General features: G+C 46.5%; 2 long non-coding RNA genes across 3 annotated transcripts; both read left to right on the top strand.

Moving 5' to 3' along the window:
• Window positions 1–14906: 14906 nt before the first annotated feature.
• On the top strand, window positions 14907–18577 carry LOC147959959 (uncharacterized). Its single transcript, XR_015611918.1, has 3 exons — window positions 14907–15304; window positions 16898–16972; window positions 18277–18577. It is a non-coding gene; the product is annotated as an uncharacterized LOC147959959 (long non-coding RNA).
• A 5085-nt stretch (window positions 18578–23662) lies between these two features.
• LOC147959960 (uncharacterized) lies at window positions 23663–45203 on the top strand. Of its 2 annotated transcripts, XR_015611009.1 has the most exons (4): window positions 23663–23812; window positions 25406–25480; window positions 33931–33990; window positions 44996–45203. It is a non-coding gene; the product is annotated as an uncharacterized LOC147959960 (long non-coding RNA). The 2 variants fall into 2 exon arrangements; XR_015611008.1 differs by lacking the exons at window positions 33931–33990; window positions 44996–45203 and adding an exon at window positions 26785–27093.
• Window positions 45204–72089: the final 26886 nt, after the last annotated feature.

The following is a 72089-nucleotide window of genomic DNA, read 5'->3' on the forward strand; positions in this document are numbered from 1 at the left end:
TGAGCTCAATTTCATACCTTGCAAAAAAGGCAAGAACCCTTTCTTGGACTGATCCATTTTGAACTTCTTCAAAATCTTATCAAGGTATGTGCTTTGTGAAAGACCTATGAGGCGTCTTGATCTATCTCTATAGATCTTGATGCCTAATATATAAGCAGCTTCTCCAAGGTCCTTCATTGAAAAACTCTTATTCAAGTAGGCCTTGATGCTGTCCAAGAGTTCTATATCATTTCCCATCAAAAGTATGTCATCTACATATAGTATGAGAAATGCTACAGAGCTCCCACTCACTTTCTTGTAAACGCAGGCTTCTCCATAAGTCTGCGTAAACCCAAACGCTTTGATCATCGCATCAAAGCGAATGTTCCAACTCCGAGATGCTTGCACCAGCCCATAAATCGAGCGTTGGAGCTTGCACACCTTGTCAGCATTCTTAGGATCGACAAAACCTTCCGGCTGCATCATATACAACTCTTCCTTAAGGAAACCATTAAGGAATGCCGTTTTGACGTCCATTTGCCATATCTCATAATCGTAGAATGCGGCAATTGCTAACATGATTCGGACGGACTTTAGCTTCGCTACCGGTGAGAAAGTCTCATCGTAGTCAATTCCTTGAACTTGTCGATAACCCTTAGCGACAAGCCGAGCTTTATAGATGGTCACATTACCACCTGCGTCTGTCTTCTTCTTAAAGATCCATTTATTTTCTATGGCTCGCCGTTCAACGGGCAAGTCAGTCAAAGTCCATACTTCGTTTTCATACATGTATCCTATCTCGGATTTCATGGCTTCTAGCCATTTGTTGGAATCCGGTCCCGCCATCGCTTCTTCATAGTTTGAAGGTTCACCGTTTTCTAACAACATGATTTCCAAGACAGGGTTGCCGTACCACTCTGGTGCGGAACGTGTCCTTGTGGACCTTCGAATTTCAGTAGGAGCTTGATCAGAAGTATCTTGATCATCATGAATAACTTCCTCTCTAGTCGGTGCAGGCACCTCAGGAACATTTTGTTGAGTTGCGCCATTTACCGGTTCAAGAGGCAATACTTCATCAAGTTCTACTTTCCTCCCACTTACTTCTTTCGAGAGAAACTCTTTCTCTAGAAAGGACCCATTCTTGGCAACAAAGATCTTGCCTTCGGATCTGAGGTAGAAGGTATACCCATAAGTTTCTTTAGGGTATCCTATGAAGACGCATTTTTCCGACTTGGGTTTGAGCTTTTCAGGTTGAAGTTTCCTGACATAAGCATCGCATCCCCAAACTTTTAGAAACGACAGCTTAGGTTTCTTCCCAAACCATAATTCATACGGTGTCGTCTCAACGGATTTCGACGGAGCCCTATTTAAAGTGAATGCGGCAGTCTCTAAAGCATAGCCCCAAAAAGATAGCGGTAAATCGGCAAGAGACATCATAGATCGCACCATATCTAATAGAGTGCGATTACGACGTTCGGACACACCGTTACGCTGAGGTGTTCCAGGCGGCGTGAGTTGTGAAACTATTCCACATTTTCTTAAGTGTGTGCCAAATTCGTGACTCAAGTATTCTCCTCCACGATCTGATCGTAGAAACTTGATTTTTTTTGTCACGTTGATTCTCAACCTCACTCTGAAATTCTTTGAATTTTTCAAAGGTTTCAGACTTGTGTTTCATTAAGTAGACATACCCATATCTACTTAAGTCATCAGTGAGGGTGAGAACATAATGATAGCCACCACGAGCCTCAACACTCATTGGACCGCACACATCAGTATGTATGATTTCCAATAAGTTGGTTGCTCGCTCCATTGTTCCTGAGAACGGAGTCTTGGTCATTTTTCCCATGAGGCATGGTTCGCACGTGTCAAATGATTCATAATCAAGAGACTCTAAAAGTCCATCTGCATGGAGCTTCTTCATGCGTTTGACACCTATGTGACCAAGGCGGCAGTGCCACAAGTATGTGGGACTATCATTATCAATCTTACATCTTTTGGTACTCACACTATGAACATGTGTATTAATACGCTCAAGATTCATTAAGAATAAACCATTGACTATCGGAGCATGACCATAAAACATATCTCTCATATAAATAGAACAACCATTATTCTCGGATTTAAATGAGTAGCCATCTCGTATTAAACGAGATCCTGATACAATGTTCATGCTCAGACATGGCACTAAATAACAATTATTGAGGTTTATAACTAATCCCGTAGGTAAATGTAGAGGTAGCGTGCCGACGGCGATCACATCGACCTTGGAACCATTCCCGACGCGCATCGTCACCTCGTCCCTTTCCAGTTTCCGTTTATTCCGCAGCTCCTGTGGTGAGTTACAAATATGAGCAACCGCACCGGTATCAAATACCCAGGAGTTACTACGAGTACTGGTAAGGTACACATCAATTACATGTATATCAAATATACCTTTGGTGTTGCCGGCCTTCTTATCCGCTAAGTATTTGGGGCAGTTCCGCTTCCAGTGACCCTTCCCTTTGCAATAAAAGCACTCTGTCTCAGGCTTGGGTCCATTCTTTGACTTCTTCCCGACAGCTTGCTTGCCGGGCGCAGCAACTTCCTTGCCGTCCTTCTTGAAGTTCTTTTTACCCTTGCCCTTCTTGAACTTAGTGGTTTTATTCATCATCAACACTTGATGTTCCTTCTTGACTTCTACCTCTGCTGATTTCAGCATAGCAAATACTTCAGGAATGGTTTTTTACCATCCCCTGCATATTGAAGTTCATCACAAAGCTCTTGTAGCTTGGTGGAAGCGACTGGAGGATTCTGTCAATGACCGCGTCCTCCGGGAGAGTAACTCCCAGCTGAGTCAAGCGGTTATGCAACCCAGACATAGTGAGTATGTGCTCACTGACAGAACTATTTTCCTCCATCTTACAGCTGAAGAATTTATCGGAGACTTCGTATCTCTCGATCCGGGCATGAGCTTGAAAAACCATTTTTAGCTCTTCGAACATCTCATATGCTCCATGTCTCTCAAAACGCTTTTGGAGCCCCGGCTCTAAGCTGTAAAGCATGCCGCACTGAACGAGGGAGTAGTCATCAGTACGTGTCTGCCAAGCGTTCATAGCGTCTTGGTTCTGTGGGACGGGTGGATCACCTAGCGGTGCTTGTAGGACATAATCTTTCTTGGCAGCTATGAGGATGATCCTCAGGTTCCGGACCCAGTCCGTATAGTTGCTGCCATCGTCTTTCAGCTTGGTTTTCTCTAGGAACGCGTTGAAATTGAATACAACGTTGGCCATTTGATCTACAGGACATATTGTAAAGATTTTAGACTAAGTTCATGATAATTAAGTTCATCTAATCAAATTATTAATGAACTCCCACTCAGATTAGACATCCCTCTAGTCATCTAAGTGTTACACAATCCAAGTCAACTAAGCCGTGTCCGATTAACACGTGAGACGGACTAGTCATCGTCGGTGAACATCTCCATGTTGATCGTATCTTCCATACGACTCGTGTTCGACCTTTCGGTCTCTGTGTTCCGAGGCCATGTCTTCACATGCTTAGGCTCGTCAAGTTAACCCTAAGTGTTTTTGCATGTGTAAAACTTCTTACACCCGTTGTATGTGAACGAAAGGATCTATCACACCCGATTAACATGTGGTGCTTCAAAGCGACGAACTGTAGCAACGGTGCACAGTTAGGGGAGAACACTTCTTGAAATTTTTGTAAGGGATCATCTTATTTACTACCGTCGTACTAAGTAAACAAGATGCAAAACATGATAAACATCACATGTAATCAAATAATAATAGTGACATGATATGGCCAATATCACATAGCTCCTTTGATCTCCATCTTGGGGCTCCATGATCATCCTTGTAGATCGTCATACTCATCGACATGTAAGTCGTGATTCCTTGTACAAGAACATGATCAATCTCATACATCACATATATCATTCATCACATCCTTTTGGCCATATCACATCACATAGCATACCCTGCAAAAACAAGTTAGACGTCCTCTAATTGTTGTTTGCATGTTTTACGTGGCTGCTATGGGTTTCTAGCAAGAACGTTTCTTACCTATGCAAAGACCACAACGTGATATGCCAATTGCTATTTACCCTTCATAAGGACCCTTTTCATCGAATCCGATCCGACTAAAGTAGGAGAGACAGACACCCGCTGGCCACCTTATGCAACTAGTGCATGTCAGTCGGTGGAACCTGTCTCACGTAAGAATACGTGTAAGGTCGGTCCGGGCCGCTTCATCTCACGATGCCGCCGAATCAAGATAAGACTAGTAACGGCAAGCATATTGAACAAAATCAACGCCCACAACTACTTTGTGTTCTACTCGTGCAAGAGAACTACGCATAGACCTAGCTCATGATGCCACTGCTGGGGAACGTTGCAGAAAACAAAAATTTTCCTACGGTTTCACCAAGATCCATCTAGGAGTTCATCTAGCAACGAGTGATTAGATGCATCTACGTACCTTGTAGATCGCGAGCGGAAGCGTTCAAAGAACGGGGATGATGTAGTCGAACACGACGTGATTCAAATCACCGATGATCTTAGCACCGAACGGACGGTGCCTCCGCGTTCAACACACGTACGGAATGGATGACGTCTCCTCCTTTCTTGATCCAGCAAGGGGGGAAGAGAGGTTGATGAAGATCCAGCAGCACGACGGCGTGGTGGTGGATGCAGGGCGTCACAGTAGCAGGGCTTCGCCTATACTGCGAGAGAGAGACGTAACGGGGAGAGAGGAAGCACCAAAGGCTGAGGTATGAAATCCCTCCTCTCCCCCACTATATATAGGAGGGCCAAGGGGGGGGGGGTGCGCAGCCTAGGAGATCTGATCTCCTAGGTGCGGTGGCCAAGGGGAGGTTTCCCTCCCCCCCAAGGCACCTAGGGGTGCCTTCCACCACTTGGACTCTTCCTTGGTGGAAACCCTAGGCGCATGGGCCTAGTAGGGCTGGTGCCCTTGGCCCATATAGGCCAAGGCGCACCCCCTACAGCCCATGTGGCCCCCCGGGACAGGTGGCCCCACCCGGTGGGCCCCCGGGACCCCTCCGGTGGTCCCGGTACAATACCGATAACCCCGAAACTTGTCCCGATGGCCGAAACAGCACTTCCTATATATAATTCTTTACCTCCGGACCATTCCGGAACTCCTCGTGACGTCCGGGATCTCATCCGGGACTCCGAACAACATTCGGATTACTGCATATACATATCTTCATAACCCTAGCGTCACCGAACCTTAAGTGTGTAGACCCTACGGGTTCGGGAGACAAGCAGACATGACCGAGATGACTCTCCGGTCAATAACCAACAGCGAGATCTGGATACCCATGATGGCTCCCACATGCTCCATGATGATCTCATCGGATGAACCACGATGTCGAGGATTAATCAACCCCGTATACAATTCCCTTTGTCAATCGGTATGTTACTTGCCCGAGACTCGATCGTCGGTATCCCAATACCTTGTTCAATCTCGTTACCAGCAAGTCACTTTACTCGTACCATAATGCATGATCCCGTGATCAACCACTTGGTCACCTTGAGCTCATAATGATGATGCATTACCGAGTGGGCCCAGTGATACCTCTCCGTTATCCGGAGTGACAAATCCCAGTCTCGATCCGTGTCAACCCAACAGACACTTTCGGAGATACCTGTAATGCAACTTTATAGTCACCCAGTTACGTTGTGACGTTTGATACACCCAAAGCACTCCTACGGTATCCGGGAGTTACACGATCTCATGGTCAAAGGAAAGGATACTTGACATTGGAAAAGCTCTAGCAAACGAACTACACGATCTTTGTGCTATGCTTAGGATTGGGTCTTGTCCATCACATCATTCTCCTAATGATGTGATCCCGTTATCAATGACATCCAATGTCCATAGCCAGGAAACCATGACTATCTGTTGATCAACGAGCTAGTCAACTAGAGGCTTACTAGGGACATATTATGGTCTATGTATTCACATGTGTATTACGATTTCCGGATAATACAGTTATAGCATGAATAAAGACAATTATCATGAACAAAGAAATATAATAATAATGCTTTTATTATTGCCTCTAGGGCATATTTCCAACACACTAGGGCCAGGAGTAAAAAGATTATAAGTTAGTTTGGTATTGGTACTTGTACTACCTTGTCGTCCGCAAGTTGGTATTGTTGTTAACGATCTTTTGGTATGAACTTGGCATTTGCTTCCAACCATCATGCCGAGGGTCGACTTGGATATAAAGTTGAATCATTTGTTTCGAAACAAATTTTCAGTCACCTGATATTATTTGATGGGTAGCATAAGCACCTGCCGTTCAAATTCCAAGTTCTCCAAATTTTTTGAAACAAGTGCATGCACTTATTATCATGATGAAAAAACAATATACCTGTTGCATCCCATTTATCAGTCTGTACTTGTAGAATTCTCTCGTTTGTTGAGCAGATATATTGTTTTTTCAGGTCGGGCAAGTTTCAACTGGGCTGTAGACTGCCCAGGCTTGGTGTTGTTTTTAACAGCCCAGCCCATAACAACAACGGGGCACAAAGATCCAGCAGGTATCTACTGGCCTCTGGCCTGCCAACGTTAGTTATATTTTATCTTACAACATCCGCAGACAGTTTTTTTACTGAATCAAACACACAGCCCAGTTCTATTTTCCTCTTGAAACGCCATGTCCTACATCTGTTTTCTAATCTCTACCTATAGTTTTACTAGTTCATATACATGTATCATTATATTGAAAATACATAAAGTTCCCTTTTTATATTTACATCCTTATTTTTGTTGTAGTTTTCCCTCCCAGCGCTGATTTTTTACCACTGGATTTCCCTTAAACCAACTCAATTGTCCCACGTCTTATTTGCTTACAAAAACAAAACAATTTTGTTGGAAAATCAATAAGTTCTTAAAAAATGTTTATCATTTCGGGGTTACAACAGTTTGGACTCCACCGAAATATGCAAAATAAGGTTGAACTTTTTGACCTTGGTTCTAGGCAGAAAATGGGTTGTAATAAATTACTTAAGAATTAGCAAATGGCTGTGAATTATATTTTTTAGCAAATGGGCTCTATCTTATCTGCCACAGATTTGGAGGCTAACTTGTGGGCCTACTAAGTTCATGCGTATACAAGGTTTCTCAAAAAAAGAAACTTAGTCAACAATCGGCTCTACCAGCGTCAGACCATTAAATGTCAATCTAACGACAATCGTGCTTCTTCAGTCTCTGATCTTCCTGCTCCAGCCGCCCAAACCAGCGCCGGCGGAACCGCCTACTCCCGCCTCCCGTGGCCGGCTGTGCTGCCGGGCAGGCCTCACGGCCCCACCATACTCGCATCCCTAGCCTGTCTATCCCTCTACTCACCCACACCTCATGTTATTTTCCGGCGACGGCAGCCAAACTAGTCAACCCTCGTACTCCCCACCGCGTGGGCAGCCACTGTCGTGTCTTCCCCGGCTCCGTGTCGTTCCCTTCGTAGGCCTCGCCATCGTCCACCGCCCTGGTGCTCTCGGCGTTGCATGGTCAACGTGGTCAACACATGACATCCATCGAAAGTGGACTGTACATGGAGAGGCTGACAGCTGGGTCCACAGCCGCACACAAGGAAATGCCTCCTTATTACGCGCAAAATAATGATTCCTCCACCTGAAATCTTGGACCCACTGAAAGGGCCTCTGTATTTCACGAAAAAATGGTCCCCCCGCTGACAGCTCGGACCCACAGCTATATCTTCGCACGCAAGGAAGTGCCTCCTTATTACGCACAAAAAATGAATACCCCCCCTGTGTGGGAGGCTGACTTGTGGGCCTACGAAGTTGACGGGGATGGAGGGCTTTGTCAACTTAGTCAATATGAACGATTCTAGCTCCAGTCACCGTACGATGTCCATTCAACGGCCGTAGTGCTTCTTCAACCTCTGGTATTCTTGCTCCAGCCACCCAAACCAGCGTCGGTCGTGCCGCGTGCTCCTGCCTCTCGTGGCCGGCTATGATGCCGCGGAGGCCTCACCGCCCCTACTACTCCTATCGGGGATATACCCCGCGGTATGACCCGGCCGGACTTGGCGATTCACTGATGACCCGCTCGGATCTCTCCACTCACTGATGACCCGACCAAGCCAGGTGACTCATTGGTGACCTAGCAGGCAGGTCAGAGGAGTGACAAGACCCAGTAGGCGGTTCAAGGAAGGCCGGCTCGTGTTATGGTGGGCCGGCTTAAGAGGAAACCATAAGGAATATTCCCTTACAAAGGAAGCAAGACTAGGACTCCACTTGTAATAGACTAATCCTAATCCTAATAGGACTAGTCATGTAAGCCGCCCCTTCAACATATATAAGGAGGGGCAGGGCACCCCAAGATGGACAGGTTCCACAAGTTGGACAAGTTAGGTTTAGACAGATAAGTCCATAGCTCTCGAGATAGAGCACCCTTGTAACACTGATCATGATCATCAATATCAATGAAGCAGGACATAGGCTTTTACCTCCACCGTGAGGGGCCGAACCTGGGTAAAAACCTCGCGTCTCTCGTCTCGCTCAACCCCTCTCAAGCTATCACATAGATGCATTGGCCTCACGACTAAGTCCTGACACGAAGGACATCTGCCGTGACAATTCCACGACAACTCCCACCGCCGGCCAGGCCATCCGCCTCTACTCACCCACACCCCCTATTATTCTGCGACGACGGCAGCCTCACACCGCAGCCGAACCAGTGAACCTGCGTACTCCTCTCCGCGTGGGCTTCCACTGCCGCATCTTCGCCGGCTCCGCGTCGTCCCCTACCTAGGCCTCGCCGTCGTCCACCGCCGTGGTGCTCTCGGCGCGGCGTGGTCAACGTGGTCAAGGAACGACTTCCATCGGAAGTGTACTGTACATGGAGAGGCTGACAGCTGGGTCCACGGACGCAACAAGGAAGTGCCTCCTTATTACGCGCAAAATAATTATTCCTCCACCTGACAGCAGGGACCCACCCGACGGGCCACCGTATTTCGTGAAAAAACGTTTACCCCCTGATAGCTAGGACCCACCAGCTACATCTTCGCACGTAAGGAAGTGCCTAATAGTCAGGACCCACCTGGTCGAAGCATACGTAGCATTGTCATTCTGGTCGCGAACGTGTACGTACATACTGGTCGATGTAGAGGCATGCACGTAGCATGTACACATATGTACAGTGGCCAGGGTGCAAGAAAGTAAATACGGCCACGTACGTACATACCGGCGGGGTCTCGAACACCTACTCGCGCATACGTATGACCAGGGCTCGTGTACACGACTGGGTCGAAATAGAGAAACTGCATCGTCGTCATGTTCATGGGGAGCCAACCGGCTGGGTCGGAACGGAATGCGTCGTCGTGTTCATCGGGAGCCAACCGGCTTGGCGTACCGCAGAACAGAGAAAACGACCTTGTGTTCGATCGGCCACGGTCGAAACGGGATCCTGTTCATCGGGGGGGTCTAGCGTACCGCAAAACGGAGGAAACGGACTTCTGTTGGACCTCCTACGGTCGAAACGGGGTCCTGTTGACTGAGAGGGGTGTGGCGTACCGCAAAACGGGACTCCACGGGATACTGTTCATCTCCACCGTCGACCTCCTCCAGCCTCCACCTACGACTGTTCATCCACAGGCTCCTGTTCATCCAGCCTCCACTGGCTACTGTTCAATCAGCCCTCTCCACGGGGTCCTGTTCAACCACCCCTCCACGGGCTACTGTTCATCCAGCCCTCCACCGGCTCATGTTCAACAAGCCCTCCACCGGCTACTGTTCAACCAGCCCTCCACTGGCTACTGGTCAACCAGCCCTCCATAGGGTCCTGTTCATCCAGCCCTCCACGGGGTCCTGTTCATCCACCAGCTCTATCGATCGGGGTACTGTTCATCCAGCGGCAACGGCCTCTACAACCACGGGTTCCTGTTCATCCAAACCCCCAACAACGCTCGTTGTTCATCTAGAGGCAGCATCGATCGGCTTCAGTTAGCAGCAGTAGTGAAGGAATCGCTTGATCGGGTTCAGTTAAGAGCCATCAATCGATCGCTCGGGTCCAGTAACGCATAGCCTGTAGTGCAATCGTTCGGGTTCAGTTAGAGCCCAACGCCTCGCTCAAGTTCAGTTAGAGCGCAACGCCCCGCACACACGCGCGTACGTATGAGAGAAACGCGCATCGCTCAGCCCCCGACTAGCCACCGTAACCGGTAACTCCCTGATATTTTCCTCGCCCTCGCTTCTACCATGGTTTTTTCCATCATGGACGGCCCAAAGAATGTCGTGCAGCTGCGTCTCCAGCCCGCCCAGGACGAAAAGCTCATTTTCTGTCATGATTTTTTGTCATAGAAGTAGGACCCCGCCACATCTATGATGATACCGGGTTTTGTCACAATTATTGTCATAGAAGTGTCATAAGTATGACAGAATTTTTTTTGTTTGGCCCAAAATGTCACGGATGTGTCTTTTTTTGTAGTGTAAGCGTGCGGACCCTATGGGTTCGAGAACTATGTAGACATGACCGAGACTCATCTCCGGTCAATAACCAATAGCGGAACCTAGATGCTCATATTGGTTCCTACATATTTGAAAGTGAAACTATCCTGGGTGGTTTTGTTAATTCCTAACAACATATAGCTCATTGAGCTAATGATATCTCAAGATAAATATTTTAGGAAAGCTTAATGATTGACATGGCATGGATTAGAAATGTGGACCCCTCAAAATGCTAAGGACAAAAGATTGGCTCAAGCTCTAAAGCTCAAGACTCTACATTTTACTTTTAGTGATCCAAGATCACAGTGAGTCCATAGGAAACGCCAATACTATTAAAAGGGGATGATGTGTTGCTTAATGGGTTGCTTGCTCAAAATACTTAGTGATATGCTTTCAAAAACTCTCAACTACTTTCTCATATCCACATATGTCCCAAACCAAAAGTAAAACTCGGCCCCACTGAAACTTTCTATCCGGCGCCACCAAGTTCATTTAATATAGCTACTGCCACAAACCCTAGTCACTTCGGTCTTACCGATAGGGATCTCGGTCTCACCGAGATGGGATTGGAAACTCTCTGTTTCCCTTCATAATGTTTTGGTCCAACCTAGATGAGCGACCGGTCCCACCGAGTTCGCAATGCAAACTCTCCGTTCCCCTTCGTAACGTTTCGGTCTCAACGAGATGAGCGAATCGGTCCCACCGAGTTTGTCTGACCAACTCTCTGGTTAGCTTATTACCAAAATCGGTCCCACCGAGTTTGTGTAATCGGTCTCACCGAGATTAAGTTATGCCCTAACCCTAATGAAATTGGTCACACCGAGTTGATATGTCGGTCCCACCGAAAAGCCCAACGTTCACATTTTGAACTAAATCGGTCTGACCGAGTTTCATTATTTGGTCCCACCGAGTTTGGTGATTTGTGTGTAACGGTTAGAATTTGTGTGGAGGCTATAAATATGTAACATCCCAAATTTTCAATTTGGAATGTTATACATTAGATCATCTTTGCATATCATGTTTTATTGCATTTTTGTAGATCCAAGAAATTTAAGGCAACTCAATGACCCTCGGAGAGAGTTGGGGATTTCATTATTTTCATATTTGAGTTTTCTCAAATTTGGAAAAATAGGATCATTTGATTTTATTTATTTTATCTTCAATTATTTCTATTACAAAAATTTGAGAGAGGGAATAAAATGGCTTTCCCAAAGTAAAGAAATATTGAGGATTTAATAATAAAATCAAACAAGATTTTATTTGTTATTTTTTTTGAATTTAGGAAAAATGCGCGTTTTTCAAAATTGCATCTAGGCCCCAAATAAATGTTCATCCTGTGCGGCTTGATTTTAGAAGCCTGGGAAAATTTATGTCGGGATTTTTGGAGTCCGTTTAGTATTTCTTTTGTTTGTTTTTCTGCGCAAAAATTATTTAAAAGAAAAAGTGTGAACCGACTTAGAGCCGGTTTCGGCCCACACTCCTACCGGCCGGGCCCTTTATATAGCGCCACCCCGGGGCACGATTAGCCCAAGCCGCCGCCGCCCCGCAAAACCTAACCCTAGCAGCCGCGCCCCAGCCGTCGTCGCCGCCGGACCCGCGCGCCGAGGTTGACCGCGGCCACCGGTTTTTTTCGAAAACCGTTGGTTTTCGGCGGTTTTTGTTCGGTTTTTTTTGTTTCCGTTTTTTAGTTAGATCAGTTTTTTTTCTCGGTTTAGTTTAATTAGCGAGCGTTCGTTCGTTTTAACGAACGCGTTCTTCGTTTAGATCCAGATAACGAACGTTCATTCGTTGATCTGTTTGTCGTTTTTCTTTTTCTCGGATTATTCCGCGATCATTTCTGATTGTGATTTCTGATCTGATTTTCGATCTAGTATAACTTTTCGCTCGTTTATCGGAATCAGGCGATTCAAGCGCCTGGAGTTTTGTCTTGAAACTCTCTTTCCGTTTAACCAACTCAAACAAGTTTTTGCCTCTGTAAAATTTGACCTAGATCCAGAATAGTAAACGAAGCTTGTTTCTTTTGCCCTTTTTCTTTTGTTGCTTCGTTCGTTTTGATTCTTTTTGTCAACCGGAGTTCTTAAGTTGAACTTTCTGGTTAGATCTCTTATCTGAGTTTTACCTGTGCATTAGATGAGTACTTATTGTATGCTTGTTTGTTTGCGATAGAGTACCCGGAGTGCACCGCTTGCTACTTCGAATTGCTATGTTTCGCGGATCATCAACAAGGCAAGTAACACTTGGATCATACCTCCTACTACCCAGTTTTTATTGCATTAGATCAATCCTCACACATTGCATGATTAGGATCTAATTAAATTGTGGGTTTTTGGAGTAGATGAGGTAGTACCTATTACCTGTTTTATTATCAAACCCTGGGAGTTACTTCTACGTTTGCTTATATTGCTATGATATGCTAGTAGACGTGGATTGGGTGAGTGTATCCATGACAGATGTGAGATTGTTAAAAAATTCTTCGGTTGCAGACTCCACTCTTCTCATTCTAACTCCTCATCTTTTCTACTCTTTTAGAATGGCGGATGCAAGGAACAAGTTCACACAACCAGATGAAGATACACCCTTTGGACTTCACTTGAAGGAAGTCACTAAGTACCTGAACATCGGAGTACCAAGCTTCACCGGAACCTACAATGCCACTTTACCGGAAGATGAGCGCTGGATGATTCAAGTTCAAGTTCCCGGAAGGACGTTCATGCCAGTCACTGAGCCCATAGAGTTTTCCTTTGATGCACCAACCTAGAGTCTAGGAAAGAGTAGGGCAGCTCACATTGCCATGGGACGTATTGGAGAAGTTTACCACAATGATCTCAAGGATACTATCTACCAGAATTGTGGGTGCCGAGATGAGCACTGGGAGATGACCAGCATCAACAAGGATAGATCAATTGCAACTTTTAACCAGGAGTTAAACCAGCACATTCGATGTCAGGAGAACCAGATGTGCGCAGACATGATAGATCTGAAGAAGGCGAGGACAAGAATCAATGAACTGGAGGAAGAACTCAAGGCTACACATGAAGATTATAAAGAGGAAATCGAAGTACTAGTGGATAAGAATGCCGACCTAACAATGAAGATCGGAATATTCATGGGAGGACCTACACCAGTAGAAGAAGACGAAGAACCCAAGGAGATTCGCCCGGAAGACTACATCATCATCGACGACACCGACTCGGATCCAGATGATAGTGATGATGACTATGTTGATGAAGCTGGAGCAGATATCATGGAGTCTGCAACCGAAGAATATTTGTAGTAGACCACCCCAACAGTAGTAGTAGTCCACCATGTAAATATAATAGTCCGAGCACTTTTGTGATAGTTAGACCGATTGTATGCCCTTGTTTGATTGAATGAAGTGAATTGTTTGCTTTTGCCTCATGTGCATATGGGTAGTGTTTTCTCTTTAGACCCCTCTCTATTCTTAAATCTCATCTTTTCTAAACCCATCAGATGCCTCCGAGACGTGACCCCGGATTTACCTTCCAACCGAAGCTCATTCAGTTGATCCAGCAGCAGAACACATTGATGCAGTTGCTAGTCCAGAATCAGAATCAGGGAAACAACAACAACAACCCACCACCACCACCTGTTGATCACTTAGCCCGTTTTCTTAGGCTGAATCCGCCGGTGTTTTCCAGTAGCACCGAGCCTATAGTAGCAGATGATTGGCTCCGCAAGACAGTTAGAGAGTTGACCACGGCATGATGCACAGATGCGGAAAAGGTGAAGTTTGCCGCACATCAGCTTGACGGACCCGCAGTATCATGGTGGGAGAATTTCACAGCCACTTTCCCTATCGACACTGTCACATGGGACTAGTTCCAGCAGGCTTTCCGTACTGCCCATGTTTCAGCAGGAGCTATGGCCATGAATGTGACACCCAAATAGTTAATCTACAGTAACCATCTGCTAATGATGCCACGTCACCACGGTTACTGTTGTTAATCTCGCGGTGAATCAAGTCCCATCCAAATTCGAAATTCAAATAACAAGTGAAATTCTAAACTTCCCAAACATGAAAACTAAAATGTTCATCATGTAGAAAATAACCCCAACTAATTTTCGTGTTGGAGCCAACCTTTTTCAAAATGTTAAATGCCCTAAACTAAATAAAAACAGTGGCAGAAAAAACAATTTAATTGCTTATTAAATTATAAAATATTAAACTAACTTATTTTGGGTCCAAACCAGGTTTGGCAGTGGCCTATATGAATAATGCTAATTTAAGTGCTAATTTGGTATTTTATAAAACTGTAATAAATGAAACTATAGTAGAAAACAAAAAAGAGAAAACAAATAAAAAGAAAGACTAAAACAAAAAAGGAAAAAGAAGAAGCACCCCACCGGCTCACCTGGCCCGGCCGGCCCAACCCCACTTCCTTTGTTGCCTTCCCCACGCACATTGTTCGGCCGACTGAACAGCGCGCGCGCTGAGCCGGGTCGACCCCGACCACCTCACTGTCGTCGGCGGGTGGATAAGATCGCCATGCCGCGCCACCTCGGGTTCCCCTCCTCACTCCTCTCCCTCTCCCCTCAGATCCACCTCGCCGCTTCCTTCTCCCCTGAGCGTACCCGAGCCGCACCGCCATGGCCGCCGTCGCCCTCACGCTCCCCGTCGCCCCCGAGCCCAGCTAGTCCGTCCACGACCCCACCATGCTCGTCTACATCGTCTGCGCCCACCGGACCGAGCCTGGAGCCACCGCAGCGTCGCCCGCGACGCCGTCTTCTTCCTCTGCCTCGCCGACGAACCTCATCGACGGCGCCGTCTGCAGCTACTATCCCCCAACGAGCCTTTATTGCGCTCCACGGTGAGATCCCGCTCGAAACCCCTCTCCTTACCGTCCGTATTCATGCTCGTAGCTGCTGCCGCCATTGTCGTTGCTCTCGCCACCGCTGCCAAGCTTGTCACCGCTGCTGTCGTCCGTTCCCGGACCAGCCGAGCACGCCATCATGCTCATGGCATCACGTAGAAGCCGTCCAGCCCGTCAACTCGTCACACGCAAGGCCGTGGCCGCGAACCCACCGAGTCTGAGCTACGGCAGCCGCCTCTGCTTGACGCCGTCGCCATTGTAGATCACCTCCACCGATGTGGTTCGCTCCGTTGATCGCGCGCGAGCACCGGCGTTCGAATGCATCCACGCGCACTTCGAACCGTGCCCTCTGGCGCTTCTTCCGGTGAGAACCGAGCTCCCGCAGCCCGTAGATGCGCCCAGCCTCGCCGGCATCGGCCGCTGCTCGCTCCCCTGCTCTGCTGATTCTCTTGCTACTGCTGCAAGGCCGCTGCTAGTTGCGCTGCTGTTGTTGCTTGCCGCACTGCTGCTGCTTCTTTCCTTGCCGCCGCTGCTCGCGCACAACTACAGTCGCTGCTGCCTACTCCTCTGCTGCTACTTTGCTCACTGCCGCCGCTTGTACTGCCGCTGCTGCCTATTGGTGTTGCGGCCATCCCTGCCCGCGCCCGCCTAAGCGTGTTGCGCCGCCCACGCACGCCGGGCCACGCCCGCTCCCGTGCCTTTTGCTGCTAGCTTCGGCCGCCGTGGCCTCAGTGACTGTGCGTACACACCAGGCATGGCTGAGCTCCCGTGCGAGTGTGTGTGTGCTATGTGTTTGGTATGTGCATTGTAGCGCTAGCTAGCTTTTCAAATTATACTATGAGTAACCCTTTAGACAGCCCCTAAACTACGGTTAAACAACTCTTAACAAGGCTATGGAAAATATCAGTAGAAAGTATACTTGACAAACTTCATTTTATTCCACTGGACCAAATCCTTTTGATGCATGGTTTAAATCCTACAAAAATCACAAAGTTCAATGTTCTGTTAACAGAAAAGCCGAAAACTGCTTTATATTCATAGCTACTTTAGAGCTGTTGGTGATCAAGCTATTGATTTCTATCATGGATGAAATTGATACTAGCATGTAGATCACAGAAAACTGGTCAAAATTGATATAAGTCACCAAATTATAGGATGTACAGATCCATAGTTGTATCGTTTTGAAAACAGCTAAGTGATGTTAAAACTGACGAATTCTCAGACTTAGCAAAATTTCAGGGATTTTCAAAATATTGTTTAAATCTTTGAAAAACTGTAGAAAATAATCTGTAACTCGGATGAAAAAGTTTTTTTATATGAAAGTTGCTCAGAACGACGAGAAGAATCCGAATACGCAGTCCGTTCGTCCGTCACACATCCCTAGCATAGTGAACACACAATTTTCCCCCTTCGGTTCATCTGCCCGAAAACCCGAAACACCGGGAATACTTTCCCGGATGTCCCCCCCTTCGCCGGTGTCGCCTATCCCTACGTTAGGTCACCCCTAGCACAACGTATTGCCGCGTCTTGCTTTGTGTTACATTTGATTGCTCTGATATTTATTGTTTCTTCCCCCTCTTCTTTCACTAGACACCGAGACCGACGCCGTTGCTACCCAGTACGACTACGGTGTTGACGACCCCTCTCTCTTGCCAGAGCAACCAGGCAAGCCCCCCCCCCCTTGATCACCAGATATCGCCTACTCTCCTCTATACTGCTTGCGTTAGAGTAGTGTAGCATGTTACTGCTTTCCGTTAATCCTATCCTGATGCATAGCCTGTCCTTGCTACTACTGTTGTTACCTTTACCTGCAATCCTAATGCTTAGTATAGGATGCTAGTTTATCATCAGTGGCCCTACATTCTTGTCCGTCTGCCATGCTATACTATCGGGCCGTGATCACTCGGGAGGTGATCACGGGTATACACTATATACTTTATACATGATACATGTGGTGACTAAAGTCGGGTCGGCTCGTGGAGCACCCGCGAGTGATTCACGGATTGGGGGCTGAAAGGACCTTTGTCCCAACGGCCCTCTTTGTGGATTTTTGTGGCAAAGCGACAGGGCAGGTTGAGACCACCTAGGAGAGAGGTGGGCCTAGTCGTGGTCGACGTTCGCGGTTATTTCAAGATAACACGTTTAACGAGATCTTGGTATTTGATCTGAGTCTGGCCACTGGCCTATACGCACTAACCATCTACGCGGGGACAGTTATGGACACTCGACGTCGTGGTATCAGCCGAAGCCTTCGTGACGTCAGCGACTGAGCGGCGCGTGCCAGATTGGACTGGAACGACTGCTAAGCTAGGTCTGCTTCCGGCCGCCCTCGCAACGTGCAGGTGTGTCATGGGCGATGGTTCCAGACCCTTGCGCCATAGGATTTAGACCGGCATGCTGACCTCTCTGATGTGCCTAGGTAGGGCTGCGACGTGTTGATCTTCTGAGGCCGTGCATGACCCAGGAAAGTGTGTCCGGACAAAGGGATCGAGCATGTTGGGAAATGTGGTGCACCCCTGCAGGGAAGTTTATCTATTCGAATAGCCGTGTCCCTCGGTAAAAGGACGACCTGGAGTTGTACCTTGACCTTATGACAACTAGAACCGGATACTTAATAAAACACACCCTTCCAAGTGCCAGATACAACCAGTGATCGCTCTCTCACAGGGCGACGCAGGGAGGATCATCGGTTAGGATTATGCTATGCGATGATACTGGGTGAACTTACCATCTACTCTCTTCTTCTGCTGCAAGATGGAGGTTATCAGAAGCGTAGTCTTTGATAGGACTAGCTATCCCCCTCTTATTCCAGCATTCTGCAGTTCAGTCCACATATGATACCATTAATCCTTTCGATACCAATGCATACATATGTAGTGTAGCTCCTTGCTTGCGAGTACTTTGGATGAGTACTCATGGTTGCTTTGCTCCCTCTTTTCCCCTTTTCTATACTCGATTGCTGCGACCAGATGATGGAGCCCAGGAGCCAGACGCCACTATCGATGACGACTACTACTACTTGGGAGGTGCCTACTACTACGTGCAGCCCGGTAACGACGACCAGGAGTAGTTTAGGAGGATCCCAGGCAGGAGGCCTGCGCCTCTTTCGATCTATATCCCAGTTCGTGCTAGCCTTCTTAAGGCAAACTTGTTTAACTTATGTCCGTACTCAGATATTGTTGCTTCCGCTGACTCGTCTATGATCGAGCACTTGTATTCGAGCCCTTGAGTCCCCTGGCTTGTAATATGATGCTTGTATGACTTATTTTATTTGTAGAGTTATGTTGTGATATCTTCCCGTGAGTCCCTGATCTTGATCGTACACGTTTGCGTGTATGATTAGTGTACGATTGAATCGGGGGCGTCACAAGTTGGTATCAGAGCCGACTGCCTGTAGGAATCCCCTTCCACACTCCTTGGCCGAAGTCGAGTCTAGACATTACAAAACTTTTTACTAACATGGTTGTGTGTCTTACAGGCCCACGTCACCATTTGTGTGGTATTAGGATCTTTTACTCCTCGTCTATACTCTGGGACTCTGAACTCTCTTCTATTCGGGTTAAATGATTTTACTAATTCTAATTCTAGGATCTCGTAACCACTTCCTACTGGAGAGCCCCTTACTACAGATGATCACATGCTGCCCAGAAGATTTTGAAGATACTCTTCGATGCTGCTTGAGACCCTTGTACCCTTTTCCTTTTTCAATTTCAAATTACCGGTATACCCATATGGATAACGACATACACTTTTCATTCATACAATCATTCTTCGTCGATCTTACTATTACAAGATACCCCGAAATTCTCTCTATTGATCAGAGAATACTTTGTGACTACTGCATTCCTTGCCACATGAATACCCCTACGGATAATTCCTCGCACTTACTGAGTATCCGCTCATCCCCAGTTATTCATGTATTTAAAAAAAGTCTTTGAAATGCTATTCAATCTTCCGAAAATCCTCAGCAACCTATTTCTCTTGAAATTCTTGCTTGCCTGCATTATCGATAACCCCATAAGTCTGGTACTCTTATTGGCATCCTTTATCATTATCATATTGAGTCTGATGATTCAATATGTTGCTAATGCCCGCAATCCTCAATCAGAACCTAGAATTCATACTTCCGGCTCAGACGACATTTTAAACATGTGCTGGATCTCGACCAATCAAATTACCATCAATTCTACCCCTAAGGCTATTCAACTTATCTATCCCTAATCAGAGCATTGCTTCTGATCCCTTGTCTTGGAATTCATAATTTCTTTGCATTTGAGCTTTGACTAGCCAATTGTTTCTATTATCTGATCTCCTTGCATTGTTTCTTCTTCTGATTGTGTGCCGATGCTCACATCAGCTCCGTTGTAGACCGTCAAATCCTTTGTTGAATTATCATCCGACAGTGTCCTTTGTATACAAAAACCTCGAGAAGATCTTTCCCTGATACAGAATGCCATTGGTAAATCCTATTCTCTGATATGGGTAACGATGCTCTGCTTTCGAGCTGAGTTATTTACTTCTGAACTTTATAACATATATTCCTAAGATACCCGATGGGTTGGGCCAATGCCTTCCCTAATCTGTGCAAACCCGAGAGTTTTCACGAGTCATATTCTCATGGTGATTTACCAGATAAAATTTCAACATTACAACTCCATAAAAAATGAGAGGTGAATGGAAGGTTATACATTGAAAAAGTGGGAGTCGACCTTGGACCTTGTGTTCATGCCCATAGACACGATGTAGATCTTATCATGGCAGCTTCTCTTAAAATTAATTGTTCCCTTGATATAAGTTCATCGTATATTTGGGGTTTGGTCCTTTGCAACCGTGGTTCCAAACATATTTTCTCCATAATACCATTTCTCGGACAAGTTGAAGTACTTGTCTTCTGCAGATCATTGCACCAGTCCAACCTTTACTTTGATCTACCGTCGAGTATTACACTCTGATATCTTGAGAATATGATGGAACTGCATAACTTCTTACGGGTTCTTCATCAACTGTTATTTCTCACCGATTCCAATTTTCTTGGGTTTTGGGTTGTCGTCAACCAAGAACACCGATATGTGAACCGATTCCGCATTCCAGTTCGATAACCCTAAGTAATTTTCGTTGCTTATGAGTTTAATAATCCTTCAAGTCATTCCTAGCCCGATCGGCTATATCATTATCGTGCTGATTTTAACTGTGCTACCTGGTCCTTCTTCCCGGAGCACAAATTTCGACGGTGAGCTAGTCTTACGTCGATTTTCCTCGTCATATCATTTTTCCTTGAACAACAAACTTGATTTCGAGTTTGTGTCGTACCCTTGGTTCCAATAACCTTTCACTTCATCATTCCTTTGACTTGATGTCATCGTCGATTGATTACATCTTCTTGTAATCTCTCGACAATTTGTGTCATGATCATCATCAACATTCTGGGTTCTTCCGAGATATCTGTCAAATTCTTGATGAGAAATACCCTCCTTGCCCCTCGATGATTTGTGTTATCGTTGGCAACTTTATTGCCCTCCCTCCAACACAAACTTGATCGTGTTTTGTGTTATACCTTGAGTTCCTTGCTATCCAACATTTGTTCTTCTTTACACTTGAGTATTACCATCTATTATGTCAAGAATGTCGTGAGAATTTCACCACCTCTTGAGAATTCTTGGTATAGTGATACTGCTCACCCTCACCATTCTTTTTTGATACCCGTGTTGTTTCTAACCGGAATACCGACAATTGAACTACGATGTGTGAATTCAAAACTTCTAGCAACCCTATTACTTTGAAGTGAATGGCCGAGTTTCATTCCAATTCTTTTGTTCATTAAGTCACCATTATAACATTGATCGTGCAACCCAACCCATATTTCGGGTGCACCTTTCAACCAATGTTTAATTGTGTATGTTTTTCCTCGACCATACATCATTATATCATTTGATATGACAAATATTGTCTCCTTGTTCACATAATTGTGGAAATCCATCTTTTTGGAAATCTTGACGAAATGTTGTTGAATCCATCAGCCACCTCCTCATCCTCTCCTTGGTTTAATGATGAACTCTTGTTTCGGAACTCGCTTCCATAGATCATTTCCTAAGAATCTTACAATGTCATCTCGTCAATTGTGTTGCGCCTTTTCTTCTCAGGCATCCCAAGTCTGAGGTATCCCGACACCAATTAGATCTGAACCTCAATCAGATATGATGGTGGGAACATATTTCCAAGAGTAATTACAATGGTCTTTATATGACCCGGTAAGGTAATATCGTGCTGAGCACACCTGGCCGGAGGCCCTATTGTTATAGTTTCCTTGTTAGCTAGGTTATCCATTCTTCCATGATGAACTTGTAAAACTTATTCTATAAGTTATTCTTGATGGATCCTTTGTGTATCCAAAATCTAACCATTACATGATGACCATGTCAATGCTATCTCGAAGCATGAATGTGGTTCTCCGATTTTCAATAAGAACATTTGAAGCACAATGCTAAATGTTTCCTGCTCAATTATCCAAACATCGGTGTATGGGTAATGTCATGAAATTTCTTCCCCCTTTCCTAATGAGTTTTCTACATTATATCATGTCATGGATATCATGCTCCGTTTCTCCTTGGGAAGGATATACCCCTGAATAATGTGTTTAAACACATTTTCCTTTCCATTGTACTATTTAATCTGATGGTCACCTTTCCTCTCCATTGTTTTGTTTAACCTTTCTGGTGATCTATATTATATAAGCAGCAATATTTCCCTGCTTATGTAAGCACCTCATTGTACAATTCTGTCAGCAAGACCCTATTACTATTGTTGATGACATTCTGGTAGCCACCAATGGACGAGAACTTTGCCTATTGTTCCACCTTGTTCAACGAGTAGGAAGATGGTTCTCTTCGTCCCTCGCCCTTGGTACCGATGTTGTTGCCGACATAACTGACATGCTACCCTCTGACATGCCTTGCTTTCACAACACCGCTCCTACTTTTAACCCACATGGTGGGCTCATAACCCACAGTTTCACAGGATCGAAACCTGACTCTCTTGTACACCCCATGTTTCCATAGTTATTGCTCGCGCGTGGCCTTGTAGGTAATTCATGAGCCACCGTCCGAGAGATCATCAATTCTGGTATCAGACACAATACTTATTCCAGTTGCTTTGAACTCCTTCCATGCCCTGTATCAGGCATCGAACGATTGCCTGCTCGCTCGAAGATTCCCATGATACCTCCTTACCTTGCTCTCGATATTTTCTTAAATTTCAATTCGAGAGTTACTTTCCGCCACCTTCCCCATTGTTTTCAACCAGATAGTCAACCTTGCAGAGGTCCGTTCTCCCGGACTACCCCCTTTATTCTTTCGTAAGTACGATGGAGTTCCTAAAGAAAGGATGCTGACTTCATCATGATGAATTGAAGCAGAGAAACGAAGACATCAATGCTATGGATCAACCTCTTCGAAAAGAGCAACCAAGATCGAGAAGAATCGTTAGAATTTCGTAATCAATTCCTTCCCATTAACTCTACCTCCTAAATCTCGGGACGAGATTTCTTGTAGTGGAGGAGAATTGTGACGCCCGGATAGTTAAGCTACAGTAACCATCTGCTAATGATGCCACGTCACCACGGTTACTGTTGTTAATCTCGCGGTGAATCAAGTCCCATCCAAATTCAAAATTCAAATAACAAGTGAAATTCTAAACTTCCCAAACATGAAAACTAAAATGTCCATCATGTGGAAAATAACCCCCAACTAATTTTGGTGTTGGAGCCAACCTTTTTCAAAATGTTTAAATTCCCTAAACTAAATAAAAACAGTGGAAGAAATAACAATTTAATTGCTTATTAAATTATAAAATATTAAACTAACTTATTTTGGGTCCAAACCAGGTTTGGCAGTGGCCTATATTAATGATACTAATTTAGGTGCTGAATTGGTATTTTATAAAGCTGTAATAAATGAAACTATAGTAGAAAACAAAAAATAGAAAACAAATAAAAAGAAAGACTAAAACAAAAAAGGAAAAAGAAGAAACGCCCCACCGGCTCACCTGGCCCGGCCGGCCCAACCCCACTTCCTCTGTTGCCTTCCCCACGCACACTGTTCGGCCGACCGAACAGCGCGTGCGCTGAGCCGGGTCGACCCCGACCACCTCGTTGTCGTCGGTGGGTGGATAAGATCGCCACGCCGCGCCACCTCGGGTTCCCCTCCATACTCCTCTCCCTCTCCCTCTCCCCTCAGGTCCACCTCGCCGCTTCCTTCTCCCCTGAGCGCACCCGAGCCGCACCGCCATGGCCGCCGTCGCCCTCACGCTCCCCGTCGCCCCCGAGCCCAGCTAGTCCGTCCACGACCCCACCATGCTTGTCTACATCGTCTACGCCCACCGGACCGAGCCTGGAGCCACTGCAGCGTCGCCCGCGACGCCGTCTTCTTCCTCTGCCTCGTCGGCGAACCTCGTCGATTCCGGCGCCGTCTGCAGCTACTATCCCCCGACGAGCCTTTCTTGTGCTCCACGGTGAGATCCCGCTCGAAACCACTCTCCTTACCCTCCATATTCATGCTCGTAGCTGCTGCCGCCATTGTCATTGCTCTCGCCGCCGCTGCCAAGCTTGTCAACGCTGCTGTCGTCCGTTCCTGGACCAGCCGAGCACGCCATCATGCTCATGGCATCACGTAGAAGCCGTCCAGCCCGTCAACTCGTCACACGCAAGGCCGTGGCCGCGAACCCACCGAGTCCGAGCTCCGGCAGCCGCCTCTGCTCGACGCCGTCGCCATTGTAGATCACCTCCGCCGATGCGGTTCGCTCCGTTGATCGCGCGCGAGCACCGGCGTTTGAATGCACCCACGCGCACTTCGAACCGTGCCCTGTGGCGCTTCTTCCAGTGAGAACCGAGCTCCCGCGGCCCGTAGATGCGCCTGGCCTCGCCGGCACCGGCCGCTGCTCGCTCCCCTGCTCTGCTGATTCTCTTGCTACTGCTGCAGGGCCGCTGCTAGTTGCGCTGCTGTTGCTGCTTGCCGCACTGCTGCCGCTTCTTTCCTTGTCGCCGCTGCTCGTGCACAACTGCAGTCGCTGCTGCCTGCTCCTCTGCTGCTACTTTGCTCACTGCCGCCGCTTGTACTGTCGTCGTTGCCTGCTGCTGTTGCGACCATCCCTGCCCGCGCCCGCCTAAGCGTGCTACGCCGCACATGCACGCCGAGCCACGCCCGCTCCCATGCCTTCTGCTGCTAGCTTCGTCCGCCGTGGCCTCAGTGACCGTGCGTACACACCAGCCATGGCTGAGCTCCCGTGCGAGTGTGTGTGTGCTATGTGTTTGGTATGTGCACTGTAGCGCTAGCTAGCTTTTCAAATTATACTATGAGTAACCATTTAGACAGCCCCTAAACTACGGTTAAACAACTCTTAACAAGGCTATGGAAAATATCAGTAGAAAGTATACTTGACAAACTTCATTTTGTTCCACTGGACCAAATCCTTTTGATGCATGGTTTAAATCCTACGAAAATCACAAAGTTCAATGTTCTGTTAACAGAAAAGCCGAAAACTGCTTTATATTCATAGCTACTTTAGAGCTGTTGGTGATCAAGCTATTGATTTCTATCATGGATGAAATTGGTACTAGCATGTAGATCACAGAAAACTGGTCAAAATTGATATAAGTCACCAAATCATAGGATGTACAGATCCATAGTTGTATCATTTTGAAAATAGCTAAGTGATGTTAAAACTGACGAATTCTCAGACTTAGCAAAATTTCAGGGATTTTCAAAATATTGTTTAAATCTTTGAAAAACTGTAGAAAATAATCTGTAACTCGGATGAAAAAGTTTTTTTATATGAAAGTTGCTCAGAACGACGAGAAGAATCCGAATACGCAGTCCGTTCGTCCGTCACACATCCCTAGCATAGTGAACACACAATTTTCCCCCTTCGGTTCATCTGCCCGAAAACCCGAAACACCGGGAATACTTTTCCGGATGTCCCCCCCTTCGCCGGTGTCGCCTATCCCTACGTTAGGTCACCCCTAGCACAACGTATTGACGCATCTTGCTTTGTGTTACATTTGATTGCTCTGATATTTATTGTTTCTTCCCCCTCTTCTCTCGCTAGACACCGAGACCGACGCCGCTGCTACCCAGTATGACTACAGTGTTGATGATCCCTCTCTCTTGCCAGAGCAACCAGGCAAGCCCCCCCCCCTTGATCACCAGATATTGCCTACTTTCCTCTATACTGCTTGCATTAGAGTAGTGTAGCATGTTACTGCTTTCCGTTAATCCTATCCTGATGCATAGCCTGTCCTTGCTACTACTGTTGTTACCTTTACCTGCAATCCTAATGCTTAGTATAGGATGCTAGTTTATCATCAGTGGCCCTACATTCTTGTCCGTCTTCCATGATATACTATCGGGCCGTGATTACTCGGGAGGTGATCACGGGTATACACTATATACTTTATACATGATACATGTGGTGACTAAAGTCGGGTCGGCTCGTGGAGCACCCGCGAGTGATTCATGGATTGGGGGCTGAAAGGACCTTTGTCCGAACGGCCCTCTTTGTGGATTTTTGTGGCAAAGCGACAGGGCAGGTTGAGACCACCTAGGAGAGAGGTGGGCCTAGTCGTGGTCGACGTTCGCGGTTATTTCAAGATAACACGTTTAACGAGATCTTGGTATTTGATCTGAGTCTGGCCACTGGCCTATACGCACTAACCATCTACGCGGGGACAGTTATGGACACTCGACGTCGTGGTATCAGCCGAAGCCTTCGTGACGTCAGCGACTGAGCGGCGCGTGCCAGATTGGACTGGAACGCCTGCTAAGCTAGGTCTGCTTCCGGCCGCCCTCGCAACGTGCAGGTGTGTCATGGGCGATGGTTCCAGACCCTTGCGCCATAGGATTTAGACCGGCATGCTGACCTCTCTGATGTGCCTAGGTAGGGCTGCGATGTGTTGATCTTCCGAGGCCGGGCATGACCCAGGAAAGTGTGTCCGGACAAAGGGGATCGAGCGTGTTGGGAAATGTGGTGCATCCCTGCAGGGAAGTTGATCTATTCGAATAGCCATGTCCCTCGGTAAAAGGATGATCCAGAGTTGTACCTTGACCTTATGACAACTAGAACCGGATACTTAATAAAACACACCATTCCAAGTGCCAGATACAACCGGTGATCGCTCTCTAACAGTGCGACGCAGGGAGGATCATCGGTTAGGATTATGCTATGCGATAATACTGGGTGAACTTACCATCTACTCTCTTCTTCTACTGTAAGATGGAGGTTACCAGAAGCGTAGTCTTCGATAGGACTAGCTACCCACCTCTTATTCCGGCATTCTGCAGTTCAGTCCACATATGATACCATTAATCCTTTCGATACCAATGCATACATATGTAGTGTAGCTCCTTGCTTGCGAGTACTTTGGATGAGTACTCACGGTTGCTTTGCTCCCTCTTTTCCCCTTTTGTATACTCGATTGCTGCGACCAGACGATGGAGCCCAGGAGCCAGACGCCACTGTCGATGACGACTACTACTACTCGGGAGGTGCCTACTACTACGTGCAGCCCGCTGACGACGACCAGGAGTAGTTTAGGAGGATCCTAGGCAGGAGGCCTGCGCCTCTTTCGATCTGTATCCCAGTTTGTGCTAGCCTTCTTAAGGCAAACTTGTTTAACTTATCTCTATACTCAGATATTGTTGCTTCCGCTGACTCGTCTATGATCGAGCACTTGTATTCGAGCCCTCGAGTTTCCTGGCTTGTAATATGATGCTTGTATGACTTATTTTATTTGTAGAGTTGTGTTGTGATGTCTTCCCGTGAGTCCCCGATCTTGATCGTACATGTTTGCGTGTATGATTAGTGTACGATTGAATCGGGGGCGTCACAATGAAGAAGCATGAGTTTCGCAACTTGCGCCAAGGAGGACGGACAGTTGGGCAGTATGTGGAGGACTTTATTAAGCTAGCACGTTATGCCCCAGATGACGTTGCTACGGATGCAGCTAAGCATGCGATGTTTCTGGAAGGACTGAATGATAAGTTGAGCATGCAGTTGATGGTAGCAAGCTTCAACAACTACCAGGAGTTGGTAGATCGTGCTCTTATGATTGAAGAGAAGCAGCAGCAAATCGAGAACCGCAAGAGGAAGTATGGACAAGGTAAGTACAATCCCGGAGATCAGTAGAAGCCACGTTTTACCCCTAGACCGGGAGGACATTTTCAGCATACCCATGGAGGAGGTAGCTCGCACAATCATAATGGCCCCAAGAATGGTAATGTGAATGGAGGAAGCAACGACCAGAACCGTACCAACCCATCAACCCCAGCCAAGAGAGACCTAAGCCAAGTCACTTGCTTTATGTGCCAGAAGATCAGACATTATGCAAATGAATGTCCTGAATCCCAGAATGAAAATGGCAATGGAAACTCTGGGAAGAAGCCGAACCCTTTCAATAGGGGACAGGTGAACCACGTAAACGTGGAGGAGGTTGAAGAGCAACCGGATGCAGTAATAGGTAAGTTTTTGATTAAGTCTTTTACTTCAATCATCCTTTTTGATACTGGTGCATCACATTCATACATCTCAAGGGGATTTGTGGATAAGTATAAACTGTGAACCCAAGCCCTTAGGTCACCCATGTTAGTAACCTCACCTGAAGCAGAATATATGGCTAGTCTATGGTGTGATCGGTTACCATTAAGGATTGGTAACTATGTATTTCCTTCGGACCTAATAGTATTGAAATCTCAAGGATTGGATGTGATATTAGGCATGGATTGGTTATCGAGGTATGAAGGGAACATTGAATGCGCCAGTAAGTCAATTTTACTTACAACGTCAGAAGGAAGAAGGATCAAGTATGTATCCCGACATGTGCCAAAGAGGACTCAAGTAAATTCCCTAACAGGAGTTGTGCAGGAGGAAGTACCAGTGGTGAAGGATTTCCCTGACGTATTTCCAGAGGAGTTGCCAGGCATGCCACCGGATAGAGATATTGAGTTTTTGATTGAGCTTTTGCCAGGCACAGGGCCAATATCTAAGAGACCATATAGGATGCCCGCAAAGGATTTGAAGGAGATTAAGAAGTAGATTAAAGAGTTATTGGATAAAGGATATATTCGCCCAAGTTCTTCACCTTGAGGATCGCCAGTACTTCTAGTGGAGAAAAAGGATGGATCTTTAAGAATGGTTGTTGATTATCGAGAATTGAATGAAGTAACCATCAAGAACAAGTACCCACTACCGATGATCAATGATCTGTTCGATCGATTGCAAGAAGTTAAGGTATTTTCCTAGATCGATCTGCGATTAGGATACCATCAGTTGAAGATCCGAGAACAGGATATACCTAAGACAACTTTCACCACCAGGTATGGGCTGTACGAGTATACCGTTATGTCATTTGGCCTGACTAACGCACCGGCATATTTTATGAACATGATGAACATAGTGTTTATGGAGTTTTTGGATAAGTTCGCCGTGTTCATTGATGATATCCTAGTTTACTCGAAGAATGAAGAGGAGCATAAGGAGCATTTGCATTTGGTACTTGAGAAGCTCGGAGAACATCAATTATATGCCAAGTTTGGCAAATGTGAATTTTGGTTGAAGGAAGTTGGATTCCTCGGACACTTTATATCCGGAGAAGGTATAGCAGTAGATCCCACCAAGGTTGACATTGTGACAAATTGGGAAGCACCAACAACAGTTGGAGAGATCCGGAGTTTTCTTGGACTCGCAGGATACTACCGTAGATTCATTGAAAATTTCTCGAAGATTGCGAAGCCTATGACGGAGTTGTTGAAGAAGGATACCAAGTTTAAATGGACTGAGGAATGTGAGGCCAGTTTCCAGGAGTTGAAGAAACGTTTGGTTACATCACCTGTGTTGATTTTGCCGGATCAGAACAAAAATTATGAAGTGTATTGCGACGCTTCATGTCGAGGACATGGAGCAGTACTTATGCAGGAAGAAAGAGTTGTTTCATATGCCTCACGACAGCTTAAGCCTCATGAGTTGAATTATGCCATGCATGATTTGGAGTTAGCAGCCGTAGTGCATGCATTGAAAACTTGGAGACATTTTCTCATTGGAAACCATTGTGAGGTGTACACGGATCATAAGAGTTTGGAGTACATCTTCACACAGAAGGAGTTGAATCTCAGGCAAAGGAGATGGTTGGAGCTCATCAAGGATTATGATATGAGATTGCATTATCATTTCGGAAAGGCTAACGTAGTAGCCGATGCGTTGAGTCGTAAAAGTCATGTCAACACCTTAATGACGGGAGATTTACCAAGGGATTTAGCCGAAAATCTTCGAGAGCTATGTTTGGAGATAGTTCCGAGAGGCTATGTAGCAGCATTAAAGATTCAATCTACTTTGATGGATAAGATTAGAGAAGCCCAGAAGACTGACAAGGGGATTGCTTCTATTAAGGAAAAAATGAGCAAAGGAAAATTTAAAGGATTTCGTGAGGATGAGCATGATACCTTATGGTTTGAAGACCGTGTTTATGTGCCCAATGACCCGGAGATCAGGAAGTTAATTCTGCAGGAGGCCCATGATTCACCATATTAGATTCATTCAGAAAATACCAAGATGTATTTGGATTTGAAGGATACTTTCTGGTGGACCGGAATGAAGAAGGATATTGCGGAGTATGTAGCAGTTTGTGATGTATGTCAGAGAGTAAAGGCAGAGCATCAAAAGCCAGCGGGATTGCTACAACCATTGCCAATAACCGAATGGAAGTGGGATAAGCTAGGCATGGATTTTATTACGGGTTTGCCCCAAACTCGTTCAGGCTATGACTCGATTTGGGTTGTAGTCGATCGTTTGACAAAGGTAGCTCATTTCATCCCAGTGAAGACTACCTACACCAGTGCTAAGTTGGCAAAGATATACATGACCAGGATCGTATGTCTGCACGGAGTTTCGAGGAGCATTGTATCAGATAGAGGAACCCAATTTACCTCAAAGTTCTGGAATCAGTTGCACGAAACTTTGGGTACCAGGCTAGAGTTCAGTACAACTTTTCATTCGTAGACAGATGGCCAGACCGAGAGAGTCAATCAGATTTTGGAGGATATGCTGAGAGCTTGTGCGCTAGATTACGGATCTAGTTGGGACGACAATTTGCCATATGCGGAGTTCTCTTACAACAATAGTTATCAATCAAGTTTGAAGATGACCCCTTTCGAAGCCTTGTACAGAAGGAGGTGCAGGACCCCATTGTCGTGGGATGAAGTTGGAGACCGTCAATTGTTTGGACCAGATTTGATTAAGGAGTCTGAACAGAAGGTGAAATTGATTCGCGATAGGCTCAAGGTAGCCCGATCCAGGCAGAAGAGCTACGCAGATCCGAAACGCAAGGAGACAGTTTACGAAGTCGAAGACCGAGTTTATCTTCGAGTATCTCCACTTCGAGGAGTTAAGCACTTTGGAGTTAAGGGAAAGTTAGCGCCACGTTTTGTAGGACCATACAAGGTTTTGGAACGTATGGGAAGAAGTAGCCTACAAGTTGGAATTGCCCGAAGGATTGTCAGGAGTTCATGATGTATTCCACATTTCCCAGTTGAAAAAGTGCCACGCAGAGATGGCTGATATACCGCTGAGAGATACAATGCCGCTGGAAGCGATTTAGTTGGACAGTGATTTGACTTATGAGGAGAAACCAGTCAAGATTCTTGAGTATGCCAGCCGAGTCACCCGCAGCAAGGTTATCAAGTTTTGCAAAGTTCAGTGGAGCCACCACACCGAGGATGAAGCCACCTGGGAGCGAGAGGAAGATCTGCTGAAGGACCACCCTCACCTATTTTCTAGCCAACCCGAATCTCGAGGGCGAGATTCATCTTAAGGGGGTAGGTTTGTAACATCCTAAATTTTCAATTGAGTCAATATCACTGGGAGTCATACAACTTGCGTTTGATGTGCAGTTTGGTTCTAAAACTTGCAAAATACGGAATTGCGATCATATAACTTGTTCGCACATTCAAATACGGTGCTTCCTCTCGTATCTGGACGTATGGCCTGTACATGTGGCCTACCAGCATGGCGTAGGCCCACCTGTCAGTGGCGGCTGGAAGCATTTTTTTCCAGATAACTCCCTTACATTTTATTTACTCACGTACAAAATCAGTTAAATAAAATGAAAAAAAGACACCGCAGTGTGGATCAAAGGAATGATCCCCTACTAAACAACTAGCATGTTTAGCCACCAGATCAATAATGACTCTTGTTAAACTTTCACAACTATACATGATATGTCCTTTGAAGACCATACAGAATAATATCTAAATCTGAACGAAAGATTGTGAGCCCCATGGTTCAAACCTTTGTGTCCTGCAGGTGGCTGGCTGCATGTGCATGGGCTAACCATCTGACCATGATGACACTTGTTACTATAAAGGGACCCAAATCTTTGTTGTCTAATTTTTTTTCTTTTACTTATGTAAGAAAACAGCATATATTTTTTTTAAAAAAATTAACAATTTATATTCTCATGTATTTTGTTTTTTCTTTATGTTGCCTTTGCATTTTACATTGTTCACAATTAGCTGAAGACAGATTTGATTTTTGTTTCTTAGAGATAAATATAGATAAAAGTGTTTTGTGTTGTATAGTTTCAAGTTTATGAGCCCCAAGTCCAGCCAGCTATATATAAATTTTCTTTTGTGGGAAAGCTATATTTAAAAGTTAGGTACTGTGTGCAAATTTGTAGTCTTAGCCACCCTTTTATTATCTACTAGGGATACTGCCAGCTCAACCTAAATATAGTAAATAATCTTAAGCTACATCACGATGAAAAGTTTCACTATTCCATAAAAAATTTAGAAAAAACATAATTTAGTTTTGGATAGACATGACATAAGAACTGACAACATAAATATAAAATTTGCGAGGTCTGACAGCATAAATGTTGTTTGTCCATTTAAAACATGAAGTGTGATAGGTTATCCCACTCACACGCGACCTTCATTCAGAAGGTAACAGGTTCGAACCATGGTGCTCGCGTCTTCCGTCTAGATTTAAAATTTAGTATAATTTGTACAGTCCATATGTATAGGATATATAGTTGTTTTTGTAAATACTAAGTGTCTAGCCTGCTTTGTCTGGTGGTAATGTATGTGAGTAACTGGGCTGCAGATTGTGGGATCAAATCCCTATTGTTGCAGTTTTAAATTTTATTTGAGGAATTTTGTGTGTAAATAAATAAAATGAAAGGGAGTTATCTGAAAAAAAATGCTTTCGGTCATTGACAAGCGGGCCTACGCCGTGCTGGCACGCCACGTGTGCAGGCCGTACATCCTGAAATGGTAGAAAGCACCGTATTTGCACATTGAGACAAGTTAAGTGACCAAAGTTCCGTATTTTGCAAGTTTTAGAACCAAACTGCACATCCAGCACAAGTTCTATGACTTGCACTGATATTACCTCTTTTCAATTTGGAATGTTATACATTAGATCATCTTTGCATATCATGTTTTATTGCATTTTGGTTGATCCTAGAAATTTCACGCAACTCAAGGACCCTCGGAGAGAGTTGGGGATTTCGTTATTTTCATATTTGAGTTTTCCCAAATTTGGAAAAATAGGATCATTTGATTTTATTTATTTTATCTTCAGTTATTTCTATTACAAAAATATGAGAGAGGGAATAAAATGACTTTCCCAAAATAAATAAATATTGAGGATTTAATAATAAAATCAAATAAGATTTTATTTTGGATTTATTTGCCATTTTATTTGAATTTAGGAAAAATGCGCGTTTTTCAAAATTGCATTTAGGGCACAAATAAATGTTCATCATGTGCGTCTTGATTTTAGAAGCCGGGGAAAATTTATTTCGGAATTTTTGGAGTCCGATTAGTATTTCTTTTGTTTGTTTTTCTGCGCGAAAATTATTAAAAAAAAAGTGTGAACCGACTTAGAGCCGGTTTCAGCCCGGACTCCTACCGGTCGAGCGCTTTATATAGCACCACCCCGGGGCCCGATTAACCCATGCCGCCGCCCCGCAAACCCTAACCCTAGCCATAGCGCCCCAGCCGCCGCCGCCCGCCGAGGTTGACCGCCGCCGCCGGTTTTTTTAGAAAACCGTTGGGTCTTGCCGGTTTTTGTTTGGTTTTTTTAGTTTCCGTTTTTTTAGTTAGATCGGTTTTTTTTCGGTTTAGTTTAATTAATGAGTGTTCGCTCGTTCGTTCGTTTTAATGAACGCGTTCTTTGTTTAGATCCAGATAACGAACGTTCGTTCGTTAATCTGCTCATCGTTTTTCTTTTTCTCGGATTATTCCGCGATTGTTTCTGATCGTGATTTCTGATCCGATTTTTGATCTAGTATAACTTTTCGCTTGTTTATCGGAATCAGGCGATTCAAGCGCCTGGAGTTTCATCTCGAAACCCTCTTTCCATTTAACAAACTCAAACAAGTTTTTGCCTCTATAAAATTTGACCTAGATCCAGAATAGTAAACGAAGCTTGTTTCTTTTGCCCTTTTTCTTTCGTTGCTTCGTTCGTTTTGATTCTTTTTGCCAACTGGAGTTCTTAAGTTGAACTTTTTGGTTAGATCTCTTATTTGAGTTTTACCTATGCATTAGATGAGTACTTATTGTATGCTTGTTTGTTTGTGATAGAGTACCCGGAGTGCGCCGCTTGCTACTTCGAATCGCTAGGTTTCGCGGATCATCAGCAAGGCAAGTAACACTTTGATCATACCTCCTACTACCCAGTTTTTATTGCATTAGATCAATCCTCACACATTGCATGATTAGGATCTAATTAAATTGTGGGTTTTGGGGAGTAGATGGGTAGTACCTGAGGGAGTCCTGGATTAGGGGGTGTTCGGGTAGCCGGACTATACCTTCAGCCGGACCCCTGGACTATGAAGATACAAGATTGAAGACTTCGTCCCGTGTCCAGATGGAACTTTCCTTGGCGTGGAAGGCAAGTTTGGCGATGCGGATATTCAAGATCTCCTACCATTGTAACTGACTCTATGTAACCCTAACCCTATCCGGTGTCTATATAAACCGGAGGGTTGTAGTCCGTAGGCAATCAACTCCATATACAACAATCATACCATAGGCTAGCTTCTAGGGTTTAGCCTCCTTGATCTCGTGGTAGATCTACTCTTGTACTACCCATATCATCAATATTAATCAAGCAGGACGTAGGGTTTTACCTCCATCAAGAGGGCCCGAACCTGGGTAAAACATCGTGTTCCCTGCCTCCTGTTACCATCCGGCCTAGACGCACAGTTTGGGACCCCCTACCCGAGATCCGCCGGTTTTGACACCGACATTGGTGCTTTCATTGAGAGTTCCTCTGTGCCGTCACAATCAGGAAGGATGCCTCCTCCCGTCTTTAAAGATGGCGCCGTTGCTAAGGGAGCCTTGGCTGTCGGCCAAACCCTCCGGCTAGGTGGTTTCTTCATGACCGCCTGTTCGGCTGTTGCGCCGACGGTGACCTCTCGGGTCATCAAAAGCAACCTACACGTCAGCTCGGAGCCCGTCGAGCAGCTAGATCCAATGGAGCTTTCTTCCGTAAACGAGCTCTTGGATCGCATCGCCGCCCTGGGGGTCGCTACGGATTACGACCAGGTTGGGCTTAAACCCGATCTAAGAGAAATTAACTCTCCCCAAGTCACCCACCACGTTGCCGTGGTAGAGACGCTGTGCGGCGACCCTTCATCTATTTTAAGGAGTAGCTACGTCTGAATTCCCGACCCCTCCAAGCCGGATACCCGCGGAGGGGGAGATATAACTCAAGACCTGAGCTTAGGATCAGGCAACGGGCCAGATTCACTGGACAACATCCAAGAATCCGAACTTCAGAGTTCGGAAACTCTTCGGCCTCCGAATCTTGGATTGGGTGAGGTTTCAGATTCAACGACACCCGCCCACCCAATCATAAGCGATCTCTCCCAAATCAGGCAGAGGCCCGAGGAAACAGTACATCATTACTGGGCCAGATTCCTCCTGGTTATGAACAGGATAAAGGATTGCCGCGAGGGAGACGCAATCTCAATTTTCTATAGTAATTGCACGGACGAGGGAATCCTTAACGCCGTAAGTCGTCGTGATATTACACGCTTCGCTGACTTGGCGTCCATAGTACAAAAATATTGTGCGATGGAAAGTGCCTGGAAAACCAAAATAAAATTTTGGGATAATCCGGCCTTGAATAGTAATCCCGTCCGAACTAAGAGGGTGCATCATCATAGGACACCCGGGATAAACACCAAAAAGCCAAAACCCTCTACAGGGCATGGAACCGTACTGGAAAGGTGGCTTGATGGACCCTGTAGAATTCACAGTACAGAGGACGCCACACCAACTCACAGCCTTAGAGCATGTTGGGTACTCCGGCAGGTGGCCAAAATTGGCGAGGACCTCTTAATTCTGGAGGCCGCAGAAAGCCAGCCCGAGGACACCAGTATCGTTCTCACAGTCTTCGAGACTTTCGCATCAAACAATATGCGAAAAAGAACACTCCGCAGCCTCGCCGAAGTCTATCAAGTTGCAACAATAAATCCATGGAGCGACACTGTTATTAACTTCAATGCAAGTGATGAACCTAGATTCCGAACAGCCTGAGCACCAGCCGCATTGGTCCTCAGTCCCATAGTGGACGGCTTTCGCCTCACCAAGGTGCTCATGGATGGAGGCAGCGGACTGAACCTCATTTATGAGGAAACCCTTCAAAAAATGGAAATAGACTGGAACCACATCGAGCGAAGCAGCACAACCTTTAGAGGAATAATCCCCAGTCGGGAAGCGCGCTGCACAGGAAAAATCACACTAGATGTGGTGTTCGGCACGCCGGATAATTACAGGTCCGAAGAAGTCACGTTTCAAGTGGCCCCATTTAAGAGCAGATATCACGCTTTACTAGGGCGGGAAGCATTCACAATCTTCCAAGCAATACCCCATTACGGGTACATGAAGCTTAAGATGCCCGGGCCGAATGGAATTATCACTCTAGCTAGTGATCCGGACATAGCACTCTGCGCCGAAAACAAGACGGCCACGTTAGCCCTTGAGGCGCTATCCGAAGCCTTAGTGGCCGAGGAACTGACTGCGCTGCGCTCCACGGTTAACAGGGATGATGTGATACTCAATAAGAGATCCAAATCCACATCCTTCAAGCCAGCCGACAAAATAGTCAAATTCCAGGTCCATCCAACGGACCCCAATAAAACAGCTTCAATCGGGGCACGACTGAACCCTGATGCAGACGCCGCACTACGAGAGTTCCTACAAGAGAACTGGGACATCTTCGCCTGGCACCCTTCAGACATGCCAGGGATCCCACGCAGGCTGGCCGAACATAGCTTAAATATCCTAAAAGGATTTAAACATGTCAAACAAGCCCTTCGGCGTTTTTCCGAACCCAAGAGACAGGCTATGGGAGAGGAGCTAGCCAAGCTATTGGAGGCCGGATTCATCAGAGACATAAAACATCCGACTGGCTAGCAAACCTGGTGATGGTACCAAAGAAGGACAAATCCTGGTGCCTGTGTGTCGACTTTAAAGACCTTAACAAGGCTTGCCCAAAGGATCCCTTCCCCCTCCCCCGCATCGATCAAATTATCGATGCCACCGCAGGACACGATTCGTTGTGTTTCCTCGACGCATACTCCGGTTACCATCAAATCAAGATGGCAGAATCAGACCAAGCTGCAACAGCATTCATCACACCATACGGCCCATTCTGCTTCAACACAATGCCCTTCGGGCTAAAAAATGCCGGCGCAACATATCAGCGCATGATTCAGACATGTCTGGCAAACCAGATCGGCAAAACAGTGGAGGCGTATGTGGATGATGTGGTTGTCAAATCAAGACATGTTGAATCCCTAGTAAACGACTTGAGTCTTACATTCGATAACCTCCGACAATATGACATCAAGCTCAACCCAGAAAAATGCGTCTTCGGCGTTCCAGCCGGAAAGCTCTTGGGCTTCATTGTATCCGGTAGAGGAATTGAAGCAAACCCAGCCAAGATCCGAGCTTTGTCACAATTGGATGTCCCAAAGGACCTTAAACAAATACAAAAATTAACCGGGTGCGTGGCGGCTTTAAGCCGCCTCATCTCCCGCTTGGGAGAAAAGGCACTACCCCTTTATCGCCTCTTTCGGTGCACCGAACACTTCGAGTGGACGGATGCCGCCACGGTCGGACTTGATGAAATAAAAGCCATATTGGCAACAAACCCAGTCCTGGCCGCGCCAATCACCGGCGAACCAATGTTATTGTACATTGCAGCAACACACCAAGTTGTCAGCGCAGTGCTCGTTGTCGAGCGGGAAACGGACGGACACAAATTCCCCCTTCAAAGGCCGGTCTACTACGTGTCCACTGTCCTCACTCCATGCAAATCACGGTACCCGCATTATCAAAAGATTGCATACGCGGTATTCATGGCATCCCGGAAGCTATGACACTACTTTCAAGAGTGTTCCATAACAGTAGCCTCGGAAGTGCCACTAAACGATATTATCAACAACCGTGATGCAACGGGCCGGATTGCAAAATGGGCCCTCGAGCTTCTCCCGTTCGATATAATCTATAAGCCACGGCGAGCTATTAAATCGCAAGTTTTGACCGACTTCGTCGTAGAATGGACGAAGGCCGAGCTCCCTAAAGAGTACGGCACATATTCAAACTGGATTATGCATTTCGACGGCTCCAAAATGTTGGCCGGACTGGGGGCTGGCGTCGTCCTGACGTCCCCCACAGGAGACACAATCCAATATGTGCTCCATATCATGTACACGGATTCCAACAATGCAGCTGAATATGAGGCCCTCCTACATGGTCTCCGGATAGCAGTATCCATGGGTATCCAGCGCCTAGAGGTACGCGGGGATTCAAACCTCGCGATATCCCAAATAAATGGAGACTTCGACGCCAAGGACCCAAAAATGGCAGCTTACCGCAACGCCGTCCTAAAAATGTCAGCTCGGTTCGAAGGGCTGGAGTTTCACCATATAGCCCGAGAAAACAATCAAGCAGCGGACGTCTTGGCACGCATCGGAGCAAAACGCGATGCAGTCCCCCCCCCCAACATCTTTTTGGAAAGATTGTTCAAGCCATCCGTAGCATGGGAGGGGGAACCCGCAAATAACAGCCCGGACCCAGCCGCACCACTCGACGCCGAACAATCTGACACAATTGGAGGCTCTGCCAATGAAATTACACCTTCAGCCCACGTAATAATGGCGGTTATCGCCCCGTGGACAGAACCATTCCTAGCCTACCTTACTAGGCAGGAACTCCCGGAGGACCAAAACGAGGCCCGCTGCATAGTGCGGCGATCTAAAGCCTATAGAGTCCATGAGGGAGAACTTTATAAGAAAAGCACTGCCGGAGTCCTTCAAAGGTGCATCTCCGAAGAGGAAGGGCAGAACCTTCTGGCTGAAATTCATGCCAGACTCGGTGGTCACCACGCCGCTGCTCGGTCCCTTGTTAGCAAGGCTTTCCGTACAGGCTTTTATTGGCCGACGGCCCGGGCAGACGCTCAGGACCTAGTCCAACGATGCGCTGGTTGCCAACTTTTTGCCAACCAAAGCCATATGCCACCCACCGCACTCCAAGCTATACCCATCACCTGGCCTTTTGCGGTCTGGGGGCTTGACATGGTCGGACCCCTTAAAGGTGGGACCGATAGGAAAAAATACTTACTGGCCATGGTGGATAAGTTCACCAAATGGATAGAAGCCAAGCCTGTTAAAACGGCCGAATCCGGACCTGTGATAGACTTCATATCCGGGGTTGTACACCGTTATGGCGTCCCCCATAGCATCATAACCGATAACGGTACAAACTTTACCACCGATGAGGTAAAACTCTGGTGCAAAAACATGGGCATCAAGCTCGATTATGCTTCCGTCTATCACCCACAAACCAACGGCCAGGTCGAACGCGCAAATGGTCTTATCATGAGCGGCATTAAACCCAGACTGGTGCGGTCCCTCAAGGAATCTAACACGCACTGGGTAGAGGAGCTCGACTCCGTGCTATGGGGGCTGCGGACCACGCCAAATCGCACCACCGGATACACACCATTTTTTATGGTGTACGGCGCAGAGGCAGTTCTGCCCTGCGACATAATTCATGACTCACCTAGAGTGCGCATGTACGAAGAAAGAGAAGCCGAGCTCGATCGGCAGGACAACTTGTACGCCTTGGAGGAGGAGCGTGACGTGGCAAAAGCCCGTTCCGCATTTTATCAACAACAGGCCCGAAGATATCAAAGCAGAGAAGTACGGGCCAAAAATTACAATGTTGGCAAACTAGTTCTACGCTTGCCGGATAAGAAAAAGGACAAACTCAAGCCCAAGTGGGAAGGTCCATTCATAATCGACCAAGTCCTGACTGGTGGGGCGTACCGCCTGCGAGATGCGTCGGATAACCAACTCGAGCCGAACCTGTGGAACACCACCCGTCTCCGAAGATTCTATGCCTAGCGCCGGACTCTGTGTTCGTCTCCTTCCTCTGTCCATTTTTTGCATTTTTTGTCTTACATTTCTCTCCTTCCCCTCTTTTCTTTTATAGCCCTTAAAGGCTCATCTAGTGACGCGCCACTCGCGCTCATTAAACCTGGGGGCTTCTTTAACAGAAGCTTATTTATACGGGCTTCACGCCCAACACATGCGTCAAACTTCCGCATGTACCTTTTTCTTCACCATTATATGCATCGATATGACTTAAGTTTTGGCCAAGCTGGGTTGCTTGGCTCCTGTGCTTACCCCTACGTTCCCGATTGTTCGGCTAGGCGGTAAAGGGAGCACCTCTGCGATTGTTACTGCCGGGTCAGCCGGATGTGTACCTTAGACTGGGTGAAGCCGAAAGCTAGCGTTCTTAAGGGAATATTCGGTCGGTGAAATAAAAGATGATCTTTTTACTCATTTTATGCGCCCCAGATGCTTTTTCTGCGTCTTTTCACGCAGTCCGGACATGCACTTTAGGGCATGCCTCCCAGCGAAAGAAACCCTTAACGGAACTATTCTCTCTGGAAGATGTTTCTTACTAACCATGTAATATAACATAACTAGTTGGGCACTTGTTTGATAAAGCACTAATGACCCCTACGCCTGGTCTCCACGCATACCCCGGTTCTTATATAACCGCTATGGTATTCGGACACACTCCGGACCGTCAGGTCCCGAGGTTGAAGCGAAAAGGTCGGCAACGACAAACGATCTACAATCCGGCTAGAAGGCATTACACATGTCAATTCAAAATTACATAGTCATTCTGACTGATTGTATTCCTCTTCTATACCATCTAACAGGCTGTCTAATTTACAGTCCTACTGGGAATACTTCGCGGCTAACTCTACTTGGCCGTATACTAAGCTTACAGGGATCTCCTTCCCGTCAGGCCCCACTGGTCCGACCTCGGCCATGTGGTTTGGGTCAGACTTCGTAAGTCTTCACCATGGCCCAGGCCTCCCTAGCGCCTTGTCGGCAGGTCGATATCTTCCACAACCGGAAGCACCGCCGAGCTCTCTTCAGCCTCTCCGCAAGCTCTCCAAGGCCCTCGGGCATGGAGTGGGCAGACCATAAAGCTTGGGCAACGCCTCGCATTGCCTGCCGAATTCGCTCGTGCAGTTGCATGAGTTCGGGAAGAAGGTCACCCGTAGAACCGGGCATCTCCTCTGCAGGACGACCTGTGAGCATACCTACAGACATTACTCTATTAGTCGACTTCCTCGCCGAACTCTTTTTTCAAAGTTCGTTCAAGCACTTACTAAATATGCCGCGTCGAAGCCGCTGATTCTCCTTTGTGGAGTCCGACAGCTGGCCACGAACATCTTTAAGTTCGACGTCCAGCCTGGTGTTGGCATCCTGAAGATCATTCTTCTCTCGCCTCACCTTTGTCAACGTACTCTCACCGGCCTTTAGCCGGCGTAAGAGTTGTTGCTTTTCCGGATCAAGTCCGGCGCCATCTGCAACATGATTTGTCAGATTTGCACCCACACCGCACAATACTAATCTTTCAAAGTGTATCTTACCTGAGGGGGTCTCTTTGGGCTCCCCTGCTGCGGCTAGTGCGGCCTCTAGTTGGGCCTTGCACTTTTCCAGCTCCTGGGACAGTACAGTATTCTTCTCTGTAAGAACCTACATATTAAATGATCCTTAAATCAGTTGGTCTAACTATTTCAAGTCTCGGGGGCTACTGGTATATATATATATTTGACCAAAATTTTCTTACCCGTATGTCTTTTACATACTGCTCCGTGGCTCTGGCTAAACCATTTTGAGCGGCACGGAGGTACGCATCTCCCGAATTAAAGGCATCTAAGGCCTCTTGGGAGAAACAAGCGTCGTGTAGAACTGTCCGGCGATGCCTGTGGTTCATGGCACTCTCCACTTCAAAATTTGTGGCAGACAGCCTGTCCGCATCCTCTGTCGGAGGAGCGTCCGGTGCGCGCCTTGTGCTCACCTCCGCTTCCTGGCCAGACGTTGGAGCCTGGCTGGTGGTGGCGCTATTGGCAACCTCTCCGGATGTAGTCCGGCGAGGTCTCTTCGTTCTGAAGATAGCACGAACGGTTAATATGCCCTGACAGAATAACGCCAAGGAAACAGAGGGTGCGCTATACCTTTGCGCCGGCATCTCAGTCCAGACTACATTCCTTTTTGCCCCACGGGGCCCTGCGGCCCCTCGTTGGCTAGCTGCCGCAGGTTCGGCCTCCTGCCTCGGAAATCTCCCCTGCAAAACACGGTTGTCGTCAGAAACACCGGAATACGTGAGAGTGGAATCTCTCTCAAGGGAATGAGACTCCGGTTTCTGTCACCTGGGAGGCCGGGATTAACCCTGGGTAATCAGCTGTGATGGCTACCAAGGTATTGTCCTTTCTTAGTTGATGGAACACCCCGTCGATAAGCTCCACCGATATGTCCAGATCCTCTTCGGAGTCCGGATCGAGGGACCATTCTGGGTCCTCGAGCTGTGGAGGGCGGCTGTTTATATACTTTACCACCTGTCGCAGTTCCTGCATTGAAGTCGTTAGACTACATATCTAACCGTGGGAGTATAAAACAAACGGGCAACCGCAGTTGTTCACTTACCCAACTTGGAGGATCGTACATAGTAAATCCGGCCTGCGGGTTGACGCGGAGGAATTCCTCCTTTTCTCCCTTGTACAAAGAGGATAAGATCTTTACTAGAGCGGCAGCTGAGGCCGGCCCCTTACGACCGTAACGGGTGGTGTCATCCTCCCCGTTGAAATCCCACATGGGGTGGCCTCTATATTGAAGTGGCTGCACCCCCCGCATAATGCATGCGGCCATGACTCCAATCATGGTTAGTCCGGAATGAGCCAACAGTCTTATCCGGCCCATCAGGTAAAGGACGTCTCTGTCGCTTTCTCTTTGAGAGCTCCACGGACGCCAGCTCAAGCGTTTCTTCAATGGAGCACTGTTGAACTCAGGGAGACCGACCCGGATAGGGTCCGGTAGTGGGACGTCATCTATGTAAAACCATTCCGAAGGCCAGTCCTCGGACGCCTTCTTTGGGGTTCCGGATAGGTATCCGGTCCCGGCGATGCGCCATACTTCGGCTCCGCCCACTTGGTATATAGACCCCTCTCGAGAACAGGGCACCAGGCAGAATAACCTCTTCCACAGCGCGAAATGAGCCTCAACGCCTAAAAATAGCTCGCAAAGGGCGACGAAACCCGCAATATGTAATACAGAGGCGAGCGTGAGATTGTGCAGCTGGAGGCTGTAGAACTCCAGAAGCCCGCGGAGAAATGGATGAATTGGAAACCCCAGTCCCCTTATTAGATAGGGGACGAGGCACACCCGCTCTCCTTTAGAAGGATTGGGGGTGCTCTCCGCTTGTTTTCCGCCATTGTAGGTGGCGAGACCGGCTCGGACCAGGACCATGTATGCCCGAGGAGAAATCCCTTGGCCTGAAGCGACACTAACTCGCTATGCGGGATGGTGCAACTCTCCCAGTCCCCGGGTTTGGGACCGGAGGGGCGAGGGGAGGAGCTGCGACGGCTGGTCATGTTGGAATGGACCTTTGCTGGAAGCGCTCTGATGATAACTCGCGGAGAGGAGAAGATGTGGTTTGGACCTAAATCCCCATCCCGTTAAATAGGCGGCTCATTTATACGGCTAGGGGTGTGGATGTAAAAATGCCCTGGCTTTTCGCATTCGTTTGACACGTGGAAGATGGCCATTATTGGGCGTGGGAGCCGAGGAGCGCTACATTACAAAAATTGGACATTATTCCTACAGGTACACAGGATTTGGAGAAGAACCCGCCTTGCAATGCCGAACAATCTGCACGCCGGACTCGTCGTCATTGAAGCCTGGTTCGGGGGCTACTGAGGGAGTCCTGGATTAGGGGGTGTTCGGGTAGCCGGACTATACCTTCAGCCGGACTCCTGGACTATGAAGATACAAGATTGAAGACTTCGTCCCGTGTCCGGATGGGACTTTCCTTGGCGTGGAAGGCAAGTTTGGCGATGCGGATATTCAAGATCTCCTACCATTGTAACCGACTCTATGTAACCCTAACCCTATCCGGTGTCTATATAAACCGGAGGGTTGTAGTCCGTAGGCAATCAACTCCATATACAACAATCATACCATAGGCTAGCTTCTAGGGTTTAGCCTCCTTGATCTCGTGGTAGATCTACTCTTGTACTACCCATATCATCAATATTAATCAAGCAGGACGTTGGGTTTTACCTCCATCAAGAGGGCCCGAACCTGGGTAAAACATCGTGTCCCCTGCCTCCTGTTACCATCCGGCCTAGACGCACAGTTAGGGACCCCCTACCCGAGATCCGCCGGTTTTGACACCGACAGTACCTATTACCTGTTTTATTATCAAACCCTGGGAGTTACTTCTACGTTTGCTTACATTGCTATGCTATGCTAGTAGACGTGGATTGGGTGAGTGTATCCATGACAGATGTGAGATTGTTAAAAAATTAATGGTTTATCTAAGGTGGCAACTTAAACACACATCTGGGTGGATTGAGGCACCTGGGTATTCCAACGATTGCCTATTTTCTTTTGGACCGTGACCCAAGCTCAAAGGGATCATGAGATTATTCATACTAGAAACTTTTGTGTGCAGCCACAAGCTACTATGGGCTCTAGCATAGTTGACTAAGTCGTGCGAACTCTTACAGTGGTAGACTAGCAGATGTAGGGGATGTAGGTGGTACGGTCTACCCATTCGTAAGGTGCTAGCGCTTCTGAAAGACTATGTCTCGGTCATCCGTTTCTCAAACACCATGTAGTGCAAGAATCTCAACGGAGGAGATCGAGTCTTGTGGGGAAAAGTGCGCAAACCTCTGCAGAGTGTATAAACTAATCATGGTTAGCCGTGTCCCCGGTTATGGACAACTTGAGTATCTAGTACTTGGATTATCATGTGAATCTCATCATGTTACTCTAATTAATATTGTTGGGTTTTTAATGATGATACTTAATTGGGATTGAGAGGGTGTCTACACTCTCAATGTTTAACAACTACCATGATAGTTAAATAAAATTTATTCCTTTGCAGTAGGGGAAAATTGGCTGTACGCAAAACTGTAACCATAGAGCTTTCCACCAGCCAAATATGCATGTAGTATAGCCTTATTCTTTCATTACTCTCTATGTGTTACTTTGCCAGCATATTCCATGTGCTGACCCATTTTCGGGCTGCAACGTTCATGTTGCAGACTTTTCAGACGACGAGTAAGGTGCCTTTAGGTCATGGTTCTATACTCAGTGATGCCGTTGGAGTTGATGGACTCACTTATCTTCCAAGCCTTCCGCTGTTACCGTTATTAGATGGCCTTAAGCCATATTTTATTGTAATAAGTTCTCTTTTGAGACATTCGATGTAATAAGTGTGTGATTGCTACTCTGTTATAAATCCTTCAAGTACTGTGCGGTGTCAGCATTACTGATCCAGGGATGACACTAGAGCACAGAGATTGGACCGTTTGAGGTCTGGTCGCTACAAAATACCCCTCCACCCACTCTTCATTCATGGAGAGAGACATCAGAACATTCCTACACTTCCAACATTCATTTTCTGAGAGAGAACCACCTACTCATGTGTTGATACCAAGATATTCCATTCCAACCATATGAATCTTGATCTCTAGCCTTCTCCAAGTTGCTTTCCACTCAAATCTTCTTTCCACCAAATCCAAATTAGTGAGAGAGAGTTGAGTGTTGGGGAGACTATCATTTGAAGCACAAGAGCAAGGAGTTCATCATCAACACACCATCTATTACCTTTTGGAGAGTGGTGTCTCCTAGATTGGTTAGGTGTCACTTGGGAGCCTTCGACAAGATTGTGGAGTTGAACCAAGGAGTTTGTACGGGCAAGGATATTGCCTACTTCATGAAGATCTACCCTAGTGAGGCAAGTCCTTCATGGGCGATGGCCATGGTGGGATAGACAAAGTTTCTTCTTCGTGGACCCTTCGTGGGTGGAGCCCTCCGTGGACTCTTGTAACCGTTACCCTTCATGGGTTGAAGTCTCCACCAACATGGATGTACGATAGCACCATCTATCGGAACCACGCCAAACATCTTCATGTCTACATTGCGTTTGCTCCCTCCAAACTCCTCCCTTTACCTTCATGTGCAATGTTTTACATTCCGCTGCTATACTCTTAGACTTGCATGTGTAGGTTGATTGCTTGACTAGTGCTAAGTTGCTAAAATCTGCCAAGACTTAAAAATGGGAAAAGGCTAGATTTTTATTTGGTCAAGTAGTCTAATCACCCCCCCTCTAGACATACTTTCAATCCTACAAGTGGTATCATAGATTTGGTCTCCATTTGGCTTGGTTTCCATAGCGTTTGGTGATCATAGCCTTGGTTTCACAACCTAGGAGAGTATGGCGTCTAGTGAGGGAAATTACCACCGTAGATGTCCTTACTTTGATGGTACTAATTTTGCTAGTTGGAATCATAAGATGAAAATGCATATTCTTGGACATAACCCCGTCGTTTGGGATATTATGTGTATTGGCTTGCAAGGTGAATTCTTTGTTGGGAGAGAACCAAACCATCAAGCTACCGCGGAAGAGTTGAAGATGCTGCAATACAATGCTCAAGCTTGCGATATCCTCTTCAACGGATTGTGCCCAGAAGAATTCAACAAAATCAGCCGTCTTGAGAATGCAAAGGAAATTTGGGATACTTTGATTGATATGCACGAAGGTACCGACTCTGTAAAGGAATCTAAATTGGATGTGCTTCAAAGTCAACTTGACAAGTTCAAAATGAAGGATGGTGAAGGTGTCGCTAAAATGTACTCTAGGCTTGCTCTCATCACAAATGAGATTGCCAGCTTAGGAAGTGAAGAGATGACCAATAGATTCATCATCAAGAAGATCCTAAGAGCATTGGATGGAAAATATGATACCGTGTGTACATTGATTCAAATGATGCCCAATTACAAAGATCTCAAGCCAATGGAAGTCATTGGAAGAATTGTTGCTCATGAGATGTCACTCAAGGATAAGGAAGAGCTTCACAACAAGTCAAGTGGTGCTTACAAAGCCTCATGTGATGCTCCCACATCATCAAGTGAGAAACAAACATTCAATGAAGAATTGAGCCTAATGGTGAAGAACTTCAAGAAGTTCTACAAGAGTAGAAGCAAGGAGAGAAGTTCCAAGTCAAGGTCCTACAATGACAAAAGATCTTCAAGTCGTGAATGACATTGCTACAATTGTGGAAGACCTGGACACTACTCCAATGAGTGTACGGCTCCCTACAAAAGAAGAGAAGATCCACCCAAAAGGAGAAGTAGAAGAGAAGAATCACCACCTAGAGAGAGAAGGGGTAGAGATGATCGTTATGAACGAAGAACATCACGGAGAATCAAGGATTTGGGTAGGAAGGACAAATCATCAAGGAGCTACACAAAACGAAGACATCAAGCTCATGTTGGTGAATGGGTATCCGGCTCCGACTCCGACAATCAGTCCAAGAGAAGTTATCACTCCGACTCTGAATATACTCAAGATGAAGGTGTTGCCGGTCTAGCACTTGTGTCAACCAACTCCTACGACATATTTGACTCGCCAAATGAAGGAATTGGAAGATGCTTCATGGCTAAAGGCCCAAAGGTATCACACCCCGAGTATGTTGATTTCAATTGTGATGAAGATGATTTGCTAGGAGATGATGATTTACTTGTTGACAACTCTAGTTATGAAAACTATGATGAACGTACTATTAATCATGCTAATCAAGATAAAACGAATGACGATGATAAGAAGGAGATTGAGCGTCTGACTAAAGAACTAAACACTCTTAAGTTAGCTCATGAAACTACCTTGGAAGATCATCGAGAACTTTTAAAGACTCATGAGAAATTACGCTTTGAAAAGCTCAACCTTGAGCAAGAGCATGAGTTCTTAAAGGCAATCAATGATGATCTTCACAAGAAAAGTTCTTCTTGCATTGCCAAGCGTTTACTCTTGTCTACTTACATGCCACAAGTTAAATCTAGCAACAAGAGTAAGAAAGATTCTTCTTCTAGTAGTAACAACAATCATGTTAAATCCAATATTGTTGCTTCTAGTAGTTCTCTTGATTCCACTAATGATTCTCTTAGCCAAGTTACACTTGAGCAAGAAAATAGCTCATTGAAGGGAATTATAGCGAAAGGTGTTTACAAGAGCCTTGCTGGAAGTAAGCAATTTGAGGAAATTATACGCAAGCAAGGAAGACACTAGAAGAATCAAGGTGTTGGTTTTGAATAGAAGTTCAATGCCAATGGAGTTGAGTGGGAAGAAGATCAATACCCAAGGCGAAGTTTGTTCCTCAGCCAGAGAAGTATGATCCTATTTCATTCCAAGGGACACAAGCTCAAGATGATCTTCCACCACAAGACCACAAGCTAAAAGGGAAGGACAATCTTCAAGAGGATATTGATGCATTTGAAGAAACTCACAAGGACTTGGTCAAGTGGGTTCCCAAGACTACATCAAGTACAACTACAGCTCCAAGGATTCCCATCAAGATGATGTGGATCCCGAAGAAGAAGAACTAGAGAGTTCTTGAGGGTGACTCGGCCAACATACTTCACTCATATATTTTGGCAAGGACATGTGCACGCAACTAACACATATTGCACAAGTTCTAGGAGTCACAAACCCTCTTGTTGGTAAGACAAGGGACAAGGTAACCTAATGCTTTCATGGACATCATCTTATGTGAACATCACTCTATGTCTATGGATATCCTTGTTTGTTACTTGTGGAACTAACACGTGTAGGTATTGAAAGTGCAACTCACTCCAATGGATTGCTCCAAATGATCTACATAAACATTGAGCATCTACATCTTCAACACCTACATGAAGTCATCATCGACAAAATCCAAGGTTAGTTCATCCCTCTTAGGGGGGATATCACATCTAGGGGGAGCTTTACTCTAATCAATTGAGCTAAAGCAACTCTAAAAGTGTGAGCACAACAATGCTTTATGTAAAAGTGGCAACCCCACTTGTGCTTAAACGATGAGTATGACCTACGATCAAATGTTCTCATTTGACTCCTCAGTCAATATACTCATATATAGATGACCTAGTCATCGCCAATTGCTTGATAGACGCTAGAGTGTTTGTGCATTCTTTGTCACATATTTCATTTGCCATTTTATTGTGTGAGCATGTTGATTGCATATTTTACTTATTCGAGGACCTCCACTTGTTGTTTTGATTGTTTGGCGTTTTCTCTTTTGCTAAGTGGATGGACAAGAATGCCTAAGAACCTCCTCTAGCTATCTATGCTTTTCTCGTCTCAAACTCTATTCATGCTACATCAGAAAGTTTGATCAAGTCAGATTCGAACCACTCTGTCTGAAGAGCACTCGGAGTCCCCGATTCGTCATAGACTTAAACTTCCAAAACCTCTTTGTGCATTTCGGTATGACCGAGTCATCCATTTCGATCACACCGAGTTCACTAAGTTGATCTAGGTTTTCCATCTCAGTGCAACCGATTTGAACTTTTCGGTCATAACGAGTTGCAGTAACCGCGTGCGATTCTGCATCTCGGTGCCACCGAGTTGTTCCACTCGGTCACACCGACAGGGTCGGGATAGATATACCCACATGTGAGAATTTGGAAATTTTTCAAACCTCCTCAGCCCGCGCGTATCCTCCTATGCCTCCTCGGGTCTATGGATCGTCTCCTCACCGCCAGCGATCTCCCGCCGCTGGTTTCCGCCACCGTCAACGGAATTCTGCTCCGCTGTTGTCACCGTAGCGAACTCCTGCCGAACTAGGGTATGGGTTCAACTCTTTGTGCTATTTCCTTACTCCGATTCATAGCACATTGCTTTGCCATGATCTTTACCACGTATGAAAACAATCTATCCACAAAAAACATCATTTAGGTTAGGTTTGTTTCAAAAATTTAGGGTTAGGTTTCCGCTGAACTCATTTCGGACTGACCGAGTTGTAGAAATCGGTCTCACCGATTTGGCTTAGGCCATTGCACATGTGTTTTCGGTTTGACTGAAAATTGCAAATCGGTGTGACCGAGTTCGATTCTCTATGAAACCCTAGCATTCTCGGTGCCACCGAACTGTGACTCGGTCTGACCGAGTTCACTAGTTTAGGTTCCAAAATTGCTTCGGTATCACCGAGTTTAACAAATCGGTAGCTCCGAAATGCTTTCTGTGGAGAACTAAAACTAAGTTCTTGAGTCATCAGTTTTGCAAAAACTCTGCATTTTGTGATGCTCATCTATTCTACCTAATATATATCTATTCATAGGGTTTGCTGTCAGTTTGCCAAGATGTCAGCCCAGAGTGATAGCCAAAACAGATCTAAAGAGCCAGTGCAATTGAGTGAGGGCACTAGTCCCTCAAGTACCTTAGATGATGGCAGCAGGAGCACTCCCAGTAATTTGCCAAAGGCAGCCACCATGTCAAGGAAGAAGAAAACCTCAGATTTTGAAGATGAGGACTATGTGGCCACTGAGGAGGAAGTCAGCTCCAAGAAGAAGGTGCTGAAGAAAGAGTATGGCACAGCTGCAACAACCAAGCCAGGGTTACATAAGAATGCACCAGCAAAAAGGATTCCTATGTCTAAGGCCATAGCCTCCACTCAAGAAACTATGGAGTTCACTCTTGAACCCAAAGAGGCTGGAGATGGCAAGAAGTGGAAGGAGAGGGTCAAGAAGACCACTGCCAGAGTGCTTGGTAGATCCTCCATCATGAGAGAGCCAGAAGAAGATGAAGAGGAAGAGGATACTGCTCCAGCTCCCAAGTCTTAGAAGCTCATGGGAGATGCTATCAAGTCAGGGGCTGCCACATCAAAGCCCAAAACTGCTCCCAAAGCAACAACTCAAGCTCAGAAGCCTTCTAAGCCCAAGAGAAGCACCAGAAACATCGCAGCTGAAGAGAAGAACAAGGCCCCAGTGCCTGAAGTTGAAGAAGAGGATGATGAAGCCCTAGTGCTAAGAAAACTGAAACCCAAGATTCCAGACCACAATGATGCTCATCCAGTAGCTGAGGACATGAATATCAGGAAGGATGCTGGACTGAGATTGTGGAGACTATCTGATCCTTATGTTATGTGGAGGAGGACTGCTGTTGACTATAGGTTCCACACCAAGGAACAGCAAGATTTCTATGAGACCATTCTGCTTGACAAGAAGCCAATTGTCTATGATGTGAAATGGGTCGATTGGGAATACATTGATGAGAATGAAGGAAATATGCCCTAGAGGCAATAATAAAGTTGTTATTTATATTTCCTTAAATCATGATAAATGTTCATTATTCATGCTAGAATTGTATTAACTGGAAACTTAGTACATGTGTGAATACATAGACAAACAGAATGTCACTAGTATGCCTCTACTTAACTAGCTCATTGAATCAATGATGGTTATGTTTCCTAACCATAGACATGAGTTGTCATTTGATTAACGGGATCACATCATTAGAGAATGATGTGATTGACTTGACCCATCCATTAGCTTAGCACGATGATCGTTTAGTTTGTTGCTATTGCTTTCTCCATCTTGCAACTCCCGGATACCGGAGGAACACTTTGTGTGCTACCAAACATCACAACGTAACTGGGTGCTCTACATGTGTCTCCGATGGTGTTTGTTGAGTTGGCACAGATCGAGATTAGGATTTGTCACTCCGATTGTCGGAGAGGTATCTCTGGGCCCTCTCGGTAATGCACATCAATATAAGCCTTGCAAGCAATGTGACTAATGAGTTAGTTGTGGGATGATGCATTAAGGAACGAGTAAATAGACTTGCCGATAACGAGATTGAACTAGGTATTGAGATACCGACGATCGAATCTCGGGAAAGTAAGATACCGATGACAAAGGGAATAACGTATATCATTATGCGGTTTGACCGATAAAGATCTCCGTAGAATATGTGGGAGCCAATATGAACATCCAGGTTCCTCTATTGGTTATTGACCGGAGACTTGTCTCGGTCATGTCTACATAGTTCTCGAACTCGTAGGGTCCGCACGCTTAACGTTCGGTGATGATCGGTATTATGAGTTTATGTGTTTTGATGCACCGAAGGTAGTTCGGCGTCCTGGATGTGATCACGGACATGATGAGGAGTCTCGAAATGGTCGAGACATAAAGATCGATATATTGGATGACTATGTTTGGACATCGGAAAGGTTTCGAGAGAGTTCAAGCATATACCGGAGTACCGGGGGGTTACCGGAACCCCCTGGGGAGTCAATGGGCCTTAATAGGACAAAGTGGAAAGGAGGAGGAGGAGGCCAAGGTGGGCGCGCCCCCCAAGCCCAATCCGAATTGGAGGGGGGCCGTCCCCCCTATCCTTCTCTCTTTCTCCCCCTTCCTTCCCTCTCCTACTCCAACTAGGGAAGGGGGAATCCTACTCCCACCGTGAGTAGGACTCCCCCCTTGGGCGCGCCTAGGAAGCCGGCCCTCTCCCCCTCCTCCACTCCTTTATATACGGGGGTGGGGGCACCCCATAGACACACAAGTTGATCATTGATCTCTTAGCCGTGTGCGGTGCCCCCTCCACCATAATCCACCTTGGTCATATCGTAGTGGTGCTTAGGCGAAGCCCTATTCCGCTAGCATCATCATCACCGTCATCACGCCGTCATGCTGACGAAGCTCTCCCTCGACACTTTGCTAGATCGTGAGTTCGTGGGACGTTGCTACCTCTTGAGCACTGCGTTGGTTTCCCCCGAAGAGGAAGGGATGATGCAGCAAAGTAGCTTAAGTATTTCCCTTAGTTTTGAGAACCAAGGTATCAATCCAGTAGGAGGCTACACGCCAGTCCCTCATACCTGCACAAAACAAATAAATCCTCGCAACCAACGCGATAAGGGGTTGTCAATCCCTATACGGCCACTTACGAGAGTGAGATCTGATAGATATGATAAGATAATATTTTTGGTATTTTTGTGATAAATATGCAAAGTAAAGTAAAAGCAAAGTAAAAAAGCAAAGGAAATAACTAAGTATTAGGAGATTAATATGATGAAGATAGACCAGGGGCCATAGGTTTCACTAGTGGCTTCTCTCGAGAGCATAAGTATTCTACGGTGGGTGAACAAATTACTGTTGAGCAATTGACAGAATTGAGCATAGTTATGAGAATATCTAGGCATGATCATGTATATAGGCATCACGTCCGAGACAAGTAGACCGACTCCTGCCTGCATCTACTACTATTACTCCACTCATCGACCGCTATCCAGCATGCATCTAGAGTATTAAGTTAAAAACAGAGTAACGCCTTAAGCAAGAGGACATGATGTAGAGGGATAAACTCATGCAATATGATGAAAACCCCATCTTGTTATCCTCAATGGCAACAATACAATACATGCCTTGCTTCCCCTACTATCACTGGGAAAGGACACCGCAAGATTGAACCCAAAGCTAAGCACTTCTCCCATTGCAAGAAAGATCAATCTAGTAGGCCAAACCAAACTGATAATTCGAAGAGACTTGCAAAGATAACCAATCATACATAAAAGAATTCAGAGAAGATTCAAATATTGTTCATAGATAGACTTGATCATAAACCCACAATTCATCGATCTCAACAAACACACCGCAAAGAGAAGATTACATCGAATAGATCTCCACAAGAGAGGGGGAGAACATTGTATTGAGATCCAAAAAGAGAGAAGAAGCCATCTAGCTACTAACTATGGACCCGTAGGTCTGAGGTGAACTACTCACACTTCATCAGAGGGGCTATGCTGTTGATGTAGAAGCCCTCCGTGATCGATGCCCCCTCCGGCGGAGCTCCAGAATAGGCCCCGAGATGGGATCTCGTGAATACAGAAAGTTGCGGCGGTGGAATTAGGGTTTTGGCTCCGTATCTGATCGTTTGGGGGTACATAGGTATATATAGGAGGAAGGAGTACGTCGGTGGAGGAACAGGGGGCGCACGAGGGTGGAGGGCGCGCCTAGGGGGGGGGGGGGGGGTAGGTGCGCCCCCTACCTCGTGGCCTCCTCTTTTTTGTCTTGACGTAGGGTCCAAGTCTCCTGGGTCTTGTTCATTGAGAAAATCACGTTCCCGAAGGTTTCATTCCGTTTGGACTCCGTTTGATATTCCTTTTCTTCGAAACCCTAAAACAGGCAAAGACATCAATTCTGGGCTGGGCCTCCGGTTAATAGGTTAGTCCCAAAAATAATATAAAAGTGGATAATAAATCCCAATAATGTCCAAAACAGTAGATAATATAGCATGGAACAATCAAAAATTATAGATACGTTGGAGATGTATCAGACGTCACCGAGCCGAACGTGTGCAGATGGCGGAGGTGCCGTACTTTCGGTACTAGGATCGGTCGATCGTGAAGACATACGACTACATCAACCGCGTTGTCATAACGCTTCCGCTTACGGTCTACGAGGGTACGTAGACAACACTCTCCCCTCTCGTTGCTATGCATCACCATGATCTTGCGTGTGCATAGGAATTTTTTTGAAATTACTGCGTTCCCCGACAGTGGCATCCGAGCCAGATATAGGCGTAGATGTTATATACATGAGTAGAACACAAAGGAGTTATGGGCGTGGGTATATAACATATTGCTTGCCGTCACTAGTTGTTTCTTAATTCGGCGGTATTGTTGGATGAAGCGGCCCAGACCGACATTACGCGTACGCTTACGTGAGACTGATTCTACCGATGTGCTTCGCACAAAGGTGGTTGGTGGCTGTCAGTTTCTCCAACTATAGTTGAATCGGATTCAATGAACATGGTTCTTTCTGAAGATCAAAAAGCAATCACTATACGCGTTGTGGTTTTTGATGCGTAGGTAAGAACGGTTCTTGCTCGGCCCGTAGCAGCCACATAAAACTTGCAACAACAAAGTAGAGTATGTCTAACTTGTTTTTGCAGGGCATGTTGTGATGTGATATGGTCAAGACATGATGCTAAATTTTATTGTATGAGATGATCATGTTTTGAAACACAGTTATCGGCAACTGGCAGGAGCCAGATGGTTGTCGCTTTATTGTATGAAATGCAATCGCCATGTAATTACTTTACTTTATCACTAAGCGGTAGCGATAGTCATAGAAGCAATAGTTGGCGAGACAACAAAGATGCTTCGATGGAGATCAAGGTGTCAAGCCAGTGATGATGGTGATCATGACGGTTCTTTGGAGATGGAGATCAAAGGCACAAGATGACGATGGCCATAGCATATCACTTATATTGATTGCATGTGATGATTATCCTTTATGCATCTTATTTTTCTTAGTTTGGTGGTAGCATTATAAGATGATCTCTCACTAAATTTCAAGGTATAAGTGTTCTCCCTGAGTATGCACCGTTGCTACAGTTCGTCGTGCCAAGACACCACGTGATGATCGGGTGTGATAAGCTCTACGCTCACATACAACGGGTGCAAGTCAGTTTTGCACACGCATAATACTCGGGTTAAACCAGACGAGCCTAGCATATGCAGATATGGCCTCGGAACACTGAGACCGAAAGGTCGAGCATGAATCATATAGTAGATATGATCAACATAGTGATGTTCACCATTGAAAACTACTCCATCTCACGTGATGATCGGACATGGTTTAGTTGATATGGATCACGTGATCACTTAGATGATTAGAGAGATGTCTATCTAAGTGGGAGTTCTTAAGTAATTTGATTAATTGAACTTTAATTTATCATGAACTTAGTACCTGATAGTATTTTGCACGTCTATGTTGTTGTAGATAGATGGCCTGTGTTGTTGTTCCGTTGAATTTTAATGCGTTCCTAGAGAAAGCTAAGTTGAAAGATGATGGTAGCAACTACACGGACTGGGTCCGTAACTTGAGGATTATCCTCATTGCTGCACAGAAGAATTACATCCTGGAAGCACCGCTAGGTGACAAACCCGCTGCAGGAGCAACGCCAGATGTTGTGAACACCTGGCAGAGCAAAGCTAATGACTACTCGATAGTTCAGTGTGCCATGCTTTACGGCTTAGAACCGGGACTTCAACGATGTTTTGCACGTCATGGAGCATATGAGATGTTCCAGGAGTTGAAGTTAATATTTCAAGCAAATGCCCGGATTGAGAGATATGAAGTCTCTAATAAGTTCTACAGCTGCAAAATGGAGGAGAATAGTTCTGTCAGTGAACATATACTCAGAATGTCTGGGTACCACAACCACTTTACTCAGCTGGGAGTTAATCTTCCTGATGATAGTGTCATTGACAGAATTTTTCAATCACTACCACCAAGCTACAAGAGCTTCATGATGAACTATAATATGCAAGGGATGGATAAGATGATTCCTGAGCTCTTCGCAATGCTAAAGGCTGTGGAGGTAGAAATCAAGAAGGAGCATCAAGTATTGATGGTCAACAAGACCACCAGTTTCAAGAAAAAAGGATAAAGGGAAGAAAGGGAACTTCAAGAAGAGCAGCAAGCCAGTTGCTGCTCAAGTGAAGAAACCCAAGTATGGATCTAAGCCTGAGACTGAGTGCTTCTACTGCAAAGGGACTGGTCACTGGAAGCGAAACTGCCCCAAGTATTTGTCCGAGAAGAAGGATGGCAAAGTGAAAGGTATATTTGATATACATGTTATTGATGTGTACCTTACTAATGCTCGCAGTAGTGCCTGGGTATTTGATACTGGTTCAGTTGCTAACATTTGCAACTCGAAACAAGGGCTACTGATTAAGCAAAGATTGGCTAAGGACGAGGTGACGATGCGCGTGGGAAATGGTTCCAAAGTCGATGTGATTGCCGTCGACACGCTACCTCTATATCTACCTTCGAGATTAGTTTTAGACCTAAATAATTGTTATTTGGTGCCAGCGTTGAGCATGAACATTATATCTGGATTTTGTTTGATGCGAGACGGTTATTCATTTAAATCAGAGAATAATGGTTGTTCTATTCATATGAGTAATATCTTTTATGGTCATGCACCCTTGATGAGTGGTCTATTTTTACTAAATCTTGATAGTAGTGATACACATGTTCATTTTATTGAAGCCAAAAGATGAAGAGTTGATAATGATAGTGCAACTTATTTGTGGCACTGCCATTTAGGTCATATTGGTGTAAAGCGCATGAAGAAACTCCATTCTAATGGACTTCTAGAATCACTTGGTACTTGCGAACCATGCCTCATGGGCAAGATGACTAAAACTCCGTTCTCCGAAACAATGGAGCGAGCAACAAAGTTATTGGAAATCATACATACTGATGTATGTGGTGCAATGAACATTGAAGCTCGCGGCAGATATCGTTATTTTCTCACCTTCACAGATGATTTAAGCAGATATGGGTATATCTACTTAATGAAACATAAGTCTGAAACATTTGAAAAGTTCAAAGAATTTCAGAGTGAAGTGGAAAATCATCATAACAAAAAATAAAGTTTCCACGATCTGATCGTGGAGGAGAATATTTGAGTTACGAGTTTGGCCTTCATTTGAAACAATGTGGAATAGTTTCGCAACTCACGCCACCCGAAACACCGCAGCGTAATGGTGTGTCCGAATGTCGTAATCATACTTTATTAGATATGGTGCGATCTATGATGTCTCTCACTGATTTACCGCTATCATTTTGGCGTTATGCTTTAGAGCCAGCTGCATTCACGTTAAATAGGGCCCATCTAAATCCGTTGAGACGACACCTTATGAAATGTGGTTTGGCAAGAAACCCAAGTTGTCATTTCTTAAAGTTTGGGGCTGCGGTGCTTATGTGAAAAAGCTTCAACCTGATAAGCTCAAACCCAAATCGGAGAAATGTGTCTTCATAGGATACCCAAAGGAGACTGTTGGGTACACCTTCTATCACAGACCCGAAGGCAAGATATTCATTGCTAAGAATGGATCCTTTCTAGAGAAGGAGTTTCTCTCAAAATAAGTGAGTGGGAGGAAAGTAGAACTTGATGAGGTAATTGTACCTGCTCCCTTATTGGAAAGTAGTTCATCACTGAAATCGGTTCCAGTGATTCCTACACCAGTAAGTGAGGAAGCTAATGATGATGATCATGAAACTTTTGATCAAGTTACTACCGAACCTCGTCGGTCAACCAGAATAAGATCCGCACCAGAGTGGTACGGTAATCCTGTTCTCGAGGTCATGTTACTTGACCGTGACGAACCTACGAGCTATGAGGAAGCGATGATGAGCCCAGATTCCGCAAAATGGCTTGAGGCCATGAAATCTGAGATGGGATCCATGTATGAGAACAAAGTGTGGACTTTGGTTGACTTGTCCGATGACCGGCAGGCCATAGAGAATAAATGGGTCTTCAAGAAGAAGACTGACGCTAACAATAATGTTACTGTCTACAAAGCTCGTCTTGTTGCAAAAGGTTTTCGACAAGTTCAAGGAGTTGACTATGATGAGACCTTCTCACCGGTAGCGATGCTTAAGTCCGTCTAAGTCATGTTAGCAATTGCTGCATTTTATGATTATGAAATTTGGCAAATGGATGTCAAAACTGCATTCCTTAATGGATATCTTAAAGAAGAGTTGTATATGATGCAACCAAAAGGTTTTGTCAATCCAAAAGGTGCTAACAGAGTGTGCAAGCTCCAGCGATCCATTTATGGACTGGTGCAAGCTTCTCGAAGTTGGAATATACGCTTTGATAGTGTGATCAAAGCATATGGTTTTATATAGACTTTTGGAGAAGCCTGTATTTACAAGAAAGTGAGTGGGAGCTCTGTAGCATTTCTGATATTATATGTAGATGACATATTGTTGATCGGAAATGATATTGAATTTCTGATTAGCATAAAAGGATACTTGAATAAGAATTTTTCAATGAAAGACCTCGGTGAAGTTTCTTATATATTAGGCATCAAGATCTATAGAGATAGATCAAGACGCTTAATTGGACTTTCACAAAGCACATACCTTGATAAGTTTTGAAAAAGTTCAAAATGGATCAAGCAAAGAAAGGGTTCTTGCCTATCTTACAAGGTGTGAAGTTGAGTCAGACTCAATGCTCGACCACTACAGAAAATAGAGAGAAAATGAAAGGTCTTCCCTATGCTTCAGCCATAGGCTCTATCATATATGCAATGATGAGTACCAGACATGATGTGTGCCTTGCTATCAGTTTAGTAGGGAGGTACCAAAGTAATCCATGAGTGGATCACTGGACAGCGGTCAAGAACATCCTAAAATACCTGAAAAGGACTAAGGATATGTTTCTCGTATATGGAGGTGACAAAGAGCTCGTCGTAAACGGTTACGTCGGTGCAAGCTTTGACACTGATCCGGATGACTCTAAGTCACAAACCAGATACGTGTTTTTATTAAATGGTGGAGCTGTCAGTTGGTGCAGTTCCAAGCAGAGCATCGTGGCGGGATCTACGTGTGAAGCGGAGTACATAGCTTCTTTGGAAGCAGCAAATGAAGGAGTCTGGATGAAGGAGTTCATATCCGATCTAGGTGTCATACCTAGTGCATCGGGTCCAATGAAAAATCTTTTGTGACAATACTGGTGTAATTGCCTTGGCAAAGGAATCCAGATTTCACAAGAGAACCAAACACATCAAGAGACGCTTCAATTCCATCCACGATCAAGTCAAGGAGGGAGACATGGAGATTTGCAAGATACATACGGATCTGAATGTTGCAGACCCGTTGACTAAGCCTCTCTCATGAGCAAAACATGATCAGCACCAAAACTCCATGGGTGTTAGAATCATTACAATGTGTCGGTGTACTAGAGTAGGGGTACCCTTGTACCCCGAACTTGTGCACGGGCAGTCGCAGCGTCCCGCGGCAAGGCCTGCCAGGTCACCGCCAAGATTCCTTGTGGTCCCTCTAAAGACCATTCAAGAACAAAGTACTCAAGACAAGACCCCGGCAAGAGGAGCTTGCCGGGAAGAAGGCAGGACCCCGGCAAGATGAGCTTGCCGGGAAGGCCATCAGAAGCGTCCCAAGACCCCGGCAAGAGGCGCTTGCCGGGAAGGCCGTCCGAGGCATTCCAAGGAACTTGCCGCGGCGCGCTACGCGCCCCGACAAGGCCCGGCGAGCGACAAGCTCCCGAAAGCGACAAGTCGACGGCCGCGGCAAGGCGCTTGCCACGGCAAGCCCCCACTCCACGCCCGCGCTCCAGCACATCCACCCACGTGTCGCTCCGGGCCCCCTCCCGAGCGCACATGGCAGGAGGCTGTGCAGCTTGGGGCGTGCGGTGGCACGCAGGCGCTGACAAGACAACCATCGTGGCAAGACGGTGGCGTCCCTAGCGGTCCCTTTCGGTGCCGTCTAGGCGACACAGACGGGCATTTAATGCCCTTGTCCCCTGCCATCGGGGTTAGGTATGATAACACCGTAGCCGCTAGCTGTGCCTACTACAGCACCTAGCCGTGCCTACCCACGGCACCCTTTCCATTTTTGCCCTTGGCCCCCGTTGCTCTATGTCGGTAACCCCTTGAGTATAAAAGGAGGCCCGTGTGCAACGTAGAGGGGGTCGGCCACCTCGAGAGCTCTCGCAAGGTTCAGCAATTCCGCACACTCACGCTCGCCCTCGAGCTAGAAATCAATACCAATCCACAAAGCAGGAGTAGGTTTTTACGCATCCTTGCGGCCCGAACCTGGGTAAATCGCTCGCGTGCTTCGCCTCGGTTTACTCCTCGCACGACCAACCACCCGCTTGCTTCGCCTCGATCTTCTCTTTGCGCAACCTCCGCCCCTCGCCGAACCAAAAGGGACCCGGTCCGCCGGTCCCATAGGTGCCCGTGGATCAGAAACCCCGGCATCTCTGGCGCGCCAGGTAGGGGGCGTCGAAGTTGTGTGAATCAGATCCGGCGTTCTTGCGGGCTAGATCTTCATCTTCCTCATCGATCTTCACCATCTTCATCAACATGCCGCCGAAGAAGAAAGTTTCGGAGGCAGCTGCTCCGTCCGCGCCGAGCCACCCACCGCCGGAGCAAACGGACGGTGGGGCAGGCGCCGGCAGAAGGGCACGCATTGACGAGGGAACTCTTGGTGCTGCCAGGTCCCAGGGCAAGGCTGCGCTGCCCATCGGCGGCGTGGCCGGCTCCCACAACGACCGGGCGCACTCCAAGACCTCGGCGTCCGTGCATGCACCGCGCCCATCTCAGGAGGCGCAGGACCGGCAGCGTCATGGTACTCACGGTACCATGCGCTCGCTAGATCAAGATCGAGCTGGTGGATCCCGGAGCGCCCAGGACCACCATGCGCGTCAACAAGCTGGCGCGAGCGAGACACGGTCGCCTGGACGGGATACTGCTCCTTCTAACGTGGTTAGGAGTCCGAGCGTATCCCGCTCCTCGCACCGTTCGCTACCGCCGCCCGCCACCGCAGCGGGAGCTCTGGCACGAGCTCAGCTGCTCCTAGACTACCCTCCAGCGGCGGACAAGATCGACGACTGGAGGGCCACTATCCAGAGTCTCATCGGCTTCGCCAACGGCGACTCCTCGGCAGCCGAGCACGTTGCAGCCGCAGCGAGTCAGCCAGGCGCAAACCGGTGGAGACAAGACTGGTGGGGGCGCAACCACTGTGCACTCCCCACCCCGAGGGCCAAGATCGCCGACCCGTCGGATCCGCCACGACAGCGACTCCACCGCGTCGTCGGATCCGCGAGCTCGTCGTGACCAACGACAAGTTCTTCAAGAACGGCAGCGGGAAGACGCTCGTATACGCATCGAGCGCCGGAGAGAAGCGCGACGTCAGTCAGACCAGCGCGCTGGGCCTTCTGTCGACATGCATGCACCAGGGGGACCAGGCGACCTGCCGTACCCGGTAGGTTGCCCTGCGTTCACTCGTGAGCTGCGGCAAGTCCACTGGCCCAGTACGAAGAACTTCAAGCCCGACGTACCAGAGAAGTACGACGGCAAGTTGCATCCGTCGGAGTTCCTCAGCGTCTACACCATCGCGGTGCAGGCTGCTGGGGGGCGAGACGACAAGATCCTTGCCAACTACTTCCCGCTGGTACTCAAGCCCAACGTCAGGTCCTGGCTCATGCACTTGCCGGACAACTCCATATCCTCTTGGGCTGAGCTGTGCCATCAGTTTGTTGGCGCCTTCACAGGCGGCCACAAACCTCATGGCCAAGAGAGCGATCTTCATCTGCTCGTCCAGAAGGAAGGAGAGCCCCTGCGCCAGTACATCCAGAGGTTCAGCCGTGTACACCACAACATCCCAAATATCCACCCCACCGCGGTAATCAGCGCGTTCCATCAGAACGAGCGTAACCGCAGGATGCGGGAGGAGCTGGCGATGTGCAAGATTCGGGACGTCAGCGAGCTTTATGCCCTGGCCGACAGATGTGCACGCGCTGAGGAGGGGAGGAAATTCCCCGGAGAAAGCACTGGAGCAGGAGGATCTGACAGTGAGGATGCCGCCCCGGCAAAGAGAAGCCGGCGGCGCAACAACAGGAAGAAGCAGAACAACGAGGTGCTGGTCGTTGAGCAGTCCAGCAATGAAGGTGACGCCACGAAGGCTACAGTTGGCAGCTCCGGCAAGGAAGTTGCCGCGTGCACCAACTGTCAGGCCGTGGCGGTCGGCGACAAGCGGGACGGCTCCGGCAAGAGATACTGTATGATTCACCGCACCAAGGGCCATGACCTCCAGAACTGCAAGAAGGTCGAGCAGCTCGTCCAGCAACAGAGGGCTTGTTGGAAATATGCCCTAGAGGCAATAATAAATTGGTTATTATTATATTTCCATGTTCATGATAATCGTTTATTATCGATGCTATAATTGTATTGATAGGAAACTCAGATACATGTGTGGATACATAGACAACACCATGTCCCTAGTAAGCCTCTAGTTGACTAGCTCGTTGATCAATAGATGGTTACGGTTTCCTAACCATGGACATTGGATGTCGTTGATAACGGGATCACATCATTAGGAGAATGATGTGATGGACAAGACCCAATCCTAAGCATAGCACAAAGATCGTGTAGTTCGTATGCTAAAGCTTTTCTAATGTCAAGTATCATTTCCTTAGACCATGAGATTGTGCAACTCCCGGATACCGTAGGAATGCTTTGGGTGTATCAAACGTCACAACGTAACTGGGTGACTATAAAGGTGCATTACAGGTATCTCCGAAAGTGTCTGTTGGGTTGGCATGAATCGAGACTGGGATTTGTCACTCCGTGTAAGCGGAGAGGTATCTCTGGGCCCACTCGGTAGGACATCATCATATGCGCAATGTGACCAAGGAGTTGATCACGGGATGATGTGTTACGGAACGAGTAAAGAGACTTGCCGGTAACGAGATTGAACTAGGTATTGGATACCGACGATCGAATCTCGGGCAAGTAACATACCGATAGACAAAGGGAATTGTATACGGGATTGATTAAGTCCTTGACATCGTGGTTCATCCGATGAGATCATCGTGGAACATGTGGGAGCCATCATGGGTATCCAGATCCCGCTGTTGGTTATTGACCGGAGAACGTCTCGGTCATGTCTGCATGTCTCCCGAACCCGTAGGGTCTACACACTTAAGGTTCGGTGACGCTAGGGTTATAGAGATATTAGTATGCGGTAACCCGAAAGTTGTTCGGAGTCCCGGATGAGATCCCGGACGTCACGAGGAGTTCCGGAATGGTCCGGAGGTAAAGAATTATATATAGGAAGTGCTATTTCGGCCATCGGGACAAGTTTCGGGGTCATCGGTATTGTACCGGGACCACCGGAAGGGTCCCGGGGGTCCACCGGGTGGGGCCACCTGCCCCGGGGGGGCACATGGGCTGTAGGGGGTGTGCCTTGGCCTATATGGGCCAAGGGCACCAGCCCCAAGAGGCCCATGCGCCAAGAGAAGAGAAAAAGGGGAGAGTCCTAAAGGGGGAAGGCACCTCCGAGGTGCCTTGGGGAGGATGGACTCCTCCCCACCCTTGGCCGCACCCTTCCTTGGAGGAAGGGGCAAGGGCTGCGCCTCCCCCTCTCCCTTGGCCCTATATATAGTGGGGAAAAAGGAGGAGCAAACCAATCTAAGGCCTGGCGCCTCCCTCTCCCTCCCGTGACACATCTTCCTCCTCCCGCAGCGCTTAACGAAGCCCTGTTGGGATCCCGCTACTTCCACCACGCCGTCGTGCTGTTGGATCTCCATCAACCTCTCCCTCCTCCTTGCTGGATCAAGGCATGGGAGACGTCTCCGTTCCGTACGTGTGTTGAACGCGGAGGTGCCGTGCGTTCGGCACTTGATCATCGGTGATTTGAATCACGACGAGTACGACTTCATCAACCCCGTTCACTTGAACGCTTCCGCTTAGCGATCTACAAGGGTATGTAGATGCACTCTCTTTCCCCTCGTTGCTGGTTTCTCCATAGATAGATCTTGGTGATACGTAGGAAAATTTTGAATTTCTGCTACGTTCCCCAACAGTGGTATCAGAGCTAGGTCTATTGCGTAGATTCTATGCACGAGTAGAACACAAAATAGTTGTGGGCGTTGATTTTGTTCAATATGCTTGCCGTTACTAGTCTTATCTTGATTCGGCGGCATCGTGGGATGAAGCGGCCCGGACCAACCTTACACGTACTCTTACGTGAGACCGGTTCCACCGACAAACATGCACTAGTTGCATAAGGTGGCTAGCGGGTGTCTGTCTCTCCTACTTTAGTCGGATCGGATTCGATGAAAAGGGTCCTTATGAAGGGTAAATAGCAATTGGCATATCACGTTGTGGTTTTGCGTAGGTAAGAAACGTTCTTGTTAGAAACCCATAGCAGCCACGTAAAACATGCAAACAACAATTAGAGGACGTCTAACTTGTTTTTGCAGGGTATGCTATGTGATGTGATATGGCCAAAAGGATGTGATGAATGATATATGTGATGTATGAGATTGATCATGTTCTTGTCAACGGAATCATGACTTGCATGTCAATGACGAGACAACTTCAAGAAGACACGATGATGGAGATCATGATGATGGAGATCATGGTGTCATACCGGTGACAAGATGATCATGGAGCCCCAAGATGGAGATCAAAGGAGCTATATGATATTGGCCATATCATGTCACTATTATTTGATTGCATGTGATGTTTATCATGTTTATACATCTTATTTGCTTAGAAACGACGGTAGTAAATAAGATGATCCCTTACAACAATTTCAAGAAGTGTTCTCCCCTAACTGTGCACCGTTGCTACAGTTCGTCGCTTCGAAGCACCACGTGTTAATCGGGTGTGATAGATCCTTTCGTTCACATACAACGGGTGTAAGAAGTTTTACACATGCAAAAACACTTAGGGTTAACTTGACGAGCCTAGCATGTGAAGACATGGCCTCGGAACACAGAGACCGAAAGGTCGAACACGAGTCGTATGGAAGATACGATCAACACGAAGATGTTCACCGACGATGACTAGTCCGTCTCACGTGTTAATCGGACACGGCTTAGTTGACTTGGATCGTGTAACACTTAGATGACTAGAGGGATGTCTAATCTAAGTGGGAGTTCATAAGATGAACTTAATTATCCTGAACATGGTCAAAAAGGATTTTGCAAATTATGTCGTATCTCACGCTTTAGTTCTACTGTTTAGTTATGTTCCTAGAGAAAGATTAGTTGAAAGTTGATAGTAGCAATTATGCGGACTAGGTCCGTAAACTGAGGATTGTCCTCATTGCTTCATAGAAGGCTAATGTCCTTAATGCACCGCTCAGTGTGCTGAACCTCGAACGTCGTCTGTGGATGTTGCGAACATCTGACATACACGTTTTGATAAGTACGTGATAGTTCAGCGAAATGGTTTAGAATTGAGGCACCAAAGACGTTTTTGAAACGTCACGAAACATATGAGATGTTTTGTGGGCTGAAATTGGAATTTCAGGCTCGTGCCCACGTCAAGAGGTATAAGACCTCCGACGATTTTCTTAACCTGCAAACTAAGGAGAAAAACTCAATTGTTGAGCTTGTGCTCGGATTGTCTGAGTACAACAATCATTTGAATCAAGTGGGAGTTAATCTTCCAGATAAGATAGTGATGTTTCTCCGAAGTCATTACCACCAAGCTGCTAGAGCTTCGTGATGAACTATAATATATCAGGGACATATATGATGATCCTTGAGATATTCGTGATGTTTGACGCCAAAGTAGAAATCCAGAAGGAGCATCAATTGTTGATGGTTGGTGAAACCACTAGTTTCAAGAAGGGCAAGGGCAAGAAGGGATACTTCATGAAACGGCAAATCAGCTGCTGCTCTAGTGAAGAAACCCAAGGTTGAACCCAAACCCGAGACTAAGTGCTTTTGTAATAAGGGGAACAACCACTGGAGCGGGATTACCCTAGATACTTGGTAGATTAGAAGGCTGGCAAGGTCGATAGAAGTATATTGGACATACATTATGTTAATGTGTACTTTACTAGTACTCCTAGTAGCACCAGGGTATTAGATACCGGTTTGGTTGCTAAGTGTTAGTAACTCGAAATAAAAGCTACGGAATAAACGGAGACTAGCTAAAGGTGAGCTGACGATATGTGTTGGAAGTGTTTCCAATGTTGATATGATCAAGCATCGCACGCTCCCTCTACCATCGAGATTGGTGTTTGCGTTGAGCATAGACATGATTGGATTATGTCTATCGCAATACGGTTATTCATTTAAGGAGAATAATGGTTACTCTGTTTATTTGAATAATACCTTCAATGGTCTTACACCTAAAATGAATGGTTTGTTGAATCTCGATCGTAGTGATACACATGTTCATGCCAAAAGATAGTAATGATAGTACCACCTACTTGTGGCACTGCCACGTAAGTCATATCGGTATAAAATGCATGAAGAAGCTCCATGTTGATGGATCTTTGGACTCACTCATTTTTGAAAAGTTTGGGACATGCGAACCATGTCTATTGGTATATATGCATGAAGAAACTCCATGCAAATGGACCGTTTGGACTCACTTGATTTTGAATCACTTGAGACATGCAAATCATACCACATGGGCAAGATGACTGAAAGCCTCGTTTTCAGTAAAATGGAACTAGCAAGCAACTTGTTGGAAGTAATACATTTTGATGTGTGCAGTCCAATGAGTGCTGAGGCATGTAGTGGATATCGTTATGTTCTTACTTCACAGATGATTTGAGTAGATGTTGAGTATATTTACTTGATGAATCACGAGTCTGAATTATTGAAAGGTTCAAGTAATTTCAGTGTGAAGTTGAAAGATCGTCGTGATAAGAGGATAAAAATATCTATGATATGATCATAGAGATGAATATCTGAATTACGAGTTTGGCACAGAATTAAGACATTGTGGAAATTGTTTCACAACTGATACAGCCTGGAACACCATAGTGTGATGGTGTGTCCGAACATCATAACTGCACCCTATTGGATATGATGCATACCATGATGTCTCTTATCAAATTACCACAATAGTTTATGGGTTAGGCATTAGAGACAACCACATTCACTTTAAATAGGGCACCACGTAATTCCGATGAGATGACACCGTATGAACTATGGTTTAGAGAAACCTAAGCTGTCATTTCTTAAAAGTTTGGGGCTGCGACGCTTATGTGAAAAGTTTCAGGCTGATAAGCTCGAACCCAAAGCGGATAAATGCATCTTCATAGGACACCCAAAATAGTTGGGTATACCTCCTATCTCAGATCAAAGCAATAAGGGATTGTTTCTAGAATCGGGTCCTTTCTCGAGGAAAAGTTTCTCTCGAAAGAATTGAGTGGGAGGATGGTGGAGACTTGATGAGGTTATTAAACCGTTACTTCAACTAGTATATAGCAGGGCACAAAGAGTTGTTCCTGTGGCACCTACACCAATTGAAGTGGAAGCTTATGATATTGATCATGGGACTTCGGATCAAGTCACTATCAAACCTCGTAGGATGACAAGGATGCGTACTACTTCAGAGTGGTACATAATCCTGTCTTGAAAGTCATGTTGCTAGACAACAATGAGCCTACAAGCTATGGAGAAGCGATGGTGGGCCCGGATTCCGATAAATGGCTCGAGGCCATATAATCCGAGAGAGAGTCCATATATGAAACCAAAGTGTAGACTTTGGAAGAACTACTTGATGGTCGTAAGGCTGTTGAGTACAGATGGATTTTAAAAGGAAGACGGACAATGATGGTAAATGTCACCATTAAGAAAGCTCGACTTGTCGTTAAGAAGTTTCCCGACAAGTTCAAGGAGTTGACTACGGTGAGACTTTCTCACTCGTAGCGATGCTAAGAGTCTGTTGGAATTATATTAGCGATTACTGCATTATTTATGAAATCTTGCAGATAGGATGTCAAAACATTGTCTCCTCGACGTTTTTCTTGAGAAAAGGTTGTATGTGATACAACCGGAAGGTTTTGTCAATCCTGAAAAGATGCTAATAAGTATGCAAAGCTCCAGCAATCCTTCTAAGGACTGGAGTAAGCATCTCAGAGTTGGAATGTATGCTTTGATGAGATGATCAAAGATTTTGGGTGTATACAAAGTTTATGAGAAACTTGTATTTCCAAAGAAGTGAGTGGGAGCACTATAGAATTTCTGATAAGTATATGTTGACATATTGTTGATCAGAAATGATGTAGAATTTCTAGAAAGCATGTAGGGTTATTTGGAAAGTGTTTTTCAATGGAAAGCCTGGATTAAGCTACTTGAACATTGAGCATCAAGATCTATAAGGATAGATTAAAACGCTTAATGGTACTTTCAAATGAGCACATTCCTTGACATGATCTTGAAGGTGTTCAAGATGAATCAGTCAAAGAAGGAGTTCTTGCCTGAGTTCTAAGGTATGAAGTTAAGACTTAAAGCTCGACCATGGCAGAATAGAGAGAAAGGACGAAGGTCGTCCCCTATGCTTAAGACATAGGCTCTACAGTATGCTATGCTGTGTACCGCACCTGAAATGTGCCTTGCCATGAGTCAGTCAAGGGGTACAAGAGTGATCCATGAATGGATCACAGGACAGCGGTCAAAGTTATCCTTAGTAACTAGCGGACTAAGGAAGTTTCTCGGTTATGGAGGTGGTAAAAAGAGTTCGTCGTAAAGGGTTACGTCGATGCAAGCTTAACACCTATCCGGATAGCTCTGAGTAGAGATACCGGATGCATATAATGGAGCAACAATTTAGAATAGCTCCAAGTAGAACAGTTATTTGGAATAGCTCCAAATAGAGCGTGGTAGCTACATCTAGGAGATGACATAGAGATTTGTAAAGCACACACGGATCTGAAAGGTTCGGACCCGTTGACTAAAACCTCTCTCACAAGCAACATGATCAAACCTAAAACTCATTGAGTGTTAATCACATAGTGATGTGAACTAGACTACTGACTCTAGTAAACTCTTTGGATGTTAGTCACATGGCGATGTGACCTGTGAATGTTAATCACATGGCGATGTGAACTAGATTATTGACTCTAGTGCAAGTGGGAGACTGTTGGAAATATGCCCTAGAGGCAATAATAAATTGGTTATTATTATATTTCCATGTTCATGATAATCGTTTATTATCCATGCTATAATTGTATTGATAGGAAACTCAGATACATGTGTGGATACATAGACAACACCATGTCCCTAGTAAGCCTCTAGTTGACTAGCTCGTTGATCAATAGATGGTTACGGTTTCCTAACCATGGACATTGGATGTCGTTGATAACGGGATCACATCATTAGGAGAATGATGTGATGGACAAGACCCAATCCTAAGCATAGCACAAAGATCGTGTAGTTCGTATGCTAAAGCTTTTCTAATGTCAAGTATCATTTCCTTAGACCATGAGATTGTGCAACTCCCGGATACCGTAGGAATGCTTTGGGTGTATCAAACGTCACAACGTAACTGGGTGACTATAAAGGTGCATTACAGGTATCTCCGAAAGTGTCTGTTGGGTTGGCACGAATCGAGACTGGGATTTGTCACTCCGTGTAAGCGGAGAGGTATCTCTGGGCCCACTCGGTAGGACATCATCATATGCGCAATGTGACCAAGGAGTTGATCACGGGATGATGTGTTACGGAACGAGTAAAGAGACTTGCCGGTAACGAGATTGAACTAGGTATTGGATACCGACGATCGAATCTCGGGCAAGTAACATACCGATAGACAAAGGGAATTGTATACGGGATTGATTAAGTCCTTGACATCGTGGTTCATCCGATGAGATCATCGTGGAACATGTGGGAGCCATCATGGGTATCCAGATCCCGCTGTTGGTTATTGACCGGAGAACGTCTCGGTCATGTCTGCATGTCTCCCGAACCCGTAGGGTCTACACACTTAAGGTTCGGTGACGCTAGGGTTATAGAGATATTAGTATGCGGTAACCCGAAAGTTGTTCGGAGTCCCGGATGAGATCCCGGACGTCACGAGGAGTTCCGGAATGGTCCGGAGGTAAAGAATTATATATAGGAAGTGCTATTTCGGCCATCGGGACAAGTTTCGGGGTCATCGGTATTGTACCGGGACCATCGGAAGGGTCCCGGGGGTCCACCGGGTGGGGCCACCTGCCCCGGGGGGCCACATGGGCTGTAGGGGGTGTGCCTTGGCCTATATGGGCCAAGGGCACCAGCCCCAAGAGGCCCATGCGCCAAGAGAAGAGAAAAAGGGGAGAGTCCTAAAGGGGGAAGGCACCTCCGAGGTGCCTTGGGGAGGATGGACTCCTCCCCACCCTTGGCCGCACCCTTCCTTGGAGGAAGGGGCAAGGGCTGAGCCTCCCCCTCTCCCTTGGCCCTATATATAGTGGGGAAAAAGGAGGAGCAAACCAATCTAAGACCTGGCGCCTCCCTCTCCCTCCCGTGACACATCTTCCTCCTCCCGCAGCGCTTAACGAAGCCCTGTTGGGATCCCGCTACTTCCACCACGCCGTCGTGCTGTTGGATCTCCATCAACCTCTCCCTCCTCCTTGCTGGATCAAGGCATGGGAGACGTCTCCGTTCCGTACGTGTGTTGAACGCGGAGGTGCCGTGCGTTCGGCACTTGATCATCGGTGATTTGAATCACGACGAGTACGACTTCATCAACCCCGTTCACTTGAACGCTTCCGCTTAGCGATCTACAAGGGTATGTAGATGCACTCTCTTTCCCCTCGTTGCTGGTTTCTCCATAGATAGATCTTGGTGATACGTAGGAAAATTTTGAATTTCTGCTACGTTCCCCAACAGGGCTGAGTACGAGCGGCGCGACAAAGAGAGAGCCCAAGGGGGTGCCGAGAAACCTGGCCAGAAGCGCACCGGCCAGGAAGGACGCCGCGGAAAGGCCAAGCAGCGGCAAGGAGACAGACCTCCCCGCGGTCGCGACAACGACGACGACGACGGCGAGGATGAAGACATGGATGACGTTGAGACTAGTGAGCAGGAGTTTCAGAAAGCCAAAGAGGTCTTGTGCGTTGACGGGGGTGCTTCCCTGCATACCTCGCACCGCCAACTCAAACAGTGGGTGCGGGAAGTCAATGCAGCGGAGCCACCCATCGAATCGCGCAAGCTTCTGAAATGGTCTAGCACGCCTATCATCTTTGACATTGAGGACCACCCTGATCGCACAACCGCGGTCGGGTGTCTGCCGATGTTGGTTTCACCAACCATCCGCAACCTCAAGGTCACCAAGATGCTAGTCGACGGCGGGGCCGGCTTAAACCTGATCTCCTCCGCTGTGCTCCGAAAACTCCAGATCCCTGACGGCGAGCTCGAAGAGACCGGCACATTCCAAGGAATCAACCCGGGAAGGAGCAAGCCGAAGGGGAAGGTCACGCTGCCGGTAACATTCGGCAGCGAGTTAAACTTCAGGACTGAGAGGGTCACGTTCGACGTTGCCGATATCCCATTGCCTTACAATGGGATACTTGGCCGTCCAGCGCTCGCCAAGTTCATGGCGGCCTCTCACTACGCATATAACGTGCTGAAGATGCCGGGCCCGATAAGCGTCATTTCTGTCCCTGGCGACAAGAAGGACGCTCTTATCTGTGCCGACAAGATCTACCGGGAAGCAGCAGCCACGGCAGACCGCGATCCACTTGCCGCTGAAGCTCCCAGGACCAAGAAGACCAAGTCCGGCAAGAGTTCAGGTGCCTACTCCGGCGCGCGCACCTCTTCGGAGTGCTGCGCTGCCGTCGAGGACGCGCCATCGAGCTCCACCGGCAAGAAGACCAAGTCCGGCAGGGACTCTGGTGCCCACTCCGGCAAGCGCACCTCTTCGGAGTGCTGCGCTGCCGTCGAGGACGCACCATCGAGCTCCACTTGCAAGAAGACCGAGTCCGGCAAAAGCTCTGGTGCCCACTCCGGCAAGCGCGCCTCTTCGGAGTGCTGCGCTGCCGTCGAGGACGCACCATCGAGCTCCCCCGGCGGGCACAAGAAGACGATGG

The sequence above is a fragment of the Triticum urartu genome, chromosome 7A (assembly GCF_056163025.1).
Source record: "Triticum urartu cultivar PI428250 chromosome 7A, HENAU_Tu73, whole genome shotgun sequence".
NCBI lineage: Eukaryota > Viridiplantae > Streptophyta > Magnoliopsida > Poales > Poaceae > Triticum > Triticum urartu.